At 37.4% G+C, this 71,648-nt stretch overlaps 5 protein-coding genes across 6 annotated transcripts; 1 reads left to right on the forward strand and 4 right to left on the reverse strand.

Annotated features, from left to right (window-relative positions):
- The first annotated feature begins 15,103 nt into the window (after positions 1-15,103).
- LOC142612029 (large ribosomal subunit protein eL15z) lies at positions 15,104-17,377 on the forward strand. The gene is made up of 4 exons (XM_075784162.1): positions 15,104-15,238; positions 15,330-15,496; positions 16,255-16,452; positions 16,896-17,377. Exons 1-4 carry the CDS (start codon positions 15,235-15,237, stop codon positions 17,139-17,141), a joined length of 615 nt encoding a protein of 204 aa, XP_075640277.1. The 5' UTR covers positions 15,104-15,234; the 3' UTR covers positions 17,142-17,377.
- A 3,115-nt stretch (positions 17,378-20,492) lies between these two features.
- Positions 20,493-34,925, reverse strand: LOC142620424 (ran-binding protein M homolog). Of its 2 annotated transcripts, none has more exons than XM_075793793.1 (10): positions 34,405-34,925; positions 32,963-33,109; positions 32,701-32,787; positions 29,351-29,396; positions 28,170-28,246; positions 26,611-26,773; positions 23,980-24,048; positions 22,494-22,553; positions 21,973-22,059; positions 20,493-21,181 (listed from the first exon to the last, which is right to left on the reverse strand). In XM_075793793.1, the coding sequence occupies exons 1-10, from the start codon at positions 34,776-34,778 to the stop codon at positions 20,906-20,908; spliced, it is 1,386 nt and encodes a 461-aa protein (XP_075649908.1). In that variant the 5' UTR covers positions 34,779-34,925; the 3' UTR covers positions 20,493-20,905. The 2 variants fall into 2 exon arrangements, with proteins under 2 accessions (XP_075649908.1, XP_075649912.1); XM_075793797.1 differs by having other exon boundaries at positions 22,500-22,553; positions 34,405-34,922.
- A 2,080-nt stretch (positions 34,926-37,005) lies between these two features.
- LOC142641820 (UDP-glycosyltransferase 87A1-like) lies at positions 37,006-39,840 on the reverse strand. Its single transcript, XM_075816271.1, has 2 exons — positions 39,286-39,840; positions 37,006-38,052 (listed from the first exon to the last, which is right to left on the reverse strand). The coding sequence occupies exons 1-2, from the start codon at positions 39,776-39,778 to the stop codon at positions 37,157-37,159; spliced, it is 1,389 nt and encodes a 462-aa protein (XP_075672386.1). The 5' UTR covers positions 39,779-39,840; the 3' UTR covers positions 37,006-37,156.
- A 13,468-nt stretch (positions 39,841-53,308) lies between these two features.
- On the reverse strand, positions 53,309-55,941 carry LOC142641836 (UDP-glycosyltransferase 87A1-like). The gene is made up of 2 exons (XM_075816272.1): positions 55,389-55,941; positions 53,309-54,290 (listed from the first exon to the last, which is right to left on the reverse strand). Exons 1-2 carry the CDS (start codon positions 55,885-55,887, stop codon positions 53,392-53,394), a joined length of 1,398 nt encoding a protein of 465 aa, XP_075672387.1. The 5' UTR covers positions 55,888-55,941; the 3' UTR covers positions 53,309-53,391.
- Positions 55,942-64,377: 8,436 nt separating this feature from the next.
- LOC142621689 (UDP-glycosyltransferase 87A1-like) lies at positions 64,378-67,572 on the reverse strand. The gene is made up of 2 exons (XM_075795025.1): positions 66,836-67,572; positions 64,378-65,748 (listed from the first exon to the last, which is right to left on the reverse strand). Exons 1-2 carry the CDS (start codon positions 67,344-67,346, stop codon positions 64,856-64,858), a joined length of 1,404 nt encoding a protein of 467 aa, XP_075651140.1. The 5' UTR covers positions 67,347-67,572; the 3' UTR covers positions 64,378-64,855.
- Between the last annotated feature and the right edge of the window lie 4,076 nt (positions 67,573-71,648).

The raw sequence follows: 71,648 nt of genomic DNA on the forward strand, positions 1-71,648 counted from the left end.
ATGATGATGAAGAGAATTTATTGGAGTCTATTTGTATTGATGATGATGACATTGTCAATAATGATGATTTGTAGGATGAGGATCATTTTCCCTGTATTTGGATATAGTACTATAGTTAGGGCTATTTACTATGTAATTACCCTTAATGTGAGAGAGAAAAGTTAAAAAGGATAAAAAAAAATTAAATAGGTAAAGGTGAAAAGGTAAATATTTAAATGGATTAAAAAAAAATTGTATCTAAGGATTGAGATTAAAATTGAATTTTGTCACTTTTGATCTCTGCCTTTAAAAAACTGTTGCGCTGTGAAATAACTCTAAATCCATTTTCTCATACTGTGCTTAGGTTAGTGTGTTATTATTGTAGTATCATCAGTTTTCATATGGAGTGTTGTGAATGTATCATTTTGCATTAAAAAAATCAAAATGGACACTTAGCATCAAAATAGACTACAATTAGAAGCTAATTTGGATTGGATTTGAATTAATATTATGCTTCCATTTTAATATACTAGCTTGTAACCCCATGCATATACATGGATACACTTAAAAATATACAAAAAGATGCATAATATAATTTACATATATATAATTTAAATACTATTGATAGTCATTTTTATATTTTGTTAACTCTTTAAAAAAATTTGTAAGGATATTATTAAGTATAAAATGTAAATTGTCTATGTTTATTTATTTATTCATTATTGTGAAGCACTTTTTTTTTTCTTTTGATTCATTTATTCTAGACTCTTTGATTTTTGTACTTAATAATTCATTTGGATGAATATTTATGATGTGATCCCACATTTGATTCTAAAATTAAGAAATAAAACTTGTGGGATACAAAAATTTAATATGGTAATAGTGCCACGTGTCATACCTGATGCCGAGGAGGCTGGTGCAGTTCCGAAAAGGCCATATCCTCGGACGGCAAGGCCAGGGAGGCAAGCTAGGGCCACATCACCAATGGAGGCCTCACTGTAGAGGAAGAACTTCAGAGAGGGGATTAGCCCTAACATGGCTGAGGGATGGTAGCTGCCACCACATTTAATGCACTCCACCAAACTCCTTGGCCGCATTTATGTGGAGAAGACCCCTAAACAGTGCTATCTTGGTTGTTGTAACTCATAAAAGATCTGGGAAGGGCGTTTGATGGGCACTCTAGTAGCGTCTTGCACAATCAACAAGTGGAAGGCCAAGATCAGTCGAAAGAGGCTATATAATGTAAGAGATCTTTCAAGGGAAGGGGATTAGGAGAGAATTTATGGAGTAAACACCATAGCAACAAGTGAAATTGTATTCAAATCTAAAAGAAATATACTCAAGGACTACTCTCCTCGGACTTTGCCGAGGAAGGATTTCTTTGCATAAAGTTTGTTTTTTATTTGTTTTCTTACTGTTTGTAAACCACCATGAGCGTTGCTCAATCTATTGAAGCTTAGTTTTTGAGCCCACTCTTTACAAACTCATTGTGTTGGGCTATTTGGGTCCTAATCTAATTACTTCTTAGGCTTAGGATCCAAATCATGTCCTTACAATTAGCGCCGTCTGTGGGAAAACTTGAGCTTTAGTGAGATCAACGTTCAGTTATAGTAGGTTCAGGACCTAATCGAGGAGAGTTTGTTGGTTCCCAATGTCAAGATCATTTTCTCAATCTTGAACAGAGAAAGGACCGGGAGGTTAGTGTGCACACTACACACACTAGTAGGAGCCCATCTCGAGGTGGGAGTCACATCTCTCATGAGGAAAACACTAGAAGCCTGCAGCTGGAGATAGACCGTTTGCAAAGGAGATTACGCTGCGAGCGATATAGAGGAACTCCTTCGAGTTCTAACCATTCTTTTGGTGATGATAGTGATAACAGCTACAGGCCTAGGTCCAGGAATCCTCGTAGTGAGTCTTTTTCTTGTGATGAGGAGTGCCATGATAGGTGGAGAGGGAAGATTCCATCTCGCAAAGGCTTGGGCAAAGACACTATGAGTAGGGCTCTGAACCAAATTTCTAAGTCACCTTTCACTTGTAGGATTGAAGGAGGAAAACTTCCTCACCATTTTACTCAGTCAACATTCACCACATATAATGGCAGAACGGACCCTGTGGAGCATGTCAGCCACTTCAATCAGAGAATGGTTGTTCACTCGAAGAATGAGACCTTGATGTGCAAGGTGTTCTCATCCAGTTTGGGGCCCGTGGTGATGAAATGGTTCCATGGTCTGAGGGAGGGTTTTATTAACTCCTTTAAGGAGCTTACAAGAGCTTTTGTTTCTAGGTTTGTAACTTACAACAGAGTTCCTCGGCTTTTGGACTCCCTGTTGTCTATGACTATGTGAGGAGGGGAAACCCTAAAGACGTATTCCGACAGATACTGGGAGATGTTTAATGAGATAGATGAGAATTTCGATGATATGGCTATAAGGACATTCAAGGTCGGCCTACCTGTCGAGCACGATTTAAGGAAATCTTTGATTAGGAAACCTGTTAAGAGTGTGCGTTAGCTCATAGACTGTATTGACAAGTACAAGCGGGTCGAGGAGGATCAACAAGAAGGGAAAGAGAAGGCTAGGGATGGTAATTTCTGCCGGACCCGGGGGTACCCGGCCCAATTAAAAATAGAGTCGGGTTTGGGTTTAAAAAAAACCCCTGAAGCGAGTCCAGGTCGGGTCCGGGTTTTTTCCAAAACCCGGCCCGGCCTAGTTATATATATATATAGTTATAAACCCTAAAATTTTCTATTCTCCTTTCATTTCAGCTCAAGCCGCCTCTCATCTCTTCAACTCACCATCTCCTTCACTCACTCTCAATCTCACCACTGGCCCAACTGCCCAACACCTCACCGCCGTCCCAAAATGTCTCAACTCTCTCACTCACTATCTCACACGGCCGCCTTTCCTTCTTCATCTCTCAACTCTTTCACTCACATGGCCACAAGCCCACAAGCAGTCAAGCACAGGCATAACTCTCTACTCTCTCAACTCTGTTTCATCCTCGCCGTCACACAGCCTTCTGCCCCTCTCATCTTCCTCGCCCATGGCCTTACAGCCTCGCTCCACGGCTCCACCTCGTTCTCCATTTTTTTTTTTGTGGGTTCAGTTCATCCTAATCATGTGAGTTTGTGTTTGTGTTAATGATTTCTTTGTTTGTGATTTTGAAAGGGAAAATCATAGACCTGAATTTTGTGTTTGTGATTTCTGTGTTTATGTTTGTGATTGTGTTTGGATTTGTGTTAGTGTTTGTGATTTTGGGCCGAAAAATCATAAATTGAAATTTGTGTTTCTAATTTTGGGCTGGGCTAGGCATGAGAGGACAGGGCTTGTGGGGGCGGGTTTGGGGTGGAAAAAAACCCATTTATTAACCGGGCCAGGTTTGGGTTATAGTAGTAGACTTGCGGGTCGGGTTCGAGTATAGAAAAACTCGCTCCGAATCCGACCCGTTGCCATTCATAGGGAAGGCTAAGGTGGTCCCTCAGGATAGGAGAGATTTTAGGTTAGACAGATACAACAATAATCATCCTCGAGACCTCACAAAGCATAACCAAAGCCTTCATTGCCAATACCATCAGGAGTGAGGACACACCACAGAAGATTGCAGGACTTTGTGTAGTCATCTAAAGCAGCTGATCCGAAGTGGAAAGTTAAAACAATTCCTATACCAACCTAGCGGACAGGGTAGTCATGCAGGGTCAGGAGCTTGGAGAGATGCTTCTGCAAGACCACCTTTGGGTACAATCAGTGTCATTCTTGCTACTTTAGGGAGGATTGGCTCTTAGTCATCTGGGATGATGTCTATAACTCGACCATCTATAAAGGACTCGCCCCTTGATTTGAAAAGGGGTAGATTGGAGGCCCATCCAACTTTGAGCTTTTTCGATGAGGATATAGTTAGAACCTTGCAGCCGTATGATGATGCCTTGGTACTTACTTTCAGGATTGGAGGGTACAATGTGAAGAGGGTGCTGGTAGATCAGGGTAGCGGTGCAGTGATCATATACCCCGACCTATATAAGGGGTTGGAGCTGAGGCTTGAGGACCTGGCTTGCTATGACTCCCCTCTGATAGGGTTTGATAGGAAGATTGTCTTTCCAAAGGGCCAAATCAGGCTACCTGTTTAGACAGGGTCAGAAGTGGTGGAAGTAAATTTCATCGTGGTAGACGCATACTCCCCTTATACTGCTATTGTGGTAAGACCTTGGCTTCACGCCATGGGGGCTGTGCCTTCGACCTTGCACTTGAAGGTGAAATACTCTTTGGGGGGCAGGGTCAAGGAGCTGGTTGGAAGCCAGTCTATGGCCAAGCAGTGCTTAGTGGCTGCAATCAGGCATCAGGCCGGTAGTGAGTCCTCGGCTGCCACTAATTAGGGTTTATAGCAATTAAAGGTGCCAGTGTGGACTGCAGACGTGGTGGTAGGAGAGGCAAGATGTGAGAAGCTAGAAAAAGTTGTTATTGGTGATGATGAAGGTAAGTTCTTCCAGGTTGGAGTCCAGTTACCCCCTTAGGAGAAGGAGGAGTTGGTGGTATTTCTTGGGAAAAAAAATCCCCTCAGCGCTTATCTAAGGAGCATTCTAATGCCGTTAGAGAGGAAGTGACCAAGCTTAAGTGGGTAGGGGCTATCAAAGAGGTGTTTTACCCTTAGTGGTTGGCCAATACAGTGGTGGTGAAGAAGAAAAGCGGGAAGTGGCGAGTATGTGTGGACTTCATGGATTTGAATAAGGTCTGCCCAAAGGACCCTTTCCCCATGCCTCAGATAGACTAGTTAGTGGATGCAACTGTGGGCCATCCTTGAATGAGCTTTTTAGATGCCTTTCAAGGGTACCACCAATTACCATTAGCTTTGGATGATCAGGAGAATATGGCTTTTGTTACACCCACTGGAAACTACCACTACAAGGTGATACCCTTTGGATTAAAGAATGCGGGGTATACTTACCAGAGGATGATGACTAGGATGTTCGAGCCACAACTAGGCAAAAATATTGAGATTTATATAGATGATATGGTAGTGAAAATTAAGGTAGTATCCGAGCATGTGGGTGACCTTGGGAGCATTTTTGAAATACCAAGGAGGCACAAATTGCACCTCAATGCTTCCAATTGTTCTTTTGGCATTAGCTCGGGCAAATTTCTGAGCTACATGATCACTCATCATGGAATTGAACTATTGAAGTCAAACCTGATCTAATTAAGAAAATTAACAATTTGCAATCCCCTCGGAATCCCAAAGAGATCCAGAAGTTGACAGGGATGACTACTGCTCTGAACCGATTTATCTCTCGGTTGGCAGACAGGTGTAGGCCCTTTTTCCAGTTGTTGCATAAGTGGAAGGGATTCGAATGGACCGAGGAGTGTGCCCTGGCCTTCCAACAACTAAAGGAATACCTATCTCGGCCACCTATTATGTCCAGGCCCGAGGAGGAGGAGGTTCCGTTTGCTTACGTTGTTGTAGCCTCCCATGCAGTGAGCTTAGTGCTGATACGAGTTGACAATGGAGTGAAAAAACCAGTTTATTGTGTGAGCAAGTCATTGCATGAAGCAGAGGTTCGTTACCTACCAGTAGAGAAGGCCATTTTGGCACTGGTGCATGCTATACGTAAGCTCCCTCATTACTTCCAAGCTTACACAATTGTGGTTCTAACCCAACTTCCTTTTCAATCCCTGCTTCGGAGAGCTGATTATACGGGAATGATTGACAAATGGGGGACAATCCTAGGGGACTTTGATATCAAGTATATGCCTCATTACCTTTGTTAAAGGTCAGGTCCTCGTAGACTTGGTAGCTGAGTTTGCTGAATCTCCACTGGAAGGGGAAGGGGAAGGGGAAGGGGAAAAGTAAAACATGGATGGAAAATCAATTGGGATGGTGTCCTTGCAAGAACCTCTAACTTGGAGGGTATACATTGATGGTACAGCTAATAAAAGGGGATCTGGAGTAGGGCTAGTTGTGGTATCTCCTGAGAAGATCACTATTGAGAAATCCTTGAGGTTAGGCTTCTAGGCCACAAACAATGAGGCCGAGTATGAGGCTCTGCTAGTTGGGATGGATATTGTCCTGAAAATGGGAGGAAGAACAGTAGAAGTGTTTTCAGATTCAAGGTTGGTTGTTGGCTAGGTAAATGGAGAATTGGAAGCCAGGGATTTAAGGATGCAATGATATTTAAGTCAAGTCAGGCACCTGTAATCAGGGTTCAAGTCTTTCACCTTACAGCAGATCTCTGGAAGCAGAAACACGCATGTAGACTCTCTTGCCACTCTCGCAACCTCATCGGCTCAGAACTTACCTCAGGTTATCCTGGTTGAGGATTTGTGTAAACCCACTGATTCAAAGGGGGAGAAGGCTTAGATTCATCAAGTTAGGGCAGGGCTTAGTTGGATAAATCATATTATACTGTTCCTTAAGGAGGACGTCCTACCCGAGGAGAAGGTGAAGGCCGATAAAGTGCAGAGAAAAGCTCCTCGGTTCTAGTTGTCTGAGGATCGGAAGTTGTACAAGCGCTCTTTTTTTGGACCATATTTGCTATGCATCCATCCTGAAGTAGTAAAGCCACTCCTAGAAGAGCTATATTAGGGAATTTATGGAAGTCATACAAGAGGCAAATCCTTGTCTCATAGGACCCTCACTCAGGGATATTGGTGGCCAAATATGCAAAAGGGAGCACATGAATATGTGAAGAAGTGTGACCAATATTAGAGATTTGCCCCAAACATTCATCAGCCAGGGGGTGTTCTCAATCCTTTATTTAGTCACTGGCCTTTCACTCAATAGAGCTTGGATATCGTAGGGCCCTTTTCCAAAATAGTAGGAAATAGGAGATGGCTTTTGGTCGGCACTAACTACTTTACCAAGTAGGTTGAAGTGGAGCCACTAGCAAATATTAGGGATGTGGATGTGGATGCCAAGAGGTTCGTATGGAAGAAAATAGTCACTCGATTTAGGATTCCCCACACTCCCATCTTAGACAATGGACTTCAATTTGATAGCAAAACTTTTAGAAAGTATTGTTGTGAATTGGGAATTAAGAATAGGTACTCAACTCCGGCTTATCCACAAGGGAATGGACAAGCCAAGGCTGCCAATAAAGTCATAGTGAATGGACTCAAGAAGAGGTTGGATGATGTAAAGGGTAAATTGGTGAAAGAGTTGCCCCATGTTCTTTGGACATATCAGACTATCCCTCGTAGTTTCATAGGGAAAACATCCTTTTCAATGACTTATGGGGCCGAGGCTGTGATTCCTCTTGAGACTGGATTTCCAACGCTGAGGACAAGCTTGTTCACTCCAAACAGTAATGACAACCTACTGGAAAAGAGCCTAGATTTCGTTGAAGAACGGAGATAGAATGCTATGGTTCAATTGGCATATTATCAGCAGAAGCTCAAATAAGGGTATGACTCTAGTGTGAAATTAAGACCATTAGCCCCTAGGGACTTGGTATTAAGAAAGGTTGTGGGTACCGCAAAAAACCCAACATGGGGAAAGTTAGGGCCTAATTGGGAAATGCCATATCGAATCACCTCAGTAGCTGGTATAGGTGCATACTTCCTAGAAGATCTGAACGAAAATGTGGTATCATACCCTTGGAATGTAAATAACCTGCGAAGCAATTATTATTAATGAAAGACAATTCTGCCATGTTTTTATTAGAGTTATGTGTCATCTTGGTTACTTGTTTGGATATTAAACAGAACCTTGGTCATGCTTGGCTCCTCGAACCACATACCTTGGGTAAATTAATATTCTTGGTTACTTGTTTGAATATTAAATAGAACATTGGTCATGCCTGGCTCCTCGGACCACATACCTTGGGTAAATTAATATTCTTGGTTACTTGTTTGAATATTAAACAAAACCGTGGTCATGCCTAGTTCCTCGAACCATATACCTTTGGTAAATTAATACTTCTTGAGTTACTTGTTTGAATATTAAACAGAACCTTGGTCATACCTGGTTCCTCGGACCGCATGCCTTGGATAAATTAATATTCTTGGTTACTTGTTTAAATATTAAACAGAACCTTGGTCATGCCTGGTTCCTCGAACCACATACCTTAGGTAAGTTAATACTTCTTTAGCAAATATCAATATGTTAGACAGAGTCTAGGCCACGCCTGGTCCCTCGGACCACATGCCTTGAGTAAAATAACACTTCGCAATTTTACCAATGATGGGACCTCGGAATATGCATCATCATGAGAAAATGAGGACCCACCCTAGGTTTTGGTCAAAGGATTTTGAAGGTACATTCTTAAGGTACTCTTAAAATGAGAGACCTTAAACACCTCCTTTTTCTACTAAGTGTTTTGCTTATCTCTGAGGACTTAGGCATTCCTGTTGATTATATAGTTTTTAGTACCAACATATAGTTATTTTTCTCACTATTTACATGGGCTTAATTAATTTGAATTAACAACAATTCATTACCATTAGCTTTTGTTAAAGTATGGGTGTTCACCCTTAGAAGCATCATCAATTTAACCTTTCAGCAAAGGACAAAATAGTAACTACAGCCAATCAGAGACAAATATTGCAGGAAAAACAAAGGTTCATAAAGTAAAATTTAATGTATTTTCATCAAACAAAAGAAAAGACACATCATAAACAGTGGCAGACTGCCACAAAAAAAAAAGAGAAGAGAAAAATCTTAAGCTAAGCCTTGGTTGGAGAAGGGTCTTCTTTTTTGCAGGCTGGCTGGGGGACAGGAAGATCAGCAGTCTTACCCGAGCTGGCCTTCTTCTCCTAGGCCACGCCTGGAGACTTGACTGGCTCAGACTCCTTTTTCTTGGGAGCAGCTTCCTTGCCTAAGTCAGCCTCTAGGCCCTTGGCCTTTGGCAGAGCTTTAGCCTCCTTACCCTTGGCCCCTTCCACCCCCTGGCTTTGGTCACTTGCCTTACCAGTCCTTTCGAAGGTCTCAACAGGGGGAAGAGAGGCCTGGGTACTTGGAGGCTGCTCCGGGGCAGTTGTTGCAGCGGCCGCAACTGCTTTGGAGCCCAGAAGTGTTGCTGTGAGAGACGTGTCCCTCAAACAAGAGATTTGCGTGCCTTTTAGGGCACCTCTCTTTTTGGGTAAGTGGTGTGGAGTCGCCACTTATTTTTTTTATACAAAAAAATAAGCAAAACTAAATATATGACTGAATTATTCTCTTCATTGATTGAATTAAAAATTACACAAGTGGAAAATTGAAAAATTACATGGCTTTAGGTCCTAGTTACAAAATACCAAGTAATTACAAGGCTTTTTGTCCTAGTTACATTCTACCCAAAATAAAACAAAGACAAGGCTAGATCTACTCAACCAAAGACCTAAATTCGGAGACAAGGATAATGGGAAGGTGTTAGGCACCCATTCCGTCCAGACAGAGTCTGGTCTTCTAGACTTTTGTGATCAGTGTACCATTTTATGCATGTTATGAATGATATGTTGAACATGTGAATTAAAAACTAAATCACATAAATTTATTTATGAATGAAGTCTCTTCTTTTGTTTGAAAATTTAGATCTATTTTGATTGGTAAAAAAAATTGATTTTGATTTTTCAAAATATAAGATCTGTTTTGTAGTATTTAGAAAAAGTGATTTTTAGAGATAAAAATTCGATATGTTTTGTGATGATAAAAAAAAATGGTTTTTAATGACAAAAAAAATCAGACCTATTTTTTATATGTATTTTTAGAAAAAATGTAAAAGTTTTGTTTTTAGAAGAGAGTTTCACTAATAATATGAATTTATGCAATCATGAATTAAAACAAACACAAAGTTATTAGTACATGATCTCTTTCTTTATTTCAATAATTTCCATGTATAAAAAAAAATCATATTTGTATCTTAAGAAAGACACAGATCAGTTTTGATTTGAGAAAAATTTAGATTTGCATCTCATAAAGATGTAGATCTCTTTTTGTTTGAAAAAAAATTTCAGATCTACATCTAAGAAAGATGCAGGTCTATTTTTATATTGAGAAAAATTCAGATTTACATCTAGAAAAGATGCAAATCTGTTTTATTTCAAGAAAAATCCAGATCTACATCTAAGAAAGGTGTAGATCTATTTTATTTGAATAAAAAGAATTATTTATATACGTATTATTGATATTCAAGAAAGAGATTATAACAATCACATAAAAAACAACAACAATTAACAATTCATGTTATGACTATTTGAAAAAGAAAGAGATATAAAATGCATCATCACATCATAAGAAAAAGGGTTAAGAAACAACCTCTTGCGTGAGCACTCTTTGTTCTTAAGATAGGGTTTAAAGAAATTTATGCAATTCTCTTTGAAACCTAAAAACCCTAATTGAAGCAGCAACACTCAGAGAAGGGATCAAAAAATATGGGCAATTTAAGAGCCTAAAATGTATGCCTCCCAGAGCGTAGAAAAAAAGTGTTGAATTATGAGGTTCAGTCTCTATTTATAGAGGTTAGAGGATTCTAAAAAATAGGTACGGATGATTAGGTTTTGAATCCGGGCGCATCCTTTTGCGAAAAGGTCGAAAAGAGTGTGTCTTATCGTCACCCGAAGGCCGTTGGGCCAAAGGCCAAATGATGGAAATTCGGCACTTTTAAAGTGCCGTTTGGCACTCCAAAAGTGCCGAATTGGCTCTTGGATGCTGAACGCACTTCCGTGTTTGAGTGCCATTTGGACTTTTCTTCTAAGGTTTTTTCACCGATCCTTGTATCTAGACATGTTTTCATCTTCCGTCTATGATTTTTTTTTAATCTCTTTTCTGGATAATTAAGGCTTTTTAAGAACAATTATCTTGAACAATCATCTTGTGGATAAATCCTTTAAAATAAAACTTGATAAAGTTTAGATTATTCATAATTTTATTGTTATCCAATCATCCATTTTATTCCTATGCATGCAATCCTACTTTAGACACTGATTATCAACTAATCACAAAATTATCCAATTAATTTTAATTTTTCAACCAATCAAAATTAATTTAAATTAATCGTGTGTGGTTAACTCTTCTTAGACACAATGCTTATGGACTGTGTAAACTTGATCATGCGATATCTTTCGATCCGATGGTTCGATTTAGAAACCAGACGCACCGTTGCGATCGTTAGAAACTCAAGATCATTCTTATGATATGCAATAAATGAATTAATGCATGTAATGCAAAGACAAATTGATGCATGTAATGCAAAAATAAATTGATGCATGTGATGCAATTATGATTTTTGGGGTACATGGATGGTCATTTGAGTCATTCTCCTTGATTAAATCATGGGTGCAAAATCGAGTGTCTACAGTTGCAGGAGCCTTTTGGAGGTCTGATGGGTAGTAAACGTTTTCATCTCTCCCCCACTTCGAGGCAGCAGGAACTCGAGCCAAGTTTAGCGCCTTGGTTCACACCTCCTAGCAGTAGTCCCTGCAAACCTCAGCCAACTCCTCTGTCAGGCGGGCTTCAGTCTCCTGCACCCCAAGTTCATAGAACTTTTGTTCGAAGCATCAGCAGTTGCCTTAGTCACCCGAGTAGCCTCTTTAGCCTTCTCCAACTCTGCCTTCAGAGCCACGACCTCCTGTTTGGCCGTGGCCAACTTTATCTCAGCGTAGTGGAGCTTCTTACGTTTCTCCTTAGCCTGCGCCTCAGCGGTCTTAAGGCCAACCTCAGCGCTCTTCCGAACCCTCTTCTCAGCAGCCAGCTTCATATCGAGCTCCTTATTCTTTTGCTTGGCAGCGCCTAAAGCTTTGCTAGTCTTGGCGAGAAGATTGTCCACAAGTCTAGCCTCATTTCAAGCATCTTTCACCCACTCCTCGGCCGTAAACACCTCTTGGATGGCCTGCACAAAAACGACGAGGGGATGCTTTGTCAAATAAGAAAAAGATAACCTAGCATGAAATCAGTAAGGTATGTTGAGAAACTTACCAAGGCCAAGTCCCTCTTCAGGGACAGGAAGAGATCTTGCTGTCTCACATTCTTTAAAGCAGCCATGTCCTTCGGCAGTAGGAAGGGTTGCTCTAGAGCATCGACAATGTAATGGGCGTTCCAATTTTGGAACTTATTAATGGAAGAGTTCTAGGGTATCGCTGTGCCATCCAACTCCAGCCTAGGGTTCCATGCCGAATTTTGGGGGCGCACCTCGGCCACCAGCATGGCCTCCTTGCTCTCGACCGAAGAGGCCCTTCCTTTGCCCTTGGCCGTCTTAGGCAGCTTGGGTGGAACCCCCTCATTGTGGGGGACCAACTCCTCCTCCTTGGCCACCTCCTTGTCCTTCTTCCTCTTCTTAAGGTTGGCAAACGCGAAGGGGTTAACTGAAGGAGGAGGAGGAGGAGGAAGAGCAGGAGGGAGCTGAGACTCCGAGGCTTTTTTGGGCGCCGACCCCCTGCCCGCAAGGAGTTCACGGAGACCCTTCTTCCTCTTCAACAACATTTCTTCTTCTTCTTCCTCCAAACTACTAATTACACACGCAATGATGAATTCGGAGGGACGGACGCTAGAAGACTAGTCAAGCTCGTCTTTCGAATCCGAGACTTGAATCACGGGTTCTCCCTACTTCTCTCTCTTCCTCGAGCTGAAATTGGTCTATCTCCGCCTCAAGTGACAGGCGTGAAGAAGCTATCTCTTCTCTCGGAACCGTTGCTTCACGGGGAGAACGATAGGAGGGCATTTCAACTTGCACGGTGCCTTCTTGGGCTAGAAATCTGGGCGCCGAGACATCAATCCGAGCCAGCCGAGGGTCACCTGCTCTGATCGCATTGCCACGTCCTGAAACTTGTCGAACAGAGTCTTCAAGTCGAGGATAAGGTATAAGGTGGACAACTCTCAGTTGTCTGTCCTTACTCACGAACACCTCTGCTTTCAGCGCCCAGTTGAGATCTCGAACGTTGACAAAGTTGAGGTTAGGGGCCACGTATCCTTTATCTGCGGAAACAGCCGAGGAAGCAAAACCATAGTTAGAAAAATGTGTCATCAGTCAGAAGGAAACAAAAAACTAAAGGAATAAAGAAAGAAGCAAGCCACAAAACTAATTCCCTTGTTAAAAGACCTAAACCTAAGGTACCCCACTTGGTGCTCCATTTTGGGTTGGGCAGTGAAGACCATCATACCATTCACACAAGACGATTAGAAAGTCATCTTTCATGCCCTTGTTGGACTTGGTAAGGCACGAGATGAGCCTAATGTCAAAAGACCTAGACTTAAGGTAATAGCCTAAGTTTGCAAGTAGATGACACTCATACATCCAAACAACGTCGTGCCAGGTGAGGCCTAACCCCTTTTGCTTGTTGAGAGCGTCTACGCTACCTAGGACCCTAAATAGGTTGGGCGCGCATTGGTGAAGGCATATCCTATGGGCGATCAGGTAGTACCTGGTCACTCTACCTATGGGAAGCCTCATTCCCCCTTCTATGAAGGCAATTATAGGAATGATGACCTCCCCTTCCTTTCTGTGGGTATGCCAATCACCCAGTGGGCAATACCACAAAAAGACCCCCTGGGGAATATGGTACAGAGCCCTAAACCCCTCCATACCTGCCGGGGTATCTACTAAATGAGCTAACCTACCTATCTAAGAAGACTAAGGAGAAGCAAAAGAGATGTTTGTGAAGAAAGAAATAGAAAATAGAAGGCCGAGGAGACTGGCCGAGGAGAAGAGAAACCTAAGAATATGGGAACTTACGAAAATAAGGGCAAGGGGTCACTTTAGGAGCTTTTTGAAAGTTTGGAGATTTGGAAAGTCTTGAAAGTTTGAAGATTTGGAAAGCAGGAGAAATGAATCCCCTAGGCGCCTTATATAGGAGGTAAAATTGGGCGGGGGTTACCCCGCCCAAATTTCGAGGAGAAATACCAGCCGTAGGATCTCTATCTCACTGTAAGACGTGGGAGACAAGGCGCCGCCTGGAGCATTTAATAAGAGGTTTTGGATTCCGAAGCTTTAGGAATGGTTATAGGACATGCAAGGCGACGTTCTCACGTGGGAAAATCAAAGAAGCGTGTGGAGCCAATCACTTAAGATCAAAACCCCACTTTTCTCCTCGGATAGGAAGGAAAAAATGGAGTTTTGAGGAGCTATTGTGGGATACAGAAATTTAATATAATAATAGTGTCATGCGTCATATCTGATATCGAGGAGGCCAGTGCAGTTCTAAGAAGGCCATATCCTTGGACGATAAGGTTAGGGAGGCGAGCCAGGGCCATGTTAATGGCACATCACCAGTAGAGGCCTCACTATAGAGGAAGAACTTCAGAGAAGGGATGAGTCCTGACATGACTGGAGGGATGGTAGCTGCCACCACATTTAATGCACCCCACCAAACTCCCTGAACAATGTTGTCTTGGTTGCCATAACTTATAAAAGATCTGGGAAGGACGTTTGATGGGACAAGTGCTCGAGTAGCATCCTGCACAATCAACAAGTGGAAGGTCAAAATCAGTTAAAAGAGGCCATATAATGTAAGAGATCCTCTAGGGGTGGGAGTTTGTTTTTTCTTTGTTTTCTTACTGTTTGTAAGTCACTATGCGCGTTGCTCAATCTATTGAAACCTAGTTTTTAAGCACACTCTCTACAAATTTATTGTGTTGGGCTCTTTAGGCCCTAATCCAGTTACTTCTTGGGCTTAGGATCCAAATCTCGTCCTTACAAAACTCTTTAAGAATAAATAATTTAGAACATATGGCGCAAAATTAAAATTCTAATTTGAAATTCTAATTTGAGTTTTTCTCAACTTCACCTATTATTATATATATATAGATATAGATTACTATTAGTATACCCGTGCAATGCACAAATTAATTAAAAAATTTCTTACCAAAAAAAAATTAATTAAAATTTTTATGTAAAATAAATAATTAGTGGGCTACTTGAATTTATAGATTAGCTACATATTACATAGCTATATTGAGCCGGGACAATAAGTATTGGGGTTTCCAAGCACGAGATCTCTTATTCGAGTACAAAAACCTTTACTAGTTATTTATTTGTTTTGTGTGAGATAAATGAGATTTACATATTCAACTTTTATTATATAGTTTCTCTTAAAAAGAAAAAAAATCATTATATGTTGGGTACGTGGTGCTTGGAAACATTGATGAGGCAACCCAAAGTCCAAAGTCCAAAGGCCCATTAAGCCCAACAGCCTTTTAGAGTATAGACAGAAAAGGAGAGGGCATTTTGGTGATTCAGACACGATAAATGACTCTCTAAAACCCTAGTATAGCTTCTCTCTTTCATTCATTCTCTCAGCCGAAACCACACGCACACAGAGATAGAGAGGCTGTTTGAGAGAGGAGAGAATAATAATGGGTAGGCATTTTCTTCTTTTACTTGTCTGAAAACTAATGGGTTTTGGTTTTTAATCTGCAAAAATTGATATGAATGATGAATTGATATATAGGGGCATACAAGTACGTGTCAGAGCTATGGAGGAAGAAGCAATCGGATGTGATGAGGTTTTTACAGAGGGTGAGGTGTTGGGAGTATCGCCAGCAATCTTCTATTGTCCGTCTCACTCGTCCCACTCGCCCCGACAAGGCTCGCCGCTTGGGTTACAAGGCCAAGCAGGTTTTTCTTTTTTCTTTTTAATACTATCTATATGTTTTTAATGTTAACCCTTTTTTTCTTACTTCTAATTCAGAAATTTTTTCTTTTTCTTTTTGATGTACTGGCTTGATAGTTATTTATATTTTAATAATTGGGTTATTATTGTTATTATTATTTATTACATTTTTCCATTAGGGTATCTCTGCATTTTGTTATTCGTTATCTGGATCCATTTGCTCTGCTGTAAGTTTGATGTTTGAATGGCCTTTATATACCTGATGACTTTTCTATTTCTATTTGAAAAGAAGAGAAGGTAATAAGGAAAAAAAAATGAAATGAAATTTGTTAATACCGGCTTTAGTTTGTGGGAAGGCTACATTATCATGCTGCTGTAGCCATTGTTATTCTTGCTTTGCTAACCTACTTATGTTTTACCTATACTTCGATTGCATTTGGTATGGTGGAAAAGTGAGGAAAAGTGAGAAGATAGGAATGGGGGAAGATATATTGTTTATGTTCTTTTGCTTGGTAGAGTAGGGAAGAGCAAGAAACCAAAAATGGAGAGTGTTTTTTTTATTTTTCCAAAATATAAGGAAAATAGAAGAGAAAATGTCTTACATAGGGGATAAGAATTTATTACAATATTCTCTATTTTATGTACATTTTAATCTCTTCTTTTCTTTCTTTTTTCCATCTTCCTTACATTTTGTTTCCTTTTACTTTTCTGGTCTCACTACAAAACGAAGCCTTAGTAGTAATTATGATAATATTCTTTACAGGGTTATGTGGTCTATCGTGTACGAGTAAGACGTGGTGGACGGAAGAGGCCTGTTCCTAAGGGTATTGTGTATGGAAAACCCACAAACCAGGGTGTCACACAACTGAAATTCCAACGCAGCAAGCGCTCAGTTGCAGAGGAGCGTGCTGGTCGTAAACTGGGCGGTCTTAAGGTTCTTAACTCATACTGGCTAAATGAGGTATGTATGAAATGTATTATTTTGCCAAACAATGTCTGTACTTATTCAAATCATCTTCTTTATAAAAGAATGACAAAACGGACTTTGAACTTTACAGGGGTTATATTTTCTAATAGTTGTTATTTGTAATAGTTGTGAATGGACGAGTCTGTCCTAGTAACTGTTGATAAAATATTGTGTGAAAATGGGTTGAATTAGTATCTTAATTGATAGTTTGAATTGGAAATTGTCTTTCCTAGTGACAGTTGATAAAGTATTGTGAGAAAATGGATTGAACTGGTATCTTATTTAATAGTTTGTATTGAAATATTTTTTGAAAGAATGTAATATTTTTTTTTTGTTCCTCCTGTGAATATATTTTTTTTGAAGTTGTCCTTATGGATAATTGATGTTTTGTTAAAATCCTTTCATAGTTTTGATGCTTTGTAATTCCATCTTTGCAGGACTCCACTTATAAGTACTTTGAAGTTATCTTGGTTGATGCAGCCCACAATGCAATCCGCAATGACCCAAGGATTAATTGGATCTGCAATCCTGTTCACAAGCACAGGGAACTTCGTGGACTCACCTCAGCTGGAAAGAAATACAGAGGTCTCCGTGGGAAGGGACACTTGCATCACAAGGCACGACCTTCAAGAAGGGCAACTTGGAAGAGGAACAACACTCTCTCTCTCAAGCGTTACCGTTGATTTGCAAGATATCATTGGTGTTTTTATTATTGTCACAGTTCTACCTGTTATAAGATTTTAGCTTTAAGAAACTTAAGTGTTCTAAATTACATTTATGATTCAGATTGCAGAACATGGTTATTCGTCATGCCCAGACTGAGTTTTTGTGATTGTTAAATCAGTTTTGGATGTTTTGAGTTTTTGTTCTTGTATCAGTTTTGGATGTTTCTCGCATAAATGCATTTCAAGTTCGCACACTTGGTGTTATTGAACTTCAACTGTGTTTGTTTGATGGTTAACAAAATTCTTCATGCTCCTGCTCGATTGCTCTTTTTATGCAGATTGGCTGAACGGCTGAAGCACGTTTCCTTAATCACATCTTAACATCTTCGATTTATACCCATACCTTGTTTGTTGCCCAGTGTCAAGGAAGTTTGACCAAGGTCAAATGATGTAGGATTGATGTAAACAAGATGTCATCGAAAAGTGCATAAGGTAGGCTTCAATTTGAAATGTCCTAGACATGAAAGTTCCAAATGAACAACTCGAACTCACTAAAATATGACAAGGAAATTTTTGTTAAAAACGTTTTCAGGTGGCTACCTTTCCCTCCTTGTAGTTTTTGAAATAGGAAGCACTGGACACAAATGAAATTACAAGCTTTGTAAGTTATCTCATTTAGGGCAAATCGAGATTATGAAGGCAAAAAATCAGAATTGTCTAGGTCCATGGTCACAAGATTGAATGAAAATACTCCAGGTTTTTCAACTTCTTTACACGAAATGATAGGATTTGGATAATCCAAACAAACAAAATGTTGAATTGAATCACAACCTAGTTTAGAAATTCAGAAGAATTAAAAATCTTTTAATCTTATTTAGAGAGATCCGAAAAAATTCTTTATGACTGTTTGACATGACTAGTTTCAAATGTGAACGAAAATAGCTTACTGGCTAGAAGAATCATCATTTAGACAGGTAGATCCTTATGAGATTACTCAACAACAATGGCTAAGCACACGTTAAAGTGAAGACTAATCAACTAACTCAATCTTTTACTTTATCGCTTGGAAGAAAACCAACCCTTATAAGATTACTCAACAACAATGGCTAGGCATATAGCACACTAAAGTGAAGAGTAATCAACCAACTCAATCTTCTCCTTGATAGCATGGAAGAAAACCAACGTACTTACTTCACCAAGAAAGGAACTTGCTTTATCTTGAATCCTTAATTTGACTTGAATTCTTATGAACTCATTAGTATATTACTAAATAGACTTTCGATATAAGTGCCTGAAGATTTTCCTATTCTTATTCCTCAATTTAAGCTAGCAAGGGAATAAAACAAACTATGTAGTTTTTTTTTTTTTTTAAATTTATTTTTAGAATTGCTCGTTAGCTGATTATGACAATTGCCTTTAATCAAAAGCACCTTCCCATAAATTGATACTAGTTATTATCATTTGGTTTCTCATGACTTGATTTATCCAATGACAAATGTGAAATGAAAGAAGGATCATCTTATCGGCAATTAAATCCTAATGTGTGTCTACCTTCTTTTTGCAAAAATAGATATGAGCTTATTGATTCCTTTATTCAACTTGTTTTCTCATGAGAGAGAGAGAGAGAGAGAGAGAGAGAGAGAGTATTTTATACAATGAGAGGAATAGTGAACTAGGTCAACTTAACAAAGGTTGTTTTTGTTTTGTTTTGTTTTTTTTTGTTTTTTTAAAATTTTTTATGAGAAGTTTGTAACTTTTATTCAGTAGAAAGTAAATTACAATACGTCTTAAATCCAACTGATTCAATCATGCTTGGATTTTCCTTTGAACAAGTTACAAACAAGCTAGAAATCCCTTTTGCAAATTAAGCAAGAATATGTTAATTTGCTTGACGGTGCACATTGTAGGCTTCACCAATTGAAAACAATTGAGCTGACATTTAATTCCTTGAATTAAATTGACATTGAATATGGGAGGGTTGGAATGGTCTGTGAGTGTATCATATACAATTTTTGAATCGCATTCAAATACAACGTCATGGAGTCCAACATTCCTTGCAAAGTAAACTCCCTCTTCAAAAAGCCTTCGCCTCCGATTCTAATGGTCCCAATGGTGCAGAAATTTTCTTGCTTAATGCAGCAATTAATGCACTTGTATGGTCCCTGGCAACAATGCCAACACCAGCCTCCTTTGTGCTTGAGAAAAGAGTGCCATCAATGTTAACCTCGTACTAAGGAGGCTCGAGTGGTGGCCATCTCGATTGCTCTTCCTCTCTGACCTGTGAGTGCTTCAGATTTGCAGTTTGGAATTCATCAATGTAGTCCTGTGCCCTCTTCACAATGTCACTACCAAATGCCCCACGCAACGGTGATGATTACAAGTGCCAGTCCATCTTCATCGATCCGTTGGTTGTATTTTAAGTACCACAGCAAGTCCATAAAATCCTGGAGGTGGGAGGTTTTGTTGTAGCGCATCCACACTTGATTTTTTTTCCATACTTTACCAGCTATTGTGCAATCCCAGAAGACATGGCCAGAGGTTTCCGAAGCTTTGTCCACTCACACCCATCACAGATTGCGGATAGGGTTGTCAATAACCTTCCCGCCAAAGAGATTAGCTTTCGTGGGGAGAATGTTTTTACACGGGAAGGACTTTGTTTTAGTAAGTAATTAAGAATCATAATCCCAAATAACACATTATTTATTTTAAAGGGTGTCATCTAGCAATAGGGAGGAAATTCCTCCAACCTATTACCGCCAAAATGCTGACCAGGAAAATAATTTCCACTCCATTGTTTTATCATATTTTTTTTTTTCCAAAATATAATACTTCTTTTGACTTTGACTTATGATGCATGGTCAAAGGGATTGCCCAAAGCTGATGCATTTGGTGAGAGTTTTAAAGTATAAGAAACATTGATTTTTTTTCCCTTTTTTTTTGGAGAAATAAAAAATACCTGTTAGATCTTGAAGAAAAATGCTCAGGGGGTCAACTATAATAGTAAATTGGTTCAAGCTAGAACTGCAGGTTCTTAACCATCAGCCCAGCACAGCACACACATGGGAATTAATACCAATGCCCAACATTTTTAAGCGTTTAGAAAGAATGGAACCCAGCCATTACATTTTAACAGAATTTCTAGCATTCTTCAAAGGAGGTTCTACTGAAGAAGATGAAAAGCTCAATCTAAAATAGTGACATTGCAACAATTGAGCAAATGTCACCATCTCAACAAGCTCCTTTTGAGCATGATCGCCTTTAGGTCTCTTTAGCATGGCTCAAAATATTATGTCCAAGGATACTTTCTTGAAAGATTTCAACAACTAGTCAGATGGCTGATCCAGCGGATAGTAAAAAAGGAAAATTAAGTCAAAGATGGAATCTCAAACAGCTACTCCATTCCCACATTACCACACAATTTTGTGTTAAGTCAATTCTTTTTTCGCTTAGCCTAGCAATCAAATGGCACATTTACTACTTGTGAAGTTAATAAAAATCTCACAAGTCATAATACAAAAGACCTTCCGGATAATCTATCAATTTTAAGATTCAAACCACCATTCAATTCAATAAAAATGTTTCGTTGAGGTTGTAAGCTTACATGAAACTAGAGAACATCCCATTCCTCCCAAGAAGCATTATTGCAGATCAGCTGAATAGCAAGGGAGTCTCTGTACAGTATACCATACCCTAAAACCAAGCTGATCACTTGCAACAGTTTGGGCTAGTGGCCAACTGGTTATATAACAAGGGGAAGGTGAGAGGTGTGATAAACATATCAGCTAGCACTTCTTACCAATGTTGAGTACTCTGTGCAGATAGAAGGCTTCACCTTGATCCCCATTTAAGGACCTTCTCTCCAAGCAGCATGCAGTTAGCTGCCTGAGCAGCCTCTCAAGACAAGATTGCAGGCAACCATGTGAGTCTTTTAAGTTGGGATTCATTGACAAGATCATGGCATTAACTGCATCAGCGACAACTTCTCGCTGTGAATCTTCAAGCAGGTATCCAACTGAGGACTCCTGTGGTTGTTCATATGCCAACAAGGCAACACAATCCTAGAGAGAGAGAGAGAGAGAGAGAGAGAGAGAGAGTTACAATTATTATTCAGCTCAAAACTTCCAAAAGAGTAAGGATCATTATATTGTTTAGTACCAAAGGATGCTTCTATAAGACATACAGAAACCAATTCACCCTAACTAGCCTAAGCAAGTCATAACTCAAAAGCAACAAGTCCTAAGGTTTACTAGAGCATCCTTTTTTTTTTTTTATTATAAATATTTATGACGCGGAACAACCCCCCCCCCCCCCCCCTTCTCAAGGTATGGGCCAGTCAGACCACCCCAGAGTGGCAAACCCTGGATGTCTACACTTGAGCATCCTTTTTTGATATGCTACCACCATGAGATGGTAAATTGTGGTTGATACAAAAATTTCTTCCCAGGCCAACACACACACAGTGATAGACTGGTAGGTACTTCTTGATGTATTTAAAAGGCTCATATGGAAGGTAAAAGTGTTTTCCTTTTACTTTCCTCTTAAATGCATTGTGCTGCTCTAAAAAGGAAAAAAAAAAAAAAAAAGAGAGAGAAAAGAATATTTTAGTTTTACTGCAAAAACTAAAATATTAACATTTATCTCAACATCTTCCAAGCGTAGAAGGAAATGAGAGATAAAATTCCATGTGTTTCATCCAAAAAATTCTAGAACAAAGCAATTATTGGGTCAATTGCTTCGCAACTTACCAACATCACAGCAAATGCATGGACCAGAAGAATTTCAATGCAGAAGTAGTGTTTCCTATGTGCAACAGACTTTATAATTCTTGGCAAACAATTTTACTCAGTACCTGAACAAAATCCTCAAACCCGGCGAGCCCAAAAAATTTTGCTAATTGAATCCTTCCATACTTCACAGCTTCCTCCAGTGCCCCAACCTACATGTCAGGTTCAGGTGTCTCAAATTATAAATGAACAGTCGATTAAGTATACTTGATCATAACTAGCAACTTTGTATGTATCAAAACTAGCAACTTTGTATGTATCAAAACTAGCAATCTGTGACAACAACAATTAAGGGTTTTCTAACCAACCCTAAAATCAGTCATATGAGAACAATTAATCAATCACATAAATCATGGAGAGAAAGTTGAGAACACTTAGCCATTTTGTACTGACGAACATAGTAGGCAGAATAAAACAAAAAACCTCTGAATGGGTTTAGTTAAAAATTAAAAAAAAGGCCTTTGAATGGGTAACTTGCATTCATTTATTTCAAACAAACAAAAACCTTCTTTTATGGAAGTAGCTTGAATTCCTGTGTATAAAGCTTCTACTAAGCAAAATTAATAGGATGAAGAAAAGAACATACACGAACCAATTCAATAAACTTTTGACAGTGAAGCAGAAAGCAGGTAGCCGATTTATCATCCTGCAAAAAGCACAATTGATTGTCAATGCCTGGATAAATAAAGGCGATCTAAGAAGGTTGAAGATAACCCTCAAAAGTTGAAACTAAGTTACAATTTATAAAAATATGCACTACAATTAGTGCTCAACAATGGTCACATATCTCTCATCTTCTACCACAAGAATCAAGCACAAACTCAAATTCAGAACAAAAATTGACATGCCATCCAGGAGCAGTATCACATTGAAGCTATAACAACCCCCCCCCCCCCCCCCTCCCCTCTGGTGGGCGACCAAAAAAATTCTAATCTTGAAATGTTTTAAGTTTTCCCCAGATTCAAGGACAATTTTTAGTAAATATATGGATGGCCCCCAAACTATTTTTCAATTATATATATCACCCAATAATCTAAAATTTCAAATAATTGTTTCTCTAAATTGAACACCCCCCCCCCCGAAAAAAAATCTGTAATCCTGATTCTGCCCTTATGCTATCAGAACATTGGACAATAAAAACAAAAACAAAAATGCATAAACATGTTCTCAAAGTTCTCATTTAGCTAGTGACAACTTTCAGGTATGGGAAGCTATAAGTTTCAAACCTCACAGTATAATCACTCTTCTACTGAAAAAGAGGACCCTGCTGAAGTTATTAATCTAGTTTTTGTCCCAGAAATACTAAATAGCCCTTTGTAAATATAACAAAAGAGAACAATTTTGATTTGAAAATGTCAATCAAGTAATTGATAATGAGAGGACATCAGTATGTTTTCTTTCCTAAATGGTTCCTAGATTGATTGAATTTTAAATGTGAAAAGCTCTAGCTCATTGGAAAAAAGATATTCAAAAAACAATTTGACCAAGTAGAAAAAATATCTTAGGACTTATCTTACAAATGGATTAGAATGGCTTATCCATACTTCTGCCAGCAGTTGACAAGAAACACAGATATTCATGCACAAAACCAAGTCAGGTTTCATTCCACCAGTTCAAACCACAGTAAGAAATCTCAATGCCATGTTGCACTGATAGAGCACATAAAAATTTCAAACACAGTTCAAACAGCAGGAAGGACATGAATTGAGGCAGTTAAGCAGTTGAGAAGAAATACTTAAAAATGGTTATGGTATTGAAGCATGACTGATGATAATAACAATTGTAATCAATGGCACATGTGGTGGGCAAAAGGGAATGTGGGGGGGCTGGGCAAGGGGAGGGGGTGTTTGTTAAAGAGGCAGGGACTAGGAGTAAACAACAATTTGTGTGTTACAATGCTTGGACATTTACCAATTTAGATGACATATATGCCTCGTTAATAAGTATAAAACAACATTTGTTGCACATTAACAATTAAATAAACCTTCTGAACATCAGACCCAGGTTGGCAACACACTTTTTTAACATGAATGAACATCATTTCAAGAGAACACTCTGAAAGTTGAGTCCACCTGAACAATCTGGGGATACCAGTCATGAAGTTTACCAAGTGCAGCATCAATCTCCCCATTCTTTATTAGCTTCATGCACAGTGAAAATAAGTCAGCCAAATTGATAATATTAGCAAAATTAACACAGCTCAAATTAGTTAGCTAAAAAAGGGTAGTTCAAATAAAATAAAAGCTAAAAAACAGAGCTAGGAAACAAAGCAGTTGAAGATAATAAGTAAACCAAAAAAAAAAAAATGTAAGAGAAGATAATTAAGTGAACTTCAGTTCACACACTCTGAAAAGGACTAGCCAATCTCCTCAAGCATGTGATCATCGGAAAATAATTTAATGTAAATTGCGGTTGCCTTTTGCATCCAATGGGATAGATATTGAGGCACATTGCACTGATTTTGGTAATCAGAACTAAAAGCCCAGGTACGTTAACCCAATCCACATTTTTGGTTAAGCTTTAGTAGAGAAGTAACAACAATTCTTGCAAGTAAGATGATGGTGATGTGGGACTATTGTACTTTAACATGACCACATGGTTCTTACAAACATTATTATGTGTTTTCTTGCAAAACTTGGGTTGGCTTATATCTTCTTTTATTTTATTTTTCTTTTTTATTTATTTATTTATTTATTATTATTATTATTATTATTATTATTATTATTATTATTATTATTATTATTATTATTATTTTTACCCAGTTTATTGCTAAGTTGCACACAACTACTCTCTATCCCATTCTTATGTAAGGAGGTACCATTTAAGCTATAACTCACTCATGTGTTGGCTCATTGCAATATTTCACTTCTTGTACTTCTTCATTTTCCTCAATAAATTAACCATTCAGACCATTTGCTGAAGATTTCACCCTTTCAATCTAATGATTGAGGGTGGTCTTTTATTTATTTACATATTTAGTTCTTCTAATGCATATGATCTAGTAGTCTGTTCTTATAATTTTTTCCCCTTAATTATTTTAATTGTTGTTAGCTATAAGTTGAAGTTTTTTCAGCAAAAGTTCCCACATTTAATAAAGAGAACACATTGAATTAGGCCAACCACAGACAGAATAGTAACTTTAAGGAATAACTTCGAAATATTGGCGCTGCACTACATATGATATCTAAGCAAACTTCAGGAATGACATAAACTATTAACCTAGAGTGAGGATTTGATCACTTCATATTGCATAAGAAAACACATATGCAACAACAAGCACCTGTTGCTGAACTCAAGGAAACCCAAAATATCATTAAATTCCCCATTAAACAACGAACTCCAATTCAGCCATTCATACGTATTTATTTCTCCAAGTATTTTATGGAGGACTTTTGTAAACTAGAAAATAGAGCTTACAATTAATTAAGATAAGATGGAACATCTAATCCAGAACCTTTCCAATTAATTTTAAAACAAACATAAGCTATACTTCAGCATCTCATTAAAAAGTTGTTAATTAGTCATCAACTTTCTATAGTGGCAGCTGCAAAGAACTCATTCTGAGAGTTTGACTCAGCTGGGCTGAAACTGAAATATTCAATGCAAAGTTAGATAAAATCACACCACCTCACTGCACATTTTATCCATTACATTTTCTAGGGCCTCAAAACTGAATCAGTCTATTGCAGAACTTTGTGAACTGTCATGTTACGTATGATCTTTTGGAACTGTTAGTCCTATTGACAATGTTTTTCTCTAGCTCACAGTCCATCATGTAATAACTGTTGCAAGTACTCTCTCAGCCTAGCTGGTATCAATTCTAAGATCGTCTATTAGAACTCAAGCAACCACAAAGTAGAATGAAGTGCCAGGCAAACACCAACACCCCCCCCCCCCCCCCCCCCCAAAAAAAAAAAAGAGATGGAAAAGAAAATTTGAATAATTCACAAAAGGATCTTTTATCATTCCAAAGAAGAAATTAAGTAGAGAGAACGTATTTCCTTATTAGCCCAATAGGACTTCACATCAAAAGAATATAAATTGATAATGAATTTTGAAAGATGAATATACATGTGCGTGTGTGCACATGCATGCTACGGTCTCACATGTTTGCAAACTTTGCACATGCAAGCATTAGTAAAGGTGGATATCTTCCAACTTTTAAAACTAGTGGAGTCAAATGATTGGTATCTTTCACTCACATTGAAAGGTGAAGAAAATGACGTATTTTTTTTATGTGGAAGGAAGCATTTAATTTATAGTTTGTTATCTCTCATTAAAAGCCTTTTTTTTTTTTTTATGAATAAGAAAATTTCATTGACGAATCTCAGAATACAAGAAATATACTAAAGAAGAAAAAAACAGTCAAGACATTGAACTGTCAATGTCTGTATGCAAAGAGGAAGAAGGTGGGCAACACAACCATCGACTCATACTCACAATGGAGGAGGAAGTGATCAATTGTCTCACCAGTTTTCTTTTTTAAACTTAATTATTTAATAGCCTAAATTTTTATAATTATCCATCATTGCATGGGATAATGGGTAAGACCCATAGAATATTATATATCTATATATAATCAAAAGGTTAGTGAAACCCTCATATCACAGTCACATATTAGAGAAGAGCAAGAGAGAGAGCACTGAACCCATATTGTAAACCAAAAGTCCATATGGACATAAAATTAGTCAAAAATTTCATACCTGTCGTAGAGTCTTTCTCTCGTTCAATGCATACATGATGTCCTGCTCATCAAAGCCATTCTCTTGAGCTATATGGACAGGAGGCACAGTAGTTTTACTAGCCATGTCAAATGAGTTGAGAGTCTCTTCATAGCCATAATGTAGTAAGTAGGAGCGTACAATTCTGGTTAAAGATACAAGTACATTAGTACTTGAAGAATGGCAGTCATAGATCAAATAACAGTAGCATGACTTCTCATAACATAGCCAAAATGTGTTGCTAAGACATACATAGTTCATGAATAATAAATATCTTTAAGACATACATGGTTCAAAGACACATATAGCTATGAACAATCTTTAACAGTTTTGCATGCATTTAGCAGGACATCAGCAAGAAAAAAGGCAATGGAAATTTGAATAGCCAACACCCTACAGTCAGAGACATTAGGTAGACCACTATGTATTGGATCAAATTTAATAGGACCTTGGCTATATGATAATGAATAGCCCTAAATTCAAGATTGCTACAAACATAGCCAAAATGGAATTCTATTTTCATGAGAGATCTTCCAAATGTATCAACAAAGCCATAAAATACATCCTTACACACCAAAAAAAAAAAAAAAAAAAGGATTACAGAGACTCCTATTATGCTCTCTCTCTGGAATCTAAATCTAGGACTCCTTCAGGAAAATGTAAAGATTCAGATTCCAATGACATGAACCTTTATTGCTTTACCTAATTTGAATTCAACATCTTATGAAAATTTTTCCTTTTAAAAATTAGATAAGTAAATACTTTTTTATTTATTTTTTAAGTAGGAATACAATAAGAAAGCTTTACATAACTGTTTTTTCCCTACTTATCAAAAAAACATAACTGTTTTTTTCCTCAATGATAATCTTATTGCCCCCACAGAAAAATTTGAATTTTATCTCTGCTAACAGGACTTCAAACATTTCAGCCATTTGAAATTCTTAAGAGCAAGTGTATATACAGTATAGGACCCAGCACAGCTTCTAACTCTGTTCAGCTGTTCCCACCTCATATATTTAAGGTTCTTCCTGCTGGCTTTGTGAGCTTCTTCAAACCACTGATTGCCCTTGTTAAATTCAAGAAAAGCAACCAGAGCTATCCTTCAACGCTCTTGTTTGTTAAATTTGGAATCCCAATTCTAGACTTGAAGAACATTTAGGATTTGAAACCTCATTTACTAGTTGATCTCCAAACATTATATTTGAAATTTGAAGCTGAAGGAAACAAAAAAGGAAGAGGACGAAGCTGTACCAAATTTAAAAAAAAAAAAAAAAAAAACTCTTCTCTTGAATCAGTTGGCACATAATTGCATTGTTCTAAAAATTACATAGGCAGAAATTATAAATTTATAACCAAAGAATAAACCAAGAGTCAAGCTCCACTGTAGGACAAGCTTCGATAGTAACAAAGTTTTCTAGTTCTTTTGCCACAAATCAGATGATTCAATGGACAGTAGTACTTAAATCAGTAGAACCTCAACAGGTGTACAACAGAGTAGAAAATGTCTTGGTTGAATAAGATTTAATCTGATGTGAACATACCCATGACTGACATTTGGTGGCAAAGATATCTTTTCAACTGTCGTTTGTTGCTTCATCCTCTCTCGTTTTTCAAAATCCTAATCAAATGACACAAATGAAAAAGAAAAAGAAAAAATTAACAAAGGAAACAACAACAGTGAGTAATTCCAGCAAAAAAATAAAAAGGCAAAGCATGATAACAAAACAACTTATCTATCACTTAATTTTACTTCACTAACCCAATTCAATAAGTGGAATTAATCCTTCATAGCTATGAAATCCAGAAACAACATATTTCATAATTTTGTACTTTTCAATTTTTTCCCTGAAAATTTGAGATCATTATTGGGGGTTCTGAATGTGGAAGTGTAATTTAGGACCAAGAAAATCAAGGAAAAATGAAATAAAATTTGAAATATCTATGGGTTATTTATTTATTTATTTATTATTAATTTTTTTTATCAAGTCTATGTTTTAATTTTTCAAATGTTTTGAATAAATTGTTAGTTTGAGATTTACTTTTTCATTACGTTGTTCTTTCATTTGTTGCAAATTTAAGGAATTTGTCTAAATATCCAAAAAATAATTTTTTTTTCAAGGAATATGTATGGAAATAAAGACACTTTTAAGGAGTTGGGGTGGGTGTGCAGGGCAAGTGCTGATATCCACAATGCATATGAGATGTTTTTATGTCAGCAACAGAAGCCCAAGCTCATGGAATTGTTGATCATGTAGGGGTAAAAATAACAGGGGTAGGAGGAACACCGCCAAAAGCAAGGGCAGGAGATGAGATTCGCAAAAACAAAATGCCCCCTGCCATCCCTAAAAGATAGACAATTTGGAGGAGCTGTGCAAAGGGAAGAGACAAAGAGAGTTGAGGTTAGGTTGAGAGGGCTTGGGGCTAAAATTTAAAAGAGAAAGAAATGGAGGGGTACTCTGGTCAAAGTGGTTGAAGTAGTGCCATTAATGTACCCAAGTAGTGTATATATTAGCAATACTTGGGTGTTTATGAGGGTGCAGCACGCGCACTCTAGTCTGAAGTCAGTGTGTGTGCGTGTGTGTGTACATATCACATTCTTCAACCTAGGCAATCACCTAATATGGTAGGCTGAGATTCAAAATTCTGGGAAACAACGTAAAGTTACAAAGACAAACCCACACTTAAAACCAAAAGAAGAAAAAGGAGGAGGAGCATATCTTGCCTCAAGATCAAAAGCAAATGGTTTCTGCCCAAAGTTGACATGGACCCTGCCAAATTCAGATCAAACACATTTGAAAAATCAGGACCTCTGCCACTATGATAAAAAGAAGCTGTAATATGATTAATATGCAATACGTAATAGAACAATTTGTAAGTTCAAGGAGACTTCACAGGACAGGCAATTTAGCATTGTTCACAAACCTGTTAAAGAAGCATATCATATCTAAGCTGCTTCTCACCATATGACAAAGGAGACTGTGTGTGTGTATGAGAGAGAGATAGAGAGAGAGAGAGAGAGAGAGAGAGAGAAAGAGAGAGAACATGCTATAGACTGTTGGCTATTCAGGATTGCAAACTAAAGGTAACCAAACTAAAAAGCTTGACAGTATTCTGTAACACATTACTGAAGCAGATAGACCCATTATAAAGCACAGGAAGTTTAACTTTCTACAGCTTCAACCAAATATCCATTCTTATCAATCAATTGTTCAGTCATATACAAATAGTGCATGTGTGTGTGGGTGGGTGTATATATTAAATTATTGAAGCCAAATTATTCATTTTCTTATTTGAATTTGAATGGTGAGAGGCAATGCATACATAGGTCAAAAATTAACCATCTATTTTTTTTAGAAGAAAAAAAAATCAATTAAGTCATATTTTTCACTTAGTTATCTCTATTCTAAGAAACCTTAACCTTTTATTTATTAAACACTTAAGTCTAAGAATCCTTGACTCATCCACAGAGACTCCCATAAATCTACTAAACTATCTTATGCATTGCATAACCCACTCCAACAGTTCCTTGGTTGCTCCACCCCCCCCCCCCCCTCCATCTCAATGTCGACCAACTTTGAACAACTAGCTAATGGAATAAACTCTTGCAAGCCTTTGTGGGGCACTATGGTCCATGTACTTGCTGAATGTGGTCTCAATTCACCTTTGCCCAACACCTGGTCGCGCCCTACCAAAACAGCCTGTTGTCCACCCAGTCTCTGTCTTCCTCCCCACTAAAGCTCTGTTGAGCCTCGTCAGTTTTTCTCCAGTTCCATTCCCTAGCTCTTGAACATTGCCTTAGATGCTAAACCACATGGAACTCCACCCTATACTAAGCTCCTTGTCCTGTCGCTACCACACCCATTGTGCATTCAACCCACTCGGTACTGCTGTGAAGACCACGTTTGCCCTTGACACCTCCAAGCTACCCACTACCTGTCTGCCTAGCCTCGACATTCCAGAGAGTTATAGTCTCACTTGTCACAGTAATATCACAGGTCTGACCCATATTTACTGAATCAGGATGTTGTATCCACTCTCACCTAAAGTCTCTTCAAAATCTTTCAGCCCATTGGGTTTTTGGTCTTCTAAGTATTAAGGTGAAGTTTTTAGAGCTTTGGCCCACCTCAAAGTGAGTGGGTCGAATACTTAAAACCCCTTTTGCCCATGTTGCGTTGTTAGAATCATGCCAGTCTGGTTCCTCCTTCTTGGCTTCCCCAAACAAGGACTGAATTACCGTTCTTAAAGTTTTCTCAAGATACTGGCCTCTTGCTGTCATGGTTTAAATTGGTAAACTATACGAGTCCACCAATTCTTGTGAGAGGAGTGCCATTGGCTGTTGCCTTAAACTATTGGCTAGATCCTCTCCCTCCTATTTTGTTGAAGATTTAGTCTCTCTCTCTCCCCCCCTTCTCTCTCTCTCTCTCTCTCTCTCTCTCTCACTCACACACACACACACACACACACACTATGGAATATGGCAAGCATAGTCCCTACATGAGCACATCTCTGAAACTCTTTCTCACTATGGAATAGGGCACGCATTGCCCCTATATGAGCACAAAAAGGCAAGGAAGCCCCCACTAATCTGACAATGATGCTCTAACCAAACTAATTGTGAAACCTGAGGTTAGTGCCAACATCATAATGAAGATGAAGGTTTAACAAATCTCCCTTGATTCCTTGTGTTTTTCGGATTTGTAGATTTTATTTGGTTGGCTCTGTATTAGACAAGTACCAATTTATATGCCACACCATTGGTGAATCTTGTGTATCCTAGCAGTGTTAATAAAATTACTTTTTGATTTTGCAGAACCTGAACTGCATCCTGGCACGCCAATATGGATATGTGTCAGATACAGACACACCTGCCTATTTGATGTGTCTAAGCTTCCTTGCATGTAAAAAACTAAACCTATACGTTAAAAGTCAAATCCCACTCCCAGTCAAATGACCTACTGGAACATTAATGACATAATAATAGCTAGTGGAAGTAACATAATTTTTTTTTTTAAAAAAAAAAAAAGAAAAAAAGAAAAAAGAGAAGACATTGAGATAGAACTTTTGGACTTATCCTGGACAGTGAGCTGGTCCAAGTGGACTTCTGGATAATTGCTTTGCTCAGACTTGGAACTTATCAAAAAAGCTTAGCCTTGGAAGCTCCTGCATCACATATCTTAAGTTCTTACACAACACTATCGCTATCAGAGATTTCCCCATCATTACTAGACTATCAAACATGCTGACATTACTAACTGATTCAGTACTGATGTTTCTACATATTTTGACTTGTTGAATTATTAGAAAGCTACTATTCCCTCCACTAAAGTGAACATGATTAGGCTTTTCATTTTCTTGGAAGAAGGCTGATTATTTATTGGGACTACTACATGATCACAGTCTGACATGTAGTAGAACAATTACAGATACAGGAGAATTATATATATGCAGACACAATTACAGTCTTGCAACTTATCAAGAAAGAAAAACGTAGCATTGCAAGCAGTGTAAAAAATAGAGTTTTTATACAAGGTTGCAAACAGGAGAAGTGCATGAAAGGGATAACTTTATGACGATTCAATAGATTAAATTCACCATATTCTTGTTTCTTTTTCCCAGATTTCAGGAAGCCCCATGTGTAGATAGTATTAGCGCTTAATTTATATTCAGTTGCTTATGGATAATTCTAGTTGAGCCCTTACATGCCATGTACGGAATCCTCTAACCCAACTTACCAAAAAATAAATAAATTTTATGTCTTTAAAAAAATAAAAAGAGTAGTTGGCCTGACAATTGTTTTATGATGTTGGCAGCCTAAATTCAATACTTTAACAAACACACAATGACCAAAACTATGCCACATCCATGCAAGAGAAACCAACAGATCTCATTTAATATTATTAACAAATATCATAAATAATTAATATCCACTAGCAGAGCAAAAGTTCCAGACTTAATTGATATCTGCACTATATGAATCCAGCAATAACATGCACTCACAACTTCCTTATGACAATAGGTTTATGACAGAAGGATGAAGCAGCATAAAATTTTTAAAGAAACAGTACAACTTACTCCTCATTTTGGCTGTGAACGGCAATTGTAGGAAATAAGGAACCCTTCACATCATTGTACACTGTTCCTACTACTCGTCCATTTTTACTGGTAACAACAAAGAGCAGACATATAATAATCAGAATCCTTAGAAAAAGGGGACAATTACAGGAAGTAAATTAAAGTTATACACGAACCCAAGATGGCTACATGATTTAATAACATACTGAACTGTGTTGATTCCAACAACTAATAAACTGAAGGTAGCAAACAAATGTCTTACGTGAAAAAGAATTCATGTGAAGCATAATTAATTCCAGCACCAACTGTATCATTAGCTGTGTAGGTTGGGCCAAAAGTCTCTCCCTTTCCTTGTCCACGATAAAGCAGTCCATCATCCCCGTGGTATCCACAACTGTGTGGCTCCCACCTGCCCCATAATTAATTAATTAACAATAATAACAACAAAAATTTAAAAGCCCATGTACAATGTTACAATGTAAGACTGCACAAAAAAAAGTTTATTATTTATTTTTCAAATCTTAAGAAGTACACCAATAAATTCTTGCTCAAACAGCATCTCCTGCCCTCATAAGAGCAAGGTGGTGGGTGAGATTGTGGGTTCAAGAGTCAAGACTCATGGCGTACGTGTGCAATTTTCCAATCAAACAAAAAATATGCCTAGAGAACAATGGCGACTATAGAACTCACCAAAGAGAACATGTGCACAATGGATTTAAACATGTAACTCACGAATCTTGTATAATTCCATAAAAGAACCTTGTTTTTGAAGGAGCTACTACTGATTTGTAGAGCCAAATGTATGTTAAACTGGTGGGTCCCACCACGAGCATTGGACTATTGGAGTACTACTTTTGGCGGTATATTTACTCTATAAACACCATGGGCTATGGTTCAACCTTAGAGGTTCTAACCTCCACAAATCAGTAGAAATCTTAATTTGGTATCTAAAGGTGTTCAGTTATCTTTCTAAGAGCCTAGTAAGTTAGTGGTATAGCCAACTCTCTTTTATTATAAGAACGAGGGTTTGAATCCCCCCTTCCCCATTGTTACAGTTATGGAATTATCATATATATATATATATATAAGAGTAGTCTGTTGGTTCTAGTTAGCTCAACTGGTAAAGTCTCTTCTTATCAAATATGAAACTTAGGTTCAAATATGAAATTTAGGTTCAAATACCACCCAAAACCAAAATTCAACTGGGATCTTGGCCTGATTATTATTTTTTGATAGGTAGATAATGAGATTCGAACCACAAACCTAAGGCACCACAAAGTATGCCATTCCCTTTGGGCTATCACTTGAACCCCCCCAGTGTGTTGGCTTGATCATAAAAAGCAATCATCAAAGAGCAGATGTCATAGTTTCAAATCCTATCTTTATCTATCCAAACAAAGTTATGAGAACAGTCTTAATTCAGCTTAACGTGAGTATTTTGTTAAGTCAAGTCTACTACAAGTCACGACATCTAAAGTAGAAAGATTACCACTGCTTCTACATAGACAGTAGTTAATCAAGTAAAAATGATCATCAAGCTGCAAACTTTCAGACTTGCAACATTGAAACTCTTTCAAATTGAACTCCTACAAGTCCCTAAAAACCCCAAGCCCCTTTACATTTTCAACAATAACAGTACACACAGACACACCCAAATTTCACAACTTTCTTATATATATTCATAGAAAAAAGAAAAACACAAACCCGGGCTGTCTCCGCATCTTGAAATTGTCAGTGGTGAAGCCAATGGCGATCTGGCCTTTGGCCCCGGAGTCCTTGACGTAAATCTCGAAGTAGTAAACGAGTCGCTTCACCGGAGCCGGCTTGTTAGCTTGCACCACTCCGACATCGTGGCCGTGGAGGTTCACGCTCGTGTACTTCACCGACATCTTATCGGTGGAAACCACCAGGAACCCGCCTGAGCTGTTTATAGTGTTGAGCTCCGTCGGAGACTCCTCATCTTCCATGTCCTCTTCCATCTCCTTCTCCTCCTTCTTCTTGTGTGCCCCACGCGCCACCTCCAAGAAATACGACCCCACCTCCTCCTCGTTCTTGCTTCCACTATTGTTGTTCGTCATTGTTTTCTGATTCGATCAAAAAAATTAAATTAAAGAAACCCTAGAAATGTGAATTTCAGGAATGGAATGAAATTGAGTTTTATAAAAACTTTGGATTTGAATTTTGTTTTTGGTTGCTTTTTTTTGTTAAAATTTGTTCCTTGCTTCTTGAATCTTTTTTGTTTTTTTTGCTGAATACACACTCATTGGAGGGAGGGTTTTACTTGTCTGCGACCATGAGCTGGGTGTTACTATGGTTCGATTGGGACACGTCAGGTGTTAACAGTGTCCTCTTACCTCAGTGATGACGTGGCAATATCTGATTATTTCTAATATTGGATAAAGAAAAAAAATAAATGCTGTGTTTTTTAATAATGTTTTTGTGAGATTGGCAGTAGTAAATAATTTTAGTTTGTTACAAAATGACATTGCAACTAACCAACTTGGAGATCATTCATTTTTGTAAGGTAAAAAATTAATTGGTATTTTAACATAATGATAAAGAACAATCTTTAATATATATTCAGATGTTATAATTTGAAATGCTATTATCTATTATAAAAAAATAAATAAAAAGAAGAAGACTCTGTAAAGCTATCACTAGTAAAATACTTTTAATCGGAATTCTAGAAATAGTAGGAAATAAATTTTATCTCAACTAGAGATTAAAAAGTGTTTACTAAAAAGGTTAAGGATTTGCAGCACATATAGTTGCATGAAATTGCAATATTTCTCTCCTCTAATTTATTATGAATGAAATAGTAATATTTGCCTAAACTTTGAAATTAGCAATTGGAAAAGGTGTCTAATTAGTGCATTTGGATGCAATTTTTTTTTATTGAAATTTTATTTCTTTATTAAAAATTGGTTAAGGTATAATTGCGCTTAAAAAAGAGTGGGCCCTGAATCAAAATACATTACCTATGATGGAAGTAAACATGTTAGTCTTGAAAAGAAAAGTGGCATTCAAATGGACTTCGTGAAACACATTTTTGTTAAAAGTATAAACAAATAAATAAAAAAGTATAAAGAAAAAGCTTAGTTGAACACATAATTTGAATTGGAATTCATGACTACACTTTACAATCAAAGCATGCTTAACAAATGTTGCAAAGTACAACTTCAAAAGTAGCCTATGCCTTAGAACATGTTGTGTGGCCTAACACTTGATCAAGTAGCTATAAGGTTAACAAAAGTGATCACTTATTGAAGGGCAGGGAAGGATCAATGGGGGGATCACTCTCATACTAAATAACACAATGTTTTTGGAAAGCAATTGGAAACTGAAGCCTCCCTACAAGTTTATCACTTTTGTTTGGAAAGTGGAAACTTCTACTTAAAGCCCTCATGGTTAAGGAAGAGTGAACTTGTATGGAGGGACCCTTGAGGCTTTATGGAGTAACTTAACCTTGAGGCTTGAGAACTGGTAAAAATCCAATCTCAATCCTTTCTTTCCTGGTTAGAACTTTGGTTGGTTAGCCCAAACAAGGGCAACCTAGGAGTAGACAACAAAAACTGAACTATACAATTATTCTGACCTCTCTATGGGTTATATGGCTCTACAGGAACCAAGCTGTGCATGGGGTACATAAGTTTTATTAATGATAGAATATTTGGTTTGCAGGTAGACATGGTACTTACATATGCTGAAATTCAATTGAATACAGGGCCTACAGATATGAATTGAAGAAGAGTTTGATAGATTCACAGGTTCTCATCATTTGGAAACAAGAAAGCTTGTGGAGTAGAATCAACTTTGTTACTAAGTCAGCCACAAGAAGAAATTTTTCTGCTGGATGCATAGGTCTTCAACCTAATAACAGAAAGGTAACAACATTGCTGGCAATAAGAAAGGCAATGCTTCAAACCAAGAAGACTAGTTATAAGAGACAAATCTTCTTAATGTCTTCCAAGGAAACAGAAACTTTTGTTGTAAAAAGAGAATTATATATGGTTATGGCTGGGTGCTGTTGTTAGAGACCATTATCGAATCCTGCTGTGGTGGTTGTTTTCTACTCTCCTTTAGCAATGCTATGGGCACTGAATTGGGGCTGGGATATGGGATTTGGTAGGTGATTGTGGAAGGTGAGGACAGCTCCTTGATCCAACAGATTTCTTGATTGGCCCTGTTTTAATTCTTATGGTATAGTTGTGGATGATATCAAGGAGTGCAGTAGGGGCTTTAGAAGTATTTCTTTTACTGAAGTAAGTAAATCTTGTAATAAAGCTGCAATAGAATGTTGGCTGCTGTATCTTTAGGTACGGGGGGTTCTAATGCCCACCCATTATCCAAACCATTATAACCACTGATATTAACTATTAAGCAATATACAAATATTTGTTGCTTTTATTAATTAAAAAAAAAAAAAAACAGCAGCACATCTACATGAGGAAACTGCTCAATGGTTCTGGCTTTGTGAAATGGCTTCTAAAAATGCATCAAGGTTTGTATAAGATGATCCACCTTCTGCAATAGCTTGGCGACAAATATCTTTTAGTCCTCTTGCTCTTTCTCGTAATTCCTTACCCTCTCCACTTTCCACATTCATAAACCTTTGCACAAGCTCTGATATTTCTTCTTTGGTCACGGACATTTCACTTCCCACTGTTGATCTCTTTATCCTCCACCCAATCTTCCAGTCTTCTACAATTCGCCTACTAATAGGTACTTGGTCCATAAACAACGGGAAAGTAAGCATTGGTATGCCTGCAAAAATTGCTTCTAGAGTGGAATTCCACCCACAATGTGTCCAGAAACCCCCTACAGAAGAATGGCACAACACCTTCAGTTGGTCACACCATGGCACTACCAATCCCAAATCACCACAACTCTCTTTCAACCGAGAAGCTTCTCCACGAGCCACCCACAAGAATCTAACACCACTATTACGCAGCCCAGCAGCAATTTCATCCATTTGGGTGCCTGAAACTGAAAGGAAACTTCCCAATGAGATGTACAAGACAGATCCCGCAGGGTGGGAATCTAGCCATTGGAGATAGTTGGGGATGTTGTGAGTTCTTGTGATAGAGGAATTATGTTCAAGTTCTAAGTAAGGTATGGCAGGGCCAATAGGGTAGACAGGGAATGGAAATATTGCATTTAAAGTGTCAGAGGCTTGGGGTTCAAGCTCGTAGACAGAAGTGAGTAGAAGATATTGTGCTTTCGGCACCCTTGAAATGCATTCCATTGCAAGCTGCAGTACTTGAGGGTCGGTTTCATGAATGATTGTTTGAAGGTCAGCTACTTGTGTTGAAGAAAGTCCGGGGATGGGGTCCACATGCTGCTCTCCAAGTTCTATCACACAAAAGAGGCAGACATCCAAGTCAGATATCAATGTTTTGCAGTAATATCAAGTCTAACTAGAAAGAGATGAACCAGATGGCTCTTTAAGTGGATCAACACGTCCTAGCCAACCCTGTTAATGCCTTTGAGAACTAAAATCTACTTACATTCTCAAGGTTGTACTAGTTAAACCAATTGACCAAAAATGCATTGAATTCATTACAAAAAAGGCTACACTGACCACCTATTAGTTCCTTCCATTTAAGTATGTTACGACCAATATATAGGGTGGCCAAAATCAACTCTTGTAATCTAGCTATATTTATTTTCCAAAAAATTTATATTTTTTAAATGCCATGAAAATCTAAAATAAAATTTTATACTCCTTGCTTACTGCTTTAGACGTTAGACCAATAATGTCTATTATGGTGTGTGAAGTCACAATTGTCATGATGTCTAATTACAATCACACCAGCTAGGAAAACAATCCAAAGCTATTGAACTAGACTAGCAATTACAAAATACTAACAGCTGCTGCACTACAGCTAGATGCTCTCTTGCTATGCTGCACTGCCTTGTTTTGATGTTGTTGCTGCAGTACTATCTGCAGTAGCATGAGAGCTGCTGGATTACTGGTGAACCATGATGCTGCTGTTGCCAGGTTCTTATCAGCATATTTGATCGCAGCTTTTGATTTTTATTTCAAAATTGTTGTCACAAATGTTTCACTTTAATTTGTTTATATTTTATAAATGTTCTAAACAAATTCTTATCATAGATCGAAAATTCTAATTATTAAGGATGAAAAATATTTGTCTCTGTCATAGGTTCTATCTTATCAAAATGACTTAAAGTTACATATCGGAAAGCATAATTGTAGCAATACAAATAGGCACGGTAGATTTTATAAATTTTGTTTATTCCATCAACATTTTTCAATAATCAAAAAGCTAAATAACAAATTTCACAATTTGTTGAGTTGGTAGAATATAATTGGTGGCAACATCATTTTCATCTAGACTGCCATTATCATAATTTTATGACACCAATTACAGACTGGTTGAAATTTGTTATCAAAATTTTTGTTTAGTTAGACTTTCTCTTTTATCAAATTTGTAATATATCAAATTTTTTTTTTCCTAATAAAACAAGCTTGACTAGACAAAGTTGAGAAGTGAGGTCTAAAGTAAAAGAAAAACTACGTAACTAAAACACATGAATCATGAATGTAATAGTAACACTTACCAAGAGAATTAACCGCCAAGTGTCGGTTCCGTACGAAAAGATCCCAATGATGCAACATTAAGAAAAAAACAGCAGGCATGGTCGAAACCGAGGCCACTGGAATATTCCTTCTATTACCTACGCTTATCGTCCACGGTAACTCAACATCAACTAACATAGCATCAACTGGGTGCTCAAGCTGATCAAGAAGTTCCTCAAAGGGAGCTTCCATCTTGGTCATCACAGCTTCGTAGAAGCCAGTGAAGTCAGCAGATCTCAAACTTTCTGGGGGGACAACGTTAGGGATGGAGGCAAAGCGGATGTTGTTGGGTTTGGGATCAGAGCGGATGTAGCCGAGCCACTCCTCAGTGACAACAAAGGTAATGAGAAGATGGTGTTTTTTTGAGGATAGTAACTTGCAGAGGTTCATCATGGGGTTTATGTGGCCTCGGCCTGGATATGGCATGGCTACCACATGGCAGACGGTTGGTGGTTCAATGCTGGAAAACTCCATTTTTAACTGAGAACTGATCACTAATGAATTTAGTAGAAGGATGTCAATAAATTTTGTGAGAAATTGCTATTATATATGTAGTTATTTTTAATTGTACAAACATTGAAATCTAAAATTTGGATAGCATATATTTTTTTTTATGCTTTATGCTTTTAGTGTACTGGTTAAACTGGGTGTCAATAGGTTATTTACCATATAATATATAAATTTATTTTTTATGTATAATTTTAGATTATAAAAACTTGTTGTGAGGACCCAAAGATCCGAGGACCCGAGGACTCAAAGATCTAAAGACCCGAGGACATTAGAGGAGAATAAAAGTCATGGTCTCGAAGATGAAGTGGGATGGTGTGGCAAATGACGAAAGATAGATTGATGATGTGTGTGGTATATTGCAAATATCTGGGTAAGGGTTGGATAACTACGAATGTTGCATTGAATGTTCTGCACCAACTATTCTGGCCGCATTGAATAGGGAGTACTAGCTTTATACGTTGCATTAATGTAGAAATGACCTGAACAGTACAAAGCACAGAGCTAAAACTTCTCTCCATTACCGACTACAAGGGAATGGACAAGTGTCAGTAAGAGGGGTTGAGTAGATGAGAGGTGTAAGGCTGAGATAGTAAGGGCAAAAGGTATAAATAAGAGAGGAGAGATGCAAGAAATGGGGAGAAAAAAAGGAACAGACGTCAAAAACTTTGTTGTTGCTACCCTCTCTACAAATTCGTTGTTTTAGGACCTTTAGTCATAAAAGGTTGTTGTTAAGACTTTTACGTGATTTTTGGTCCTTACAATTGGCGCCGTCTGTGAGAATAATAAAGTGTGACGTTCTGGTTTAAAGGTAAATGGCGGAGTCAAGTCAGGAAAGGGAAGAATCAGTAGTTTCACAAACGAGGAACCTAACCATAAATATGCAACGGGGAGTTGGAAAGAAACACACCCCAAGTGTGGTGGTAGAATCGTATCGTAGTGATCAAGTGACTGGGCAACGATCACCGATTGAGAGGCAAATGTCTCGTGATGATGTGTTGCAGCAAATGCAGTCCGAGATAGATTATCTGCGTAAGCGCTTAGATTGTAAGAAGCGTGCTAGGAAAAGCCCGTCTTATTCTTCCAGTGATAGTTCTGAGGAAAAACCTAGAGGAAAGGAACCTCCAACACTTGAGTCTTTTCACAGTGAGGCCCGTTTGAGTACTTCTTCGGGTGCTAGGACAAAGAGGCGGGAGGAGACGCAAGGTGAAAAATGGGGTATATCAAGGTGAGGGGAACGATGTAATGGGTAAAGCTTTGAGGCAAATTTCTAAATCCCCCTTCGTAGCTAAGATAAATAAGGCAAAACTCCCCCACAGATTTTCTCAACCTATATTTACTATTTATAATGGAAGGACTGATCCTGTAGAACACGTCAGTCATTTTAATCAAAAGATGGCAGTCTATTCGAATAATGAAGCGTTGATGTGTAGAGTGTTTCCTTCCGGTCTGGGACCAGTGGCCATGCGGTGGTTTGATGCTTTGGCAGAAGGTTCCCTAAAGTCCTTTGAAGAGTTGACAAGGGCATTCGGGGCTCAGTTCATAACTTGTAGTAGGATCCCAAAACCTTTGGATGCATTACTGTCTGCCATGAGGGAAGGAGAAACTCTCAAAACTTATTCTGATCGATATTGGGAAATGTATAACGAAATTGACAAAGATGTTGAAAATGTGGCTGTAAGAACTTTTAAGGTGGGGCTCCTCACAGAACATGGATTGAGGAAGTCCTTGACAATGAAGGCAGCTGTAGACATGCGCCAACTTATGGACCGTATAGACAAATATAAATGGGTGGAGGAGGACCAAATTCAAAGCAAAGGAAAAGCGAAGTTATATCCGGAAAAGAAAGATCTTCGGGGAATGAGGTATCAAGGCAGTCGGCCTAGGCGAGACTTTCCAAGTCATCTATTGCCAGCAGAAACTCCTTTGGTTAATTCACTGTTTAAGGAGCCTATACATCACATATTGGAGAAAATTCGAAATGAACCATACTTTAGACCACCTAACAAGATGAGTGGGAATGCATCTATGAGGAATCAAAATCTTCATTGTCATTATCATCAAGACAAGGGACATACCACAGAAGAGTGTCGGACGTTGCGTGACCATTTGAACCAATTAGCCAAGGCGGGAAAGATTAATCATTTCTTGTCTAGGCCGGACGGGTAAGTGGGACATCAAGATACGCGAATGTATCGTGGAAGTATTCCTTAGCCAACTTTGGGCACCATTAACGTTATTTTGGCGCAGCCGAGAAGAGGAGTCGAGGATCCTTCTTGGATCATGTCCGTGCATAGTAGTTTTGGAAATGAAGTCATGGGGGGAAACAACCAACTGGCTAAAAGAATGAGGTTGTTGGCGACGCCAGTATTGGGTTTTTCTGAGGAAGATAAGGAGGGAACGTATCAGCCCCATGATGTTGCATTGGTAGTAACTATTCGTATCAGGGGATATGACGTGAAGCGAATCTTGGTGGATGATGGAAGTGGTGTAGAACTTATGTATCTTGACTTGTTTAATGGTTTAAAGTTGAAAGAAGAGGATTTGGAGAAGTATGATTCCCCGTTAGTAGGTTTTGATGGGAAACGGGTGATTCCTCGGGGGATGATTAGACTGCTTGTACAGGTGGAGGATACAGAGGTCCAGGTTAACTTCATAGTAGTCAGGGCGTATTCACCTTACACGGCCATTCTGGCTAGGCCTTGGCTCCATGCAATGGGGGCTGTTTCTTCAACTTTGCACGTAATGGTGAAATACCCTATCCAAGGAAGGGTGGGGATATTACACGGCAGCCAGTCGGTAGCTAGGCAGTGTCTGATGTCTGCAAGTATTAGAATAGGGCAAGATTCATCAATGGGGGCGACTCCGAACGCGTTATAGCAATTAAAGAAACCTGCTCAGGGGATAGGTGTCGATGATAATGGAGGTTCTGCTGAAGAACTGGACAAGATATTTATAGGAGAAGGTAAGGATAAATATTTTCAAGTGGGATCCCAATTACCAGTACCAGAAAGGGAGGAGTTAGTTAAGTTCTTAAAGGATAACATTGATGTTTTTTCATGGACGGCCTATGACGTCCCAAGAATTGATCCAGAATTCATCTGTCATCATTTGAATGTTAGTCCCAACGCAAAGCCTCGTAAGCAACCTCCTTGGCGTGCGTCCTAAGAGCATGCCGAAGCAGTTAAAAAGGAGGTTAACAAGTTAAAACAAGCGGGGGCAATCAAGGAAATCTATTATCCTGAGTGGCTTGCCAACACTATTGTGGTTAAAAAGAATAACGAAAAGTGGAGAGGTTGTGTCAATTTCACTGATTTGAACAAAGCATGTCCAAAGGATCCTTTTCCTATTCCAAGAATTGATCAGTTGGTGGATGCAACTATTGGACATTCACGGATGAGTTTCTTAGATACTTTTCAGGGTTATCATCAGATACCTATGTCATTAGGTGATCAGGAGAAGACAACTTTTCGTGCTCCTAATGGCAATTACCATTATCGAGTAATGCCTTTTGGTCTTAAGAATGCAGGTTCCACTTATCAAAGGATGGTGACTAGAATGTTTGAGTTGCAGTTGGGGCGTAATATGGAAGCATACATTGATGACATGGTGGTTAAAAGTAAGGAAGTAGGAGACCATTTAAGGGACTTACACGAAACCTTCTCAGTCCTTATGAGGTATAAATTGCGTTTGAACGCTTCCAAGTGCTCTTTTGGAGTAAGTTCGGGAAAGTTCCTCGGGTATATGATAACACACCAGGGAATTGAAGTTAATCTTAATAAAATCAAGGCTATCTTAGGGTTGCATCCTCCTCGGAATCCTAAGGAGGTACAAAAGCTAACTGGAATGTTTGCAACCTTGAATCGGTTTATATCACGATCTGCGGACAGGTGCCGACCTTTTTATTGCCTTTTGCATAAATGGAAAGATTTCGAGTGGACAGATGAGTGTAATTTGGCTTTTGAGGATTTGAAATAATATTTGGCGAATCTGCCAATCTATCACGGCCGAAGAAGGAAGAGGTGTTGTATGCCTATTTAGCAGTCACGAACTATGCTGTAAGTCTTGTCCTAGTATGGAATGATGATGGAGTTCAAAAACTGGTATATTATGTTAGTAAATCCTTGCAAGAGGCCGAGCGGCAGTATTTACCTTTGGAAAAGGCTTTTCTAGCCGTCATACATGCAACAAGGAAGCTTCCTCATTATTTTCAAGCCCATACAATAGTAGTACTCACCTAATTGCCTTTGCAGGCTATCATGAGGAGATCTGATTACACTGGTCGCGTGGTGAAGTGGGGAACTAAGCTTGGAGCTTACGATGTTAAGTATATGCCCTGGACGACTATTAAAGGACAGGTTCTTGCCGATTTCGTGGCTGAATTCACGGAAAGTGGCACAAAGCAAGAAGATGTTATGCTAGCTGTAATGACTATTGGGCTTGGGAATGTCCTTCTTTGGGAAGTTTATACGGATGGGGCATCTAATCGAAAGGGAGCAGGGATTGGAAAAGTCACTATGGCTAGGATTTGTAGCCACAAATAATGAGGCCGAGTATGAAGCTCTCTTGGCAGGCGCTCAAATGGTTAGGCATCAGGGAGGAGAAATAGTGGAGTTGTATTGTGATTCCAAATTAGTTGTCAGGCAAGTTAATGGAGAGTTTGAGGCAAGAGATGAAAGAATGAAAAAATACCTCGAACGAGTCAAAAGGGTGTTAGGTCTGTTTAAGAGTTTTAAAGTATGACAAATTCTGAGAAGGCAGAACGCTCATGCCAACTCGTTGGCCATGTTAGCCACATCTTTGGGCTCAAAGTTACCACGGACGGTAATGGTAGAGGACTTGTTGACCTCTAGCCTTACTAGCTTCCCGACAGTCGGGGTTTACAACATTCGCGTTGGCCCGAGCTGGATGGATCCGATTGTGACCTTCCTACAGTGCGGTGTGTTACCCGAAGATAAAGTGGAAGCCGGGAAGGTATGGAGAAGTGCCCTTCAATATTGGCTTTCTAGGGAGCATAAGTTGTACAAACGTTCCTAGTCGGGGCCATATTTGCTCTGCGTACATCCTGAAGCTGTTGAGCCTTTATTGGAAGAGTTACATGAAGGAATATGTGGAAGTCATATGAGGGGAAGATCGTTAGCCCACAGAGCCTTGACTCAAGGGTATTGGTGGCCAAATATGCAGAAGGCCTCCCAAGAGTATGCAAGGAAGTGTGACTAGTGTCAAAAGTTTGCACCAAACATTCATCAACCATGGGGAGTCTTGAATCCATTATCTAGCACATGGCATTTTGCTAAGTGGGGCTTGGATATCGTCAGACCCTTTCCTCGGGCAATTGGTAATAGAAGATGGCTCCTTGTCGGCACGGATTATTTTACTAAGTGGGTGGAAGCCGAACCATTAGCTAATATCAGGGATGCAGATGCTAAGAAGTTTATTTGGAAGAATATCGTAACTCACTTTGGAGTCCCGCATACTTTGATTTCTGATAATGGACTTCAATTTGAAAGCAAGGCTTTCCATAGGTATTGTGCGGATATAGGAATAAGGAATGGATATTCAACACCGGCCTACCCTCAAGGACATGGTCAAGCTGAGGCTACAAATAAAGTTATTCTGGCAGGATTAAAGAAACGATTAGACGATGCTAAAGGAAGATGGGTAGAAGAGTTGCCTCATGTGTTGTGGACTTATCGTACTACCCCCCGAAGATCAACAGGCAAGACACCCTTTTCAATGACATATGGAATGGAGGCGGTAATCCCGTTGGAGTTAGGCTTTCCCACCTTGAAATCTGATCAGTATAACGATGCGAGTAATCATGATATGCTGTGCGATAGTTTAAATACCATTGAAGAAAGAAGGGAAGTAGCCAGTGTGAAGATGGGCAGCTACCAACAGAAACTCAAGCAGACATATGACAAGGGAGTAAAGTCAAGACCTTTAGTACCAGGAGATTTGGTATTAAGAAAAGTGATGGGGACAGCGAGAAATCCTACCTGGGGTAAGTTAGGGCCTAATTGGGAAGGACCGTATAGAATTGCGTCTGTAACAGGCGTGGGGGCTTATCATTTAGAAGATTTAGATGGAAGGGTAGTTCATCGCCCCTGGAATGTAAATAACTTATGATGTTATTACTATTAAAGGAAGAGCCTTCTTTTGTATCAATTGTAGGCTTATTTTGTTCCATTAGTTTATGTGTTTTTTTTTACTGGAATAAACTATACCTAAGTGTTAAGCTAACTTTAGGCCTTGTTCGGCTCCTCGGGCCACAAGTATAAGAGAAATTAACAACTTATAAAAATTTAAGTGTTAAGCTGACCTTAGGCCTTATTCGGCTCCTCGGGCCACAAGTCTAAGAGAAATTAACAACTTATAAAAATTTAAGTGTTAAGCTGACCTTAGGCCTTGTTCGACTCCTTGGGCCATAAGTTTAAGAGAAATTAACAACTTATAAAAATTTAAGTGTTAAGCTGAACTTAGGCCTTGTTCGGCTCCTCGGGTCACAAGTTTAAGAGATCTTAACACCTTATAAAAATTCAAGTGTTAAGCTGACTTTAGGTCTTGTATGGTTCCTCGGGTGACAAGTCTAAAAAATAATAACCCCTTAAAGAAAAGTTAAGTGTTAACTTAATCTTAGTTCTTGGTCAGCTCCTCAAATCATAAGTGTAAGACAAAAAATGAACACTGTTTGCTGTTGGCTTATGTTGCAAAATTGATGATCGTGATCTATGTTATGTGTGCATGAAAATTTATTATCTTAGCAGTAAGGCATTGTACTTGGAAAATGAGTAGAAACAAAGTAAATACTTGAGTATTGCGATATGTTAACAATAAACAATATGCATGGCACGGCTATTAATTCCTTCCATTCAGTTTAAATAAAAAAAATGGCAACAAAAAGAACAAAAAGAAAAGTAACAGAATCAAGTGCTTGTTTGTTTGTCTTTAGGGTTCTTCTTCTCTGCTTCTTTCTCTTTTTTCTTCTTTTTTGCCTGTCCCACTTCCTTTGGATCGGCTTCATTTCCTTCATTCACTAACTCGGCGTTAGGAGAAGAGTCTTCGGCTATTTCTTGGCCCTTAGGACGAACAAAAGAAGGATCTGGGTCCAGAGTGGTTACAACTGCAGAAGGAACAGAACTGGAGTCACTTGTTGGTTTGGGAGGAGCAGGAGCTAGTTGTAAGGCAGAAGGGTAATAAACACTGTCGGGATTCCCAAGTTTAGACTCGGTGGATACTCCGACAGCGTCTAAGGCCCGACCCCAAACTTCTAAACAGAATGCACGGGCAACCCTTTTTAGTTGAGCGGTGAGGCTGTCAATAGCTTTCTTCATACCGACATCATATGCTGCTTGCTCGGCATCAGCCTTCTCCTGCTCCTTAGAGGCTAGTTCCCTTTGCACCTGCTTAAGCTCCACCACAATAAGAGCAAGTTTGTTTTAAGCTTGTTTTTGGGCTTCAAGAGCAATTTTAGCCTGCGACTCATAACTCTGCAAGGCAGATTCTGCGTTTTTGTGAGTTTTTTCTACCTCGGCTAGGCAAATGAGGGTTTCCTTCAAATTCTGTTCCGCTTCGTTTTGAGCCCTTATAGCGACCTTGGCATTATGCTAGGCTTTCCTGGCTAAGTCCAAGGAATGATCCACCCATTCCTCAACCATGAATGAAGCCTGGACAACCTAAAATGTACATAAATTACGAGAGTTATATGAGTAATGCTTTCAATAATAATGAAGATAAAATGATCTAGAATTGGGAAAATACCTTTGCTAAGTCTTGTTTTAGAGATAGGAAGACTTCTTTTTTTGCGGAAAGACCGCAGTTCAGCCATGTCCTCGGGAAGGCATAAGGCCTTTTCCAAGCACTCGACCACCAAGCTTGAGCTTCCCTTTTTCGGATCTCTAAGATTGGCATCATCAAGAACGGGGCTACTTGAACTTAGGGTAAAGTTGGGGCACCAAACCGATGCTTTTCTTGTTGGATCGCTACTGGTGTCCTTAAAAGATCCAGTATGAGCGGGCTTCTTGGAAAGGGTTTTCCCTGCCCTAGTATCTTTAGAAGGAAGGTCGGGGTTCTCTCCTTCTTCGATTTCTATAACGTTTTTGCTACTTTGACCCATTTTTCTTTTTTTGTCCACGACCTCAGAGGGAGGGGTACGTGTCACGACGAGGGTGATTGGACGAGGGGGTATGACCACAGCAGGGGAAGAGCTGCCTGTATGTGCTTGTAGTAAGGCCAGAAGATCGGGTTCTTTCTCTTGGAAGCCCATGTTGCTTGTTGAGGGATGTGAATTGCGAGGGGCGTCTTCACGGTAAAAAACTTCAAAGTCCTTATCCGTCACCTCGGGGCGACTCGGCTCGAGAGTTGAAGTTTTTTCTTCAATCGCTAGAGCAATGGATTACTCTTGGGGGTAAAGTAGTCTGGCTGTAAGAGGGGCGGGAAGTTGTGTGTCTTGTGTTCCTGCTGGAGGAGTTGCAAGTAGTAAGAAGCCAGGCACCGCAACGTCAATACGAGCTAGACGAAGATCCCTGGCTTGGATTACGTTCTTTGGACTTTGAAAGTGTTTGGTGGAAGGGGTGTACCCGAGGATGACTTGGCCTGCCCAGAGTTGACCATTTCTGTGCAAGAATATTTCTGACTGGAGAATTTTGTTCAGATCTTGGCGGTTCACAGTGGCTTTGTTTGGAGCGATGTGGTAGTCGTCTACAGTGAGGAATAAACACCGTTAGGAAGAATTAATCAATGTTAGATTATAAAAGAAGACTGTTATTCATAAGTATTATATCGGTCCTCAGGAACCCTACTTGGCACCCCATCTTGGGTAGGGCAGTGTAAGCTGTCATGCCAATTTCCCGAGATGATGAGGTAATCCTCGTCCATGCCTTTGCTTGAGTCAGGAAAGTAGGAGATCAACCTAATGGCTGGGACCCTACACTTCATGTAGTATTTGGTCTTTTCCCCTTTTTGGCAATTGTACACCCAGTTTACATCATGCCAAGTTAAGTTGGTTCCCATTTTACGATTTAGGGCATCTACACATCCTAGGATCCTAAGGACGTTGGGAGAACATTGGGCTGGGGTAAGTCTATAGTTTATAAGAAAATCCCGGGTCACCCTACCCATGGGGATTTCCATTCCGCCTTCGATAAAAGCAATCATGAGAATTAATACTGACTCGGGTGGCCGGGGTACAACTAGACAATCCTCTTCCTCACAATATTGAATATCAACATCGTCAGGAATCCTATATTAGGCCTTAAAAGCGGCCTTTGCCTCATCTGTTTTTACTAGTTTAGCGTATCTACCCATTAAACCTTACGACATAAAAGGAAAAATAAACAATCAAAAAGAAGCAATAGGAGAGCTGACACACCTCTGAAGAATGCTTAAAACTGCTCCTCGGGAAGTCCTTTTTCCTTTAATCCTTCAAAATGCCAAAATGAACCTCAGCCAGCCTTAAGGTTTGCTTTTATAGGGGTAAAAAAAAAAAAAAAAGGAAGGGCTGTAATTTTCCCGCTCATAATTAAGATAGCCATCTGAACCGTACGATGCCAATCCAGCCGTAGAATGTGCGTAGGTAAGGAACCGCTTGACACCATAAATGCTCTATTGTGGACTACGAGGCGTCAAAAGCATGTCATGGGCAGCGAAAAGACGTCCATATGTGTGAAAGCAAAATGCACGTAAGAAGTGTATCCGAGAAGTTAAAACTTGGCTATTAATTCGTGGTTAATAACCCAAGTGTTAAGGGGCTGTTATGAGGACCCGAAGATCCGAGAGCCCGAGGACCCAAAGATCTAAAGACCCGAGGACATTAGAGGAGAATAAAAGTCAAGGTCCCGAGGATGAAGTGGGATGGCCTGTCAAAGGACGAAAGATAGATTGATAATGTGTGGGGTATATTGCAAATATCTGGGTGGGGGTTGGATAACTACGAATGTTCTACACCAACCTTGCATTGAATGTTCTACACCAACCATTCTGGCCGCATTGAATAGGGAGTACCAGCTTTATACGTTGCATTAATGTAGAAATGACCTGAACAGTACAAAGCACAGAGCTAAAACTTTTCTCCATTACCGACTACAAGTGGAATGGACAAGTGTCAGTAGGAGGGGTTGAGTAGATGAGAGGTGTAGGGTTGAGATAGTAAGGGCAAATGATATAAATAAGAGAGGAGAGACACATGAAATGGGGAGAAAAAAAGGAACGGACGTCAAAAACTTTGTTGTTGCTACCCTCTCTACAAATTCGTTGTTTTAGGACCTTTAGTCATAAAAGGTTGTTGTTGTTGTTGTTGTTAAGACTTTTACGTGATTTTTGGTCCTTACACTTGTAATTTAAATAATTAATTGATAACATAATTATTAATTTTTTTTATAAATATAATTATTGATCTATAATTTTCTATGAAAATTTTGCATGCACGGAATTATTGATCTTTACTCTGCTTTTCTATATCTAGATTCAGAGCTTGGATTGTGGAAACTGTGTTTGTTATTCAGTCTCATTTTTGACACCAAGTGTGCATTTGGATTGGGCATTTTGCTCAATCCATGGGTTTTGCGTTTTTTTAGTGGGTCCCATGAGCATTGTTCATGGACCACCAAGAACTGAAAAACGTGTATAGCCATGCATTTTTGGGTCTCACGACACTATTTATATCTTTAAAAATTATTTTATTACAATGTTTTCAGCAAATAAGCGATATTCAAACAGACTCCAAGTGCCACTTTGACCTCACGAAAAGTGAAGGAGCCCAGCAATTCAAGGACTTTTCCTGCAAGGTGGAACATAGCTCCTGCCATTTTTTTCTTCTTTCACGTCTATTAAATCAAATAAGTTTTGTGGACTAGTGAAATTGATGGAAGATGGTTTTTTTTTTTAATAGAATCAAAACTTTATTAAGGAGAGGTTTGGTTTATTGTGATGTGCTATTGATATGATGTACATTACCTTAATATGATATTAAAGTTTTTGGTTTTTTTTGACTTTTTCTAAGATTGTCATGATTTAGGTTTACAAAATATATCATATAACCTTAATCCTATCACCTTCTTAAATGTGATATAGAACAGACTGCTATGGCCTTCCTGGACTTTCACGCGCGCCTGAAATCAACGCGCAAGAAGAAATCATAGGTTTTGGAGTTGGAACTGCATGAAATTTGGAAGGCTGAAGCGAAACGACATTTTAAGCAATACTCATGACTTTGGCACGTGGAACCTCTTGAAAATAGCGAATTCCTTCATTTAGGCCTTGAAAACTACAATTTTGCCGTTTATAGTAATTTTTGTTTCCTTAATAACTTTTTACACAAAAGTCAGAATAAGGTCCTGCTTGTTATCGAACGACCCTTAAGGTCAGTAGCTTATGATTCTGCATTTAACTCAATTTTGTCATTTTTGGTAATTTCGGTATTTTGTCACCTAATCGCGTAATTAGTGTGAATTAAGGTTTTAGACATTTTCCTTAGAATTTATATGTTTTGCAACTGCCAGAGGCAAATTAGACTATTATCAATAAACACAGACTTTTGTCAAATTCTTTCTCTAGTGGATTCTAGTTTATCTTATTGTGGATTTAGGAAAACCCCTCGTGAATTCGAGGTTCACTACTAAAAACTAATAGTTTAGTTTCTGTTCCATCTAGAGAGTATCGTGTGTGCTTTCTTCAGGCATTCATGACATCAAAATTTGTGTGATCTTACATTGCTTATTTTTTGGAGTGTTTAAATTTATCAAATTGACAAAATTACCCATGCTAATAAATTTTAATTACAAAATTGTCCCTTATATATAGTATTGGATTTTTTTTTTGGCAATTTAACACAAAAATGCTAACAATTTTGTTAGTTAATATGGTTTTCAAACTATTTAGGTAACTAATATCTCGAGTATTTTAGACTTGAGTTCACTGTAAAAACTTGAGTCTCAAGTTCCATGAGGTGGCAAAGCTGAGGTGGAAAAAAACCACATAGAACTCAAGTCTTAGAGACTTGAGTTCCTCAAAAGAAAAATCCATGACCATTCTTTCTTCTTCAGTTCACAGCGTTTCTTCTTTTCTTTTTGCCTCTATTATTCCTCTCTTCTTCAATTTTTTTGCTTAAATTGATTTTGGCCATCAACGATAAGATCAATCACTCTCTCTCTCTCTTCGATTGTTCTCTCTCACCATCCGTTTATGCCTCACTCTCTGTTCACGATTTTGGTAGCTGATCTAGTTGTGGCCATGGTTGTGTTGTGGTTGTGAATGTGGATGTGGGATGTGAGCTAAATATGATCAGAGCCATGACTAGTTTGGGTATTGTGAATTTTTTTAGGTTTGTTGTTGTTCATGGCGATAAAGGTATGTTTTCAGTTTTGGTTTGCTGTGTGGGTGTTTGGTTTTGTTGTTGGGTTTTTGCCTTTTTAGGGCTGGAAGTGGGAGAGAAGAAGAGGACCTGTTGGGTTTTTTTGATTTCTTCTTTCTTTGGTGGAACTTAAGTCTTTGAAACTCGAGTTCCACGTAGATTTTTCCCACTCAACTTTGCCACCTCATGGAACTTGAGTCTCAAAGACCAAGAGACTCGAGATGTTAGTTTCCTAAATAGTTTGGAAATTATTCTAACTAACAAATATCTTCGAAAAAGGGTGTTAATTTGCAAGGAAAAAGAAACCTATATTATTTTCACAAACTGAAAATCACACCTAGCTATCTCTCTCTTCTCTCTCTCCCCTAAACCAAACCCTAGGCTAGCTCAAATCTCAAAGCTCCAATGGCGTCCTCAAACCTTAGGGTTTTCACTATCCTTCTATGTGGTCATCTCGCCAGGTTCTTTAGACACAAAACAAATTGTAGCAGTAGAAGAGAACTCAAAATCTTTGCTCCAATGGCGTCCTCAAACCCTAGGGTTTTCATCGGCGAGCCTTGAAGCCATTGGTCGTGGTGGCTTCAGTGACGTCCTCTGGTTCTTTAGCCACAAAGCCAATGGTACTAGTAGTAGAAAAGCTTGGCAAGGTTGGACTCTAGCTTGGACGCAACATTGGAGGCTATGGAACTCGAGACTTCCATTTTGTGCTCTTCATTTGTAGATTTTGGAATTGAATGGGTTTGTGTAGAGTTTGTGGTTGTATCAGTCTTTGGCTTGCTTTTTTCTTTTCTTATGAGTTTGTTTGTTTCCTAGGAAAATAGAAATTCCTTCTTATTTGAATATTCAGTTCTCCAACTTTGTATCTTTAAATTCGAAAAATACAAGGTTGTATCTTTGGTGTGTTGCTTGTGATGTACAAAATTTGAAATTGGATTGTAAGAGATATTTGTGAAATTGGATTGAAAATTTTGTTGGATCTATTTAGTTGGTGAGAAAGTGCAAGAAAGTGAAAGATTGTTTAGTTATTTTGAGAATTTTTTATTGAAATTATAATTTTGCTGGGTTATTTCAATGGACATTTGTGGAAGTTCACTCTAAAATTTTTAATGCATTTTTGGAATATTATGGGAATGTAACTAGTAAACCAAACAAAGTAACACTATATTACACTAATGTAATTACATGAATCTAACATTACAGCTTGATGTGACATTAAGCGAACCAAACTCCCTCAATGATTAACGTGGCTTTGTGAAATGCCTTCTAAAAATGCATCAAGGTTTGTATAAGATGATCCACCTTCTACAGTAGCTTGGCGGCAAATATCTTTTAGTCCTCTTGCTTTTTCTCGTAATTCCTTACCCTCTTCACTTTCCCCATTCATAAACCTTTGCACAAGCTCTGATATTTCTTCTTTGGTCACGGACATTTCACTTCCCACTGTTGATCTCTTTACCCTCCACCCAATTTTCCAGTCTTCTACAATTCGCTTACTAATTGGTACTTGGTCCAAAAACAACGGGAAAGTAAGCATTGGTACGCCAGCGAAAATTGCTTCTAGAGTGGAATTCCACCCACAATGTGTCCAGAAACCTCCCACAGAAGAATGGCACAACACCTTCAATTGGTCACACCATGGCACTACCAACCCCAAATCACCACAACTCTCTTTCAACCGAGAAGCTTCTCCACGAGCCACCCACAAGAATCTAACACCACTATTACGCAGCCCAGTAGCAATTTCATCCATTTGGGTGCCTGAAACTGAAAGGAAACTTCCCAATGAGATGTACAAGACAGAACCCGCAGGGTGGGAATCTAGCCATTGGAGATAGTCGGGGATGTTGTGAGTTCTTGTAATAGAGGAATTATGTTCAAGTTCTAAGTAAGGTATAGCAGGGCCAATAGGGTAGACAGGGAATGGAAATATTGCGTTTAAAGTGTCAAAGGCTTGGGGTTCAAGCTCATAGACAGAAGTGAGTAGAAGATATTGTGCTTTCGGCACCCTTGAAATGCATTCCATTGCAAGCTGCAATACTCGGGGGTCGGTTTCATGAATGATTGTTTGAAGGTCAGCTACTTGTGTTGAAGAAAGTCCAGGGATGTGGTCCACATGCTGCTCTCCAAGTTCTATCACACAAAAGAGGAAGACATTCAAGTCAAATATCAATGTTTTGCACTAATATCAAGTCTAAGCTATAAAAACATGAACCAGTTAGCCAACCATATATGTTAATGGCTTTGAGAACTAAAATATACTTTATCCTTACATTCTCTAGGTTGTACTAGTTAAACCAATTGACCAAAAATGCATTGAATTCATTACAAAAAATTAAGGCTACACTTACCACCTATTAGTTCCTTTCATTTAAGTACGTTACGACCAATGTATAGGGTGGCCAAAATCAAATCTTGTAACATAGCTATATTTATTTTTCTTGTGCCATGAAAATCTAAATTAAAATTTTATATACCTAGGCTTTTGCCGTAAAATATCTCCTTGCTTACGGCTTAGACGTTAGACCAATAATGTCTATTATGGTGTGTGAGTGTGAAGTCACAATTGTCATGATGTCTAATTACAATCACACCTGCTAGAACAACAATCCAAAACTATTGAACTAGACTAGCAATTACTAAGTACTAACAGCTGCTGTCTTGCTATGCTAGCCGCACTGCCTTGTTTTGATGTTGTTGCTGCAGTAGCATAAGAGCTACTGGATTACTGATGAACCATGATATATATACTGCTGTCAGTTTCTTAATTATCAGCATATTTGATCTTCAGCTAGCAGTCAGCTTTTGATTTTTATTTCAAAATCTTTGTTATAAATATATATATTTCTCCTTATTTTCTATACTTTTAAAATGTTCTAAACAAATTCTTATCAGTGAATGGAAAATTTTAACCTGACAAATATAATTTATGTCACTGTCATAAGGTCTGTATCATCAAAATAAACTTAATTTTATTAATGATTTGTTTATTCCGTCACTATTTTTCAAAATAATATCAAAAGTTACATATCAAATTTGTAATATATATATTTTTTCTAATAAAACAAGCTTGACTAGACACAGTTTATTAGTTTCTTTATAAAAAATAAAAAGACAGTTCAGAAGTGAGCTGTAATGTGAAGACATGAACCTAATATTTTTTTTCCAAGTTTAAAGTAAAAGAAAAAGCATGTGGCTAAAAGTCTAAAAGAATGCAATAGTAACACTTACCGAGAGAATTAAGCGGCAAGTGTCGGTTTGGTAGGAAACGATTCCAATGATGTAACATTGAGAAAAAAAAAGCCGGCATTGTCCAAACCGAGGCCACCGGAATATTCCTTCTATTACCTACGCTTATCGTCCACAGTAACTCAACATCACCTAACATAGCATCAACTGGGTGCTCAAGCTGATCAAGAAGCTCCTCAAAGGGAGCTTCCATCTTCGTCATTACAGCTTCGTAGAACCCTGGGAAGTCGGCCGCTTTCAAACGTTCTGGCGGGACAACGTTAGGGATGGAGGCGAAGCGGATGTTGTTGGGTTTGGGATCGGAGCCGATGTAGCCAAGCCACTCCTCGGTGACGACAAAGGTAATGAGAAGATGGTGTTTTTTTGACTTTGAGGATAGTAACTTGCAGAGATTCATCATGGGGTTTATATGGCCTCGGCCTGGAAATGGCATAGCAACTATGTAACTGACTGTTGTTCGTTCAACGCTTGGAAACTCCATCTTTGAAAGAAGCTTTGTTAGAATTTTTTTTTTGATGAAGAAAGTAGCTTTGTTAGAATTGAGGACTACGTCTCTATCTGATGAATTTATATAAGGCGTAAATGCATTTTTAGTTCCTACATTTTGGCTATATTTCTATTTTGGTCCATACATTTTTATTTCATCACTTTTAGTCTCTAAACCAATTAACGTGTGTTATTTTAGTACTTTCCATCAGTTAATAGACAAAAATAGCTAAAGTAGCAAATGAAAGGATTAAAATATTATTAAAAATTTACTGTAGCATGCCACATCAGATAAAATAATTAAAAAAATCTATAATTCTTAAGTTTTTAACAGATTTAAAATTGAAAAAAAACAAAATTAAAATGCAAAAATATATTAAGAACTATGTTCATCTTCAACAAAGAACATTAAAGAACACAAATCCAGATTTTAAACATAAGAATACATGCCCAGATTTTCTTGCCCTTTCTTGTCAACCAAACACAAACACAAATTGATCTCCAGCAAGAACACAAACACAAACCTAGCAGCAGCTTTTCTCAGATTTTCTCAAACCACAAAACCCAGATATACAATATCTCAACTCAAACCCAGATTTTCTCATCTTTCAACCAACAACAAAACCTCCAGCAAATAAAATTCATAAACCCAGAAACCAAATTCACAAACCCAGAAAATTCAGCATAAAAACACCATCAAAGTCCATTCAATCTCCCTACTCTTTCGTCTCCATCGTCTCTCTCGCACCCAAATCTCTCACAGACAAAAACACAAACACCTAAACTACAAAAAAATCTCACAATGGAAAAACCCACAACAAGCTCAACGTGTCAACAAGTCCCAAATCTTCTTTCCTCTTTCGTCGACATTTTCGTCGATTTCTCTGTCAGTGGCGGCCTCTTCTTACCAAATTACCAAAACACCCCTGACTCTAATACCCTGGTTACCTGTAAGTCACCAAAATGATGAGATACCCTTGGAAAGTTCAAAACTTGGTATCCTTCTCCGCTGGGTCAACTCGTCGCGATCAGCGATCTTCGCGGCGATTTGGAGAAGTTGAAGCAAGCGTTACGGCTTACTGAGTTGATAAACGACTTCGGCGACTGGACCGGTGAGTCAACGATCGTGGTTCAAGTCGACGATGTACTTGATCGCGGCGGCGATGAGATTAAAATACTCTATTTTCTCGAGAGACTTCAACGGCAAGCGGTGAAAGCCGGCGGCAAAGTCATCACCACGAATTGTAACCACGAGCCTTGAACGTGGAAAGAGACTTCCGGTACATGTCGGAATCGGGTTGTGAAGAGTTTAGGGTTTGGCCGCACAACAACATGATGCACCGAGAGCCATTGAAATCCGTCGTCGACATCCAACCTAAATGGAACATGCTCGACCAGATTCCCTTCTCCACCTTCTGTTCTTGTTCTTACGTTTCTAGTGTGTTCTTATTTAAAAAAAAATTTAACTCATATTTTTTCTTTTGTTAAACTTGAAAAAAAAATATTTTAAATTATAATCTGATGTGGCAGGCTACAGTAATCTGATGTGGCATGCTATAGTAAATTTTTAATAATATTTTAATCCTTCCGTCTGTCACCTCAGCTATTTCCATCTGTTGACTGACGGAAAGGACTAAAATAACACGCGTTAATTGGTTTGGGGACTAAAAGTAGTGAAATGAAAATGTAGGGCCCAAAATAGAAATAGGGCTAAAATGTAAAAACTAAAAGTGCATTTACGCCTTTATATAAAGTATTGGATAAGATATTGTTCCCGAGGTTGTGGATAATATATTAATTACCCCTTTTTAAATGGCTTTTGTTAACCTTTAAAAGTTGAATACTTTTTAATTGGCTTTTGGGTATCAGAGTAGCCCATTTAAATCTTCTGACTCATTTATCATGCATGACTCCGCACTCCACCGATAAAACTTGGATAACTAGTATCTCCTGTTAAGTGAGATAATCTTTGAAATTTAACTTTAACATTAAAGTTGACATTAACCTGAACTTTTTTGATTTTTGTATCTTGCACAAGCTTTTGTTTTTTATTTTGTTTCTTTCCTTTGTTGTCTCGTTGTATTCCTTACTATCTCCCAAAGCTTTATTGTCCATTGCCACATAGATTCCTTTTCTCTTATAACTCCAGATTTGTTTCCAATTTTTGAGAGACTCCTGTTGAAACAAGCAACCTGCAACACCTTTTAAGTATTGCTCAGTCACACAGTAAGTTCTCTCTTTTTGTTTTTGTTTTTTTTTTTTTTGAGGAACAATCTCTTTTTGGTTTAGTGTAAATTAAATTTTTTTTAAAAATTTATTTTAGGATTTATAACAACTTTCTTATATACACTTGTGTGAGTGTGTGTCTAAAGTGTGTGTGTGTGTGTGTGTGTGTGTATATGTTGTTTATTAAAAATAATTACTTTGTTGTTTTTGTTTTGTATTAAGGTCATGAGCGATAGCAATTATCATACTAGGACTGATAGTCAATCGATTCAAAAACTGAATTTTGAAGATGAGGATTCACCTGTGACAGTTGAACAACCAGAACCTATATCAATAGATAGCAATGATAAAATTCATGCCAACATAGAAGAAGAAGTGATTCCGAAATTAGGAATTGAGATTGAGACTATTATCAAGATGCGTATGGTTTCTATAATAGTTATGTGCGTGTAGTTGGATTTAGTATTAGGTGAAGTAAGGGCCACAAGGGTGATAAAGATGGTTCACGTAAATGGTTAGATAGAGTTTTTTTTTGCTCTTGCGATAGTATACGAGGGAATGACAAAAGAGATGATAATGTGAAATGCCATCATCTAGAAACAAGATGTGGTTGCTTGGCAGAGATGAAAATTAGTTGTAGATGTAGTGAAAAATTTTGTGTGGTAAAATTTGTGTCAGAGCACACACATGTCTTAGCTTTTCCTTGTAAGTGTATATTCCTTAGATCTCAAAGGTTTATTAATCCAACCTAAGTTGTTGAGGCTAAATTAGCTGATAGTTCTGGAATTGCACCAAGAGCAAGTGTAGGGCTAACGGCCAGAAGGGTAGGTGGACTTGACAATCTTAACTTCATTCTTGAGGATTATAGTAACTATTTGTGTGCAAGATGAACAGATGAGATGAAAAGCAAGGATTCAGGAGGCCTACTTGAATATCTTCAAAGAATGCACTTTGAAGACCTTAATTTTTCTTATGCAACTCAAGTTGACCTTGATGATCAAATTACAAATATTTTTTGGGTAGATGGTAGAATGAAGTTGGATTATGAATATTTTGGGGATGTAGTATGCTTTGATACAACTTACAAAAAAAAAAAATAAATAAAGAAGGTAGGCCGTTTGCATTGTTTGTTGGAGTAAATTATCATAAACAAACTATCGTCTTTGGTGCTGCATTGTTATATGATGAAATATCTGAGACTTTTATGTGGTTGTTTGATTCTTCTTAGAAGGCAATGTTTGGTAGGAAACCACAGACTATCCTCATAAACCAAGATGCTACAATGGCAAAGGCATTTTTAGCGTTGAGAGAGTGACAAAAAATGTGGTAAACAATTGAAAATCTAAAGTTTGTAGCTCAAGGAATCAAGCAAGTTTGATGTCTTCTTCAATTTATTTAACACTATATAAATATATATATATATATATATATATATATTGTGTGTGTGTAAAAAAGTACTGATTTATCAAATTATTTTATGATTTTTTTTCTTCTTAGCCACCTTATGATGGTGCCTTTAGCTCATGGAATTAAGCACCTCAATGTATAGTGGTAAACTTTTAACTTTGATTATGATTTATTTATTTATTTATTGTTATATTATTCTTACATTTTGCAGTATCAGCTCATAAATGGTCCATTGTATTATTTGTTATTTATTTCATTAGGAAGGGCATCAGGAAGATAGTACGGCAAATTTAAATACACTTGGCTTTATTGATATGTTGAACTTGATACAGGTAATTAAATGAAAGTTTATTTATTGATTTTTTTTTTCTTTGATTTTTATTTGTTTAATTGTGAAATGTATCAGGAAGATACCATGAAAAATTTAAATACATCTAGCTTTACTAATATGTAGAACTTGATACAAGTAATTAGATGAAAGTTAATTTAATTATTAATTTTTTGCTTTGATTTTATTGATTTTGATCTATTATACATTGATATGGGGGCACAATTACCCAAAATGGGAAATCAAAGAAATTATGAAGATGTTAAATAACAAGATAGAAGTGAAGATAGAAGTGTGATTGCTTGTAGGACTTTATCAGCCACACTCCAAGTCCATAGAGATCATGCATTGAGATATTAGATAGAGAGATGTTAACTTAATTTTGCAAATTTTTTATCTTTTACAATGGTTTTCCAGATGTGTCTTTTAGTTAGATCTTGTTAGCAAAAAAGGTTCCTTGAACTTCTATATTTGGTGGAGGAGCAATGTTTTTTGTTTGTCTTTTTTTTGGGACTGTGAGTCATTAAGAGGGCTGTTGTTTTGTTTGTAGGCCTAAAATTTTTGCCTCTTTTAAAAATTATCTGTCTTGCTCTACTAAACTGCATATATCATTAGTAAAACTGTTGTGGCACTTGCCTAATTTTGTTCATGGAGTCCTATTTTAATTGTAGTGACAAAGTTCTTGACTCTAGAGTCAATTGAAAGTCATAATGCATATAGAGAAAATACTGGTTGATTTTGAATTTCATATATGAGATCCTATTAGCCTAGCATGACAGTAACAAATTCTATATTGACTAGCCTCATATTCGCCAAACAAGCTTGGTGTTTGATTCATAATACTCATTCGCTATTCTATTGGGTGTATAAATCAAGATATTTTCCAAATTGTTCCTTTGTGGATGCGGTGATTGGCAGCAATCCTTCATATATGTGGAGGAGTCTTCTAACAGCTAGAGATCTTATTAAGGAAGGTTCAAAATGGCAAGTTGGGGATGGAAGATATATTAAAGTTTCAACTCATTAATGTTTAACGCATAAACAAATTTTTTTTAGAGAGCTTCAGCCTAATCTATTGGTGAATGAATTGATTCATGATGCCATTGGACAATGGGATAAGGACAAGGTGTTTGAACTTCTTGCTCATAAGACACTCATGGAAATTTTACTGCCCATTTGCTTTGGGCCCTTTGTCGAGAAAAGTTTCAAAAATGTTCAAATGTTGCTCAAGATATCTTCATGCTATTTAGGTGGTTGATGGACAAACTTACTCAACAAGAGCTGGAAAGATGGGCGGTGACAACTTGGGCAATTTGGAATGCTCAAGATAAATATTATTTTGAACATATCCAAACTCACCCCAAGTCCATTCTTAATGGAGCACTTGGTTCTTAGCAAGAATATCAACGTTTGGTAGCTGCTCAATCAAGCAATTGAATGTGATCTAATCGGTGCCTGCATATCTATTACTTTTCTGCATAGTGTTGCTTTCTGCATAATTGTTTGTTTTTGAAGAAATTGTTTGTTTTCCTGCATAATGTTTTTGTAGAATAGGTCAGGTTTCTCTGTTTTGTTTTCTGCAAAAATTGTTTTCTAGCATAATGTTTCTGTTTCTACAGAATCGGTATGGTTCCCTTGTTTTTGTTTATGTAGAAATTATTTTTCCTACATAATGTTTTGTTCCTACAGTATAGGTCTAGTTTCCCCTGTGTACAGGGTTCTTATGTATTGTTTCTCATATATATCTAATAAAATTTCTATCTTTCATCTAAAAAAAAAAAAATATATATATATATATAAATAGACTTAATTGAGACATATCGAACATTATCTCAGTTGAAGCACAAAACCAAAACATATTAGTACAAGCATTCTCAGCAAATATCCATCAACTAAGTCAGTCCTTATCAAATAGAGTTTGATAAAATAATGAATTCTGAAATTTAATTAAAATGTTATCTGTATATTCAATTCAAATTGTAATCTCTACAATAATATATATACAAGAGAGCTTCTATAGAAGAGCTTCCCATCCCTAAACTCATTCAAGAATTTCAACAAACATGTAAAATACAAAATCCAGCAACCCCAATTATTTACTGACTACAACCTTTACATTGTCCAAAAACGTTTTTCTTTTCACATGTTTCCTAATGGAACAAAAATCAAACACCATTATCACCATAGACAAGTCACTTTATTTCTTGCCACAATTTACTCCCACATCAAACCCTCAAAAAATTCAGTAACGAAAAAACACAGAAGATTTCCTTTCCACAAACCAATCGAAGTAGAATTGGTTTTTGAAAAAAACAAGCAAAAGATTCAAAGAGAGAGATGGATGTCTCTGTAACTAGTGCGAAGTGAGGATGAAGATGAACACTTGAGATTGAGACCACGTAGAGAAGAGAAAAAAAAAAGAAACCAAAAGCGGCAACCAAAGAGAAGATACAAAAGTTGCAAAAGAGATTAACGTAAAAAACAAAAGCTGCGCACGAGACAAAAATCAAAAGAGTTCAGGTTAACATCAACTTTAATGTTAAAGTTAAATGTCAGGGGTTATCTCACTTAATGGGAGAGACTAGCTGTCCAAGTTTTATTGGTGGAGCACAATAGATGAGATAGAAGATTTGGACTCCAGACTAGCTGACATCTAATTCAAAAACGCAACAACTGGTACAATATTTTTGTATATTATCCCTAAATTACCCTTATTTTTATTTAGAAATCTTCAATTTTACCCTTAGTTTATGACATGAGGATGAAGTTGCTGCAATATTTTTAAGGGAAAAAAATTGGTGCATTCAGCGCAAAAATACATTGAAAACATGAATTACTAAAAAGCTTACCCTATTTTAAAACTGCAACACACATCCAAGGTCTTGCAATATTTTTAAACTCTTCCTTAAGAAGAATAAAGGTTTCCTATCTTAAACTTCAAAAATATATAAACTCCAAGGAATTGGCGAAGTGGTACCTAAGGCAAAAAAAAAAAAAAGTTTAAAATGTATATATTTTTAAAAAAAACCTATACTATTTTATTTTATATCAAGTTATTCTATTGTATCTTATATTCAAAGATATGGAAATTACTGTAGAGACCTCATTTTGCGCCTCTCATTTGACCTAACTCATATTGCACTGCATATCATCACCATATCATGTCTCCAATGCAAGACTATGGTTTTGAAGGTTTAATCTCCGAATACTTTTCATAAAACAAGTCATAATGATCAAAACGATAGTTCATGAGCATTAATCGAACCACCAGATTAAAAAATATCCAAGAAACAAGTTTTAACGATAATGTTCACTTGCATAAATCAATCTCTGACCATAGGTGAGTATTATCTCTTAATTTTGATTGGACTATTTTTAGACCAATTTAAATTAGGTAATGTGTCGTGATCCTATTGACTGGGAGTAGGGTTTATGGTAAGGTTGCATGCACCAAATTTAATCCAAGTCAAACCATTTAATGATTCCTTGAAAAATTAGTAAAAATTGATTAATTAATTAAACATGTTTTGAATTAGTTTGCTAAACTTGAGGACCAAGAAAATCAGAAAAGGAAGTAAAATTAAGAGGAAATTAGGTCTGAATTGAAAACAAAAACAGACGAAATGAAAAAAAGGAAAAATCTAGAACCAAGTGCCAATCAACACTTTGACCAAAATCTCAAGATTCCTTCCCTTTTCTGCTTTAGCTTGCTCTCCACTCAATTTGACCTTGCACCCCACATTTTCCCTTAAAAAAATTCAAAGTTCTAAAGTCCCACATTGCTTAGAGACCTAACACTCCCCCACTCCTAGTATAAATAACCCTTTCACCTCCAGTTCAACACACTGGGGAAAACACTCAGAAATATTGGAAACACCCCCCCCCCCCCCAAATCTCAGAGCATTCTAGCAAAATGAGAATTCTCTCTCCCTCTTGAGGTGTCGTCTAGCTTGGAGTGCTTGCAGTGTTGTGCATATAGGTAAGGTTTCTAGCCTTCTCCATTTAATTATTCCTTAGCTTTAGGATTCAAGCATGCTTTATTTTCATATTCTTAGTTAGTTCTTGTTTGTTTATCTTGCTAGATCTAGGTTTTGCTTAGTTTTTCATATTTTTTTTATGTTTCTAGGGTTTTTAATTCAAGTGGTATAATCACATGTCTAGAACTAGAGTTTCTCCTAATTATAAATATGTTTCCATGTTTTTGATGTACAATACTAGATTCACACTTTTGAATGATATGACATGATATTGGCCCACCACAATCTTGAAGACTGGTCTCACGAAGCAGGTTGGGTGCCTAACACTCCCAATCCTGTAAATATAGCCCTCAAACTTATATCAACGGTTAGTAAATTTGGCTTATCCTTGTAATTTTCTCTTTCTAGATTGTAAGGAATCAGAGCGAGGCACTTTTATTTTAGATTGTAATTAGGGCCAAAGCCATGAAATTTTCTAATTATTATCAAAGAGATATACAATTTCAATTTCAGATCATCAATAACAATGATATATTTTTCAGTTCTTTTGGTTTTCTTCTTTTTCCAATTAAATAAATGGATAGAATAACAACAGTAGGATCTCTCTATTGTCTCTTGAGAGGCAATAACATGACCCCACCCCATTCGGGTGGGCCAAGTGCCAAAACCCACAGTTCTTAGGTTTGGGCCAAATGCGCGGTCTCTCACAATTACACAAACTTGTCCTACATATGTGTGGAACAAACACAGAACTCATAATAACCCATATATAAGCTGAATTGCAATGAATTTAAAAGGGACACATCACTAGCCAACAGCGTGCTTCCCAAGCATTAAAATCTCTCACAAGTAGCAGCAAGAACATCTCTCCTTTACTATCATGAACAAAAATGTCCAAACCAAAATGATTATATCCTGTTGACAACAGTGCCTATGTGTAATATGTAAGGTGTATGAACACTTTGGTAAAAATAGGCTACAAGAATGAAATAGTCTTGTAACTAGGAAAAGTTGGTGTAATCTCCTCATCTTCCATTGCATTTTGAAAGGTCCTTGATGAAGGCATTGATGTTCATTTCAGATGATCCCTCTTTTGCAATTGCTTGTTGACATATTTGTTGAAGTTCGCTTGCTCTTGTCCTCATTGCTTTCATTTCATTACTTTCTAAGTTCATGAATCTCTGCAACAGGCTTGCAATTTCCTTTCTTGTCACCAAACTTTCTCCTCTCACATCTTGCTTCACCCTCCATCCAATCTTCCAATCCTCCACAATAAGCTTACTATTTTGCATTTGATCCATACCTATGGGGAAGGTAAGAAGAGGAACACCACAAAACACACCTTCTTGAGTGGAACTCCAACCGCAATGAGTCCAAAAGCCCCCTATAGAAGAATGAGACAACACACTCAATTGATCACACCAAGGCACTACCAAACCCATATCACCACAAATCTCTTTCAACCTACTAGTCTCACCGCGCGCCACCCACAAAAATCTAACCCCACTATCGTGCAAACCAGCTGCAATGTCATCTATTTGGGCACTAGAAAATGAAAGATAGCTTCCCATTGAAATGTATAGAACAGAACTTCTTGGTTGGCAATCTAGCCATTCTATATGGTTAAGGTCATTGTGGTTATTACTTTCTAAGTAATTTTTTCCAAGATTGAAGTAAGGAATGGTTGGGCCAATAGTATATATGGGCATTGGCAAATCTGTTTTTAGAACATCAATAACTTGAGATTCAAGCTCGTAGGTGGAATTGAATAAGAGATATTGTGTTTTGGTCACCCATGAAAAAGCTTCGAGGATCCTATGCAATATTTTTTGGTTCCTCAAAACAATCGATGAAGGAAGATCTACTAGACGAATGGAAGAAATTCCAGGGATATAGTCTACAAGCTCATCGCCATTTGCTATAGAATGCATACCAAAAAAAAAAAAATTGTATCAATAGAAATTAGCATTTAAAAAACGTACATTAATTATCTTGGTGCATAAATAAAGAAACCCTCTGTGATAGTTAAAAGTACTTCATTCTCTGCAAATTCAAAGTTTGTATACTTTGCTTGAATAGATTGAGATAATAAAGATGACAAATAATTTATTAAAAAAATAAAGTAATAATCTAAGTACTCATCCTTGTTAAATAACTTGGACAAAAATTTTATAATTCTTTATGTACTAGACCTTAACTTCTTTTAGACTTTTTCCCTTCTCCTCACGTGTGTATTAAAATGCTTAGAATTCTAAAAAAAAAAAAAAAGATTGTATTAATTACTACAACATAAAGGTGACATGTGCTATCCTCTTTTAAGACACTCAACATTTTGGTTCATTACCCAATATACTAATATTGTTGAATAAAATTAATTAAGAACATAAAATACAAAATCTAAAGAAGTGTAATAATGCTATTTTCAAATAAATATATGTTTTATACATAAATTGTTATCATTAGATACTCTCAAATATAATGAACTTGCTACACCAAAGTCCACGCAATATACAAATAAATCATTTGACACAAATATATGACATAAATTTAAAAAGTCACATTAATAAGTTAAGTTTAGTATTACCTAATAATTTTTTGAAGTTTTGTATTATCCACATCTACTAGCTAAATAATAATTACTCTACTTAATTAGTAGCATACTATGCTAATAAAAAGAAGGGAAAAGTTAATTTAGGAAAGTTTTTATAGAAAAAGAAATATTTTTGACAGATTTTTTTTTTTAAATTTCCTATAAATAAAGTGGTATTAAAATTTTACTAAAATAATTTATTAACAATTACTCCGAGAGCATTTTTTAATAAATTATTTTAGAAAAAAATTTATAAAAAAAATAAAAAAAGTAATTAAGTTTTTGACAATTTTTTGTATTTATCATAAAAATAATAACAAAACTATTACTATTAAAATTGTTAGGAAGACGCCTATTAACAGACTCCAAAAAAAAGAAAAAAAGAAAAGATATGTTTAATAATGAAAGACCTCACCAGATACGTCAAATGGGAAGTGACCATTCTGAGACAAAAGATCGAAATGGTGGAACACCGTGAACATCGACGCAGCCATCGGCCAAAACGACGCCAACGGGATGTTCCTCCGCTTCCCTACACCAACCGCCCAAAACAGAAAAGTTTCGGCCAAGATAACTGTCGCCGGCGGCTCAAGCCGACCGAGGAGGCACTCAAACGGAGCTTCCAACTTAGTCATGGTAGCTTCGAAGAAGGAGTTATGGTCAGCGGCACGAACTAGCTCGGAAGGGACAACGTTAGGAACGGTGGCGAAGCGGATGTTGTCGGGTTTAGGTTCGGCGCCGATGAAGCCAAGCCATTCTTCGGTGACAACAAAGGTGAAGATGGTGTCGATGTTGGTCGTTTCGTTTGTCTTTGAAGCTAATATCTTACAGAGGTTCATCATGGCGTTGATGTGGCTGCGACCTGGGTAAGGCATGGCCACCACGTGGTACAACGTGGATGCTTCTTCAGCTTTGACGGAATCCATCTCCGGATTCTGACGTTGTTGAAGGATGATTTATCAGCTTATATTGAAGTGAAAGTGTGGAAGGAGATTGTAGCCAGTGATTTAACATAGGAGATTTGTAATTACAAATAGTATTGGGATGCAAACTTTCTCACGTTGTACACGTGTGATTGCAATACAAGTGATAAAGGGCATTTGGTAAAAGAAATTTAGTACCGTTTGTAAGAATACTTGTAGGTAGAAAAGTATTATAGAAATTTGTGTATTGTTGTTTAAACCATGAAATTTAATGTTTAAATCATATATTAACAAGTTTGCAAATTGTGATATAGGTCTTATTTAGTAACAGTATCTAAATAATGAAAATTGTTGTTTAAACATTACAAAACATATTTTTATACATTTTTTTGTCCAGTCATTTTTTTACAAAACTTAAATAATATTATTAGAAATTTCTTACCGAATGAGATTATAATCACATATTAACAAGTTTGCAATTTGTATATGGTGGCTCAAGTCAGCCTCTCTGGTCCCGAAAATGATATGTTGTACCCGGCATATATGCCGGGTGTCTCACACAGAGGCGGGCCCCACAATGTGTGGGACCCGCCACTATGTGAGTGACCGGCATATATGTCGGGTACACCATATACCGGCTCCTCTGGTCCCCTCTAAAATAATTTTTTGAAAATTACTTTTAACTCATTGCGTTTAGTAGACGTGGACTGTGGACCACATGGCCAAGGCCCCAAGCCCATGATCTTTTTAAAAATAATATAGTTATATTTTGATTTTTAAATATATATTTTTAGATGACCATTCAAAATTGATTTATGTGCGTGTGTAGATAATATTTAGTATATGTAATTTATTAGTCTCCCAAACTATCATTCAACTTTCCTTTATAATAGCCTCTCCAAAAAAAAAAAATTTCGTTTATAATGGTTCACAACCCACACCCCACGATCTTGTTTTAACTCTTAATAAGACTAAAATGACTTAGTTCTCTCATAGTTCAACAAAAAAGTCAATTAAATTCATTTTTTCTTTTATGCTATGTTTAGAAAGTCAAGACAAAATTTATTTTTCACTTTGCATTTGATCAAAGATAGGTAAAAAGTATAATATTGTTCTTAATTTAAGCACATATCTTGATTGAAACTTTTGTTATACATCTATTACCCTCGCGTAATGTTTTACTTAATATCCATAAGATGACATATAATATATAAAATAATTTATTATCACATTTTAATCCCCCTCCAAAGATAATTAAATTCATGACTCCACCGTTGATTGTGTGACAACTAAAAAAAAATTCATACTTACTTCACTTGATTTAGCCATGTCATCTGTTTAAATAATTTGTTAAATTATATAATTTAATGTATATAAACTGTCAAATAAAAAGATTTGAGAATATTCCGCCAAATAATTAGTTTAGAGGAAAACCTAATTTGAGTGATATTTTTTTGGAAGAGTACAAAAGATTAAAAAAAAAAAAAAAAAACTAAAGTTTTATCATTACCACACATTAAACCTCATATTTTTAAATAGAACACTTTAAAGTTTGAACCTCAAACTTTCAAAAATGTACATTTGATCTTGTGTGGGGGTGAGATTTATTTGGGGGTATTTTTTTTGTTTGGATACAATTATGAAATATGGGGGGTTTTTAAAGTGTCATTTAAGAATCTGTGGTTTAGTGTGTTCGTCTATAACAGTACGGGATTTTTTTTTTTATTGGAACGGGATTTTTTTTTTATTGGAACGGGATTTTTTTATGGGTATTTCCCCTCCTTTTTTTTTTAATTTTTTTATAAGTTCTTTGTTTGAGTGATAATATAATATTGTAGCTTTTTTTTTATTTTTTATGGGATATAATATTGTAGCTTAATGTGTACAGTTATATAGTGACGCATGCCATGACGTCAGGCTCAGGACAAGAAGGAAAACATTTGTTAATTATCTACTTCCTCTCTTCTAATGAATTGTTAATTTTTTTCACGTCGGATCTGATTTTGAAAGAATCACAAATATAAAAAATGCAAACACATTCAAAGTAAGCAGTTCAACTAAGGCTATGTTTGATTTTAAGGGAATGGGGAAGAAAAGAAAGGAACATGAGATAAATGAAATGAAATCCTGTGTTTGGTTAGGATGGATGAAGTGAAGGCAGGGGCGGAGCTAGGAATTTTTATTTGAGGGGTTAAGTTGCGGCACTAATATACTTATTAAGACAACCTGCACACACACACGCTTTTTTATTTGATAAGTTATATATGTACACACACAACCAAAAAAAAAAATTGCATAGTATTTTCAATTAAAATTATGTTTGATGATGATCTTTCATAAAATAAAATTCATTTTGTGTAAAATTATTTAAAAGTTTCATTTTCAATACAAATTATCATACTTTATACTAAAGTAAGTAAAAAATCTTTTAACTGAATTAATAGAATTTTCAAAAACATGATTAATCCAAAACTTGGAGGAATAAGTTATGTTTTAAATATATGTGAAGCTATCTTGCTTTATCCCATTATGTGGCAACTGAAGAGACATTTCATGTGTAGTTTTAGTGATAAAATTTTTCTAATAAGTTAATGACTTATTAATCACACATAACAGGTTGAAAAAGATAAATCCAAACATGTTTGATGCCAAACTTTATTAAATATTTAACAGATTTAAAACCACATTTTACAATAAAAAATAAAATTATGTTTCCATAACTATTAGACCAATTTTTTTTAAGAGCATCATTGGATTAATTCAAATATTTAAAGGGGCTAACTCTTATTTTTGTACGCTAAATTTTGAAAACATTAAAATAATTATATATATAAGGACACTGAAAATAAAAGCCCAAGCCTACTTAGAACAGTGGTACCTTATCCTTCAAATCAAGCCCAAGCAATAGATTTTTAAGAGAATGGGTCTCTAACTCAAGTGCAATGTAAAGATAAGGCCAAGTCCAAGATTGTTTAATCCAAAGTAACAGATAAGTGCACTTAGAACAATAATTGAGGATAATACCCTCCTCGGGCGGGTCCAAGGATAAATCTCTTATAAATAAGTTAAGCTCATGTTCCTTACAAGGCAATCCTCTGTTCTCTCACTTTTTTTTCTTCTTTTTTTTGTGTGGAGATTGTCCCTCCGCTTTTTGGGGGGGGGGGGGGGGGGGGGGGGGTTATCTCTCTTTTATAGTCCTTTCCTTAGAATTCCAACCCTGCACATGTACGTTTCAGGTGATCCTTTAGGATATTTGTTCCATCTGGACCCTTCTAGAGGTGGTAGAGGGAGTTGCTAGCTATGATGTTGCTGTTTAAATATCATTTCCTTATTAATGCAGCTGGTTAGGTTGGTGCAGAGTATTGAATGCGGAGGTGGGAGGTGTCTTCTTCAGGAAGCTTCCTCTTACCACCCTCGCAGGTCTTGTTTCCTCGCGTTGTTATCAAGGAAGTCAATACCGTACCCGAGGCTGTACCGGTTTGGCCAGCGATATGATATATTTCAGGTACCGATCAATACCGATGTACCGTTACGGATTTACCGCAATTTATACACACACACACACACACACACACACACACACACACACACACACACACATATATATATATATATATGAATTTATATAAATAATTAGAACTTATTAATCTTAAAACATAACTTAATATATTTAATTAGAACTTAAATTCCTATTTATTTTGTTTATGCTACTAGCCCATGTCCACGCTATTTCAAACCTCTATCCAAGCCCAACATTTTATTTGACTACCCAATAAAACTTTTAGAGCAGAGAATTGATATTGAATGATAAACAATTTCCCATGAAACAAGAGTGGTGGACAGCTATTGGAGTAATATTTGACTATTTGTACAATTTCTTATAATTCCAAGAAAGCTTTTTAACCATTCACTTCAATTCAAAAAAAATTACCCATCACGTGAGGGGTCAGTAGAATCAAACTCACGCCAGTCACACACTCACACAGCAAGCAACACACAAATTAAGACCCATATAAAACAAAAATATAGAAGAAAATAAACCAAAGGAGCAGACCAAATGAATAAGAAAAAGACGACGACAAAGAAGAGAGATAGATCAACAAGGTGAGGGTGACAAAGAAGCATGTTTACTGCGTAGGCGACGTGATCGATGCTAATCCAGTAAGTTATTGAGAGGAGGGAGAGCAACTTTTAGATCTGATAGTTAACTCTTTTTTGTTTCGGTCCGGTATGCATTTATCGGCTGGAATCCGATATTTGCTCCGGTATGACTGGACAACCCGGTAAGATCAGTATTTAATCCGG

The sequence above is a fragment of the Castanea sativa genome, chromosome 1 (assembly GCF_040712315.1).
Source record: "Castanea sativa cultivar Marrone di Chiusa Pesio chromosome 1, ASM4071231v1".
Taxonomy (NCBI): Eukaryota; Viridiplantae; Streptophyta; class Magnoliopsida; order Fagales; family Fagaceae; genus Castanea; species Castanea sativa.

Bases quoted from the DNA above. Each gene is read 5' to 3' on its own strand.
- LOC142612029 (XM_075784162.1), top strand. The intron at 15,497-16,254 runs GTTTTTCTTTTT...TATTCTTTACAG, and splicing joins TGGGTTACAAGGCCAAGCAG to GGTTATGTGGTCTATCGTGT. The intron at 16,453-16,895 runs GTATGTATGAAA...CCATCTTTGCAG, and splicing joins ACTCATACTGGCTAAATGAG to GACTCCACTTATAAGTACTT.
- LOC142620424 (XM_075793793.1), bottom strand. From the start codon at position 34,778: ATGACGAACAACAATAGTGGAAGCAAGAACGAGGAGGAGGTGGGGTCG. The intron at 26,774-28,169 runs GTATGTTCACAT...ATCTTTAACCAG, and splicing joins CCACCAAATGTCAGTCATGG to AATTGTACGCTCCTACTTAC. The intron at 22,554-23,979 runs GTGGACTCAACT...TGCTTTTTGCAG, and splicing joins GGTATCCCCAGATTGTTCAG to GATGATAAATCGGCTACCTG.
- LOC142641820 (XM_075816271.1), bottom strand. From the start codon at position 39,778: ATGGAGTTTTCCAGCATTGAACCACCAACCGTCTGCCATGTGGTAGCC. The intron at 38,053-39,285 runs GTAAGTGTTACT...TTTGTGTGATAG, and splicing joins CTTGGCGGTTAATTCTCTTG to AACTTGGAGAGCAGCATGTG.
- LOC142641836 (XM_075816272.1), bottom strand. From the start codon at position 55,887: ATGGAGTTTCCAAGCGTTGAACGAACAACAGTCAGTTACATAGTTGCT. The intron at 54,291-55,388 runs GTAAGTGTTACT...TTTGTGTGATAG, and splicing joins CTTGCCGCTTAATTCTCTCG to AACTTGGAGAGCAGCATGTG.
- LOC142621689 (XM_075795025.1), bottom strand. From the start codon at position 67,346: ATGGATTCCGTCAAAGCTGAAGAAGCATCCACGTTGTACCACGTGGTG. The intron at 65,749-66,835 runs GTGAGGTCTTTC...TGCATTCTATAG, and splicing joins CTTCCCATTTGACGTATCTG to CAAATGGCGATGAGCTTGTA.